At 51.9% G+C, this 68,638-nt stretch overlaps 5 protein-coding genes across 6 annotated transcripts in view; 3 read left to right on the top strand and 2 right to left on the bottom strand.

Moving 5' to 3' along the window:
• Positions 1 to 16,039: 16,039 nt before the first annotated feature.
• LOC146234915 (dual specificity protein phosphatase 19-like) lies at positions 16,040 to 20,087 on the bottom strand. Its single transcript, XM_084689284.1, has 4 exons — positions 19,012 to 20,087; positions 18,526 to 18,572; positions 18,172 to 18,324; positions 16,040 to 17,100 (listed from the first exon to the last, which is right to left on the bottom strand). Exons 1-4 carry the CDS (start codon positions 19,232 to 19,234, stop codon positions 16,879 to 16,881), a joined length of 645 nt encoding a protein of 214 aa, XP_084545410.1. The 5' UTR covers positions 19,235 to 20,087; the 3' UTR covers positions 16,040 to 16,878.
• Positions 20,088 to 30,484: 10,397 nt separating this feature from the next.
• On the top strand, positions 30,485 to 35,832 carry frzb (frizzled related protein). Its single transcript, XM_084689116.1, has 7 exons — positions 30,485 to 31,456; positions 31,567 to 31,605; positions 31,710 to 31,769; positions 31,973 to 32,038; positions 32,821 to 33,025; positions 33,224 to 33,287; positions 35,018 to 35,832. The coding sequence occupies exons 1-7, from the start codon at positions 31,003 to 31,005 to the stop codon at positions 35,090 to 35,092; spliced, it is 963 nt and encodes a 320-aa protein (XP_084545242.1). The 5' UTR covers positions 30,485 to 31,002; the 3' UTR covers positions 35,093 to 35,832.
• Positions 35,833 to 42,430: 6,598 nt separating this feature from the next.
• dnajc10 (DnaJ (Hsp40) homolog, subfamily C, member 10) lies at positions 42,431 to 52,546 on the bottom strand. 2 transcript variants are annotated; one of them, XM_084689105.1, is made up of 23 exons: positions 52,412 to 52,546; positions 51,461 to 51,775; positions 51,142 to 51,304; positions 50,976 to 51,026; positions 50,739 to 50,821; positions 50,336 to 50,467; positions 49,658 to 49,751; positions 49,465 to 49,542; positions 49,313 to 49,356; positions 49,013 to 49,144; positions 48,827 to 48,916; positions 48,458 to 48,568; positions 48,016 to 48,130; positions 47,765 to 47,892; positions 46,575 to 46,691; positions 46,351 to 46,452; positions 45,844 to 45,999; positions 45,557 to 45,690; positions 45,397 to 45,450; positions 45,127 to 45,274; positions 44,913 to 45,035; positions 44,663 to 44,776; positions 42,431 to 44,559 (listed from the first exon to the last, which is right to left on the bottom strand). In XM_084689105.1, exons 2-23 carry the CDS (start codon positions 51,656 to 51,658, stop codon positions 44,548 to 44,550), a joined length of 2,379 nt encoding a protein of 792 aa, XP_084545231.1. In that variant the 5' UTR covers positions 51,659 to 51,775; positions 52,412 to 52,546; the 3' UTR covers positions 42,431 to 44,547. The 2 variants fall into 2 exon arrangements, with proteins under 2 accessions (XP_084545231.1, XP_084545232.1); XM_084689106.1 differs by having other exon boundaries at positions 51,461 to 51,753; positions 52,412 to 52,515.
• A 110-nt stretch (positions 52,547 to 52,656) lies between these two features.
• nup35 (nucleoporin 35) lies at positions 52,657 to 56,186 on the top strand. The gene is made up of 9 exons (XM_084689107.1): positions 52,657 to 52,813; positions 53,234 to 53,398; positions 53,568 to 53,695; positions 53,826 to 53,883; positions 53,988 to 54,120; positions 54,543 to 54,612; positions 54,867 to 54,995; positions 55,075 to 55,245; positions 55,396 to 56,186. Exons 1-9 carry the CDS (start codon positions 52,801 to 52,803, stop codon positions 55,471 to 55,473), a joined length of 945 nt encoding a protein of 314 aa, XP_084545233.1. The 5' UTR covers positions 52,657 to 52,800; the 3' UTR covers positions 55,474 to 56,186.
• An 11,662-nt stretch (positions 56,187 to 67,848) lies between these two features.
• Positions 67,849 to 68,638, top strand: part of LOC146234911 (uncharacterized) — a 7,875-nt gene continuing 7,085 nt past the window's right edge. The window contains exon 1 of the mRNA XM_084689878.1: positions 67,849 to 67,955. The gene's annotated coding sequence lies outside the window, so the exon portion shown is untranslated. The remainder of the gene's footprint in view (positions 67,956 to 68,638) is intronic.

Below are 68,638 nucleotides of genomic sequence, written 5' to 3'. Positions count from 1 at the left end.
ACTCTCTTTCCTGCTCTCTTCTCTGTCTCTCTCGCTCTGTCTTTTCCTTCTCTCATTAGACCAGTCTGGATGTGAGCTCGAGTGTGTGTGTGTGCGTACGTGTGTGTGCGTGAGATCCATTACTGAACGCTAGTTCTGGTGAAACACCTCTGCAGTGGCTTCTTACCTCTGAGCTCTCACTTCTTTTGAACACAAACACACACACACACACAGACACAGACACATGCACACACAAACACACAGACACATGCACGCAAACACACTCACTCACTCAGTGTCCGAGGGTTAGCATGTTGACATAGCAGTGAGGGGGGGAAATCAGATCTCTATGGACTAACCAAAACTGCTTTCCCCAGGTCCAGCTGTATGTGAAAGACTGTTTGAGTGCGTGATGGGTGTATGTGTATGGAATGTGCCCCTGTGTGTGTGTGTGTGTGTGTGTGTGAGTGTGTGTGTGTGTGTGTAATATGTGTGTGTACTGTGTGTTCTTACGAGAGCAACTAAGTCTCACTTCACTGGCCAACATCAAAGCGTGGAAACTGTCGAGCACAGATGACCTGATGATTTACAAGAGCATGAACCACCCCACAGGAAACACAGAACACAGAGGAACACAGCACAGATCACTGCTGGACCGGAGAGTGGAAACGAGATGCACAGCACAGGTTTGAGGAGGTGTGTAAGAAATGTTGGTGTGTGTGTGTGTGGATCTGGCTGACCTGTAGTCCCATCAAGTCACTGCCAAGCCCTGACTCTGAGCCAGTAGAGTTCTGCTATTGGCTGAGAGCAGAGGAGCCTACGTCTATAATTGGATGTTTGTCATCAGGATTATTTGACTATGCTGTTCTTCTTGTTGGGTGCCAAGCACAAAGACACATGCTCATCGAGAGATGTTTACTGGATACACAAGCCCAAATCGCCATGGTAATACATTTCTAATGATACTACACAGAGAGAAGAAGGCTTTGTACTTGAATCTGGACTGGGTTCAGAGTTCTGAGACAATGATCAGTGTTTCTGAGATCAGAGAAAACTCGTGGCGTGTTGTGGTGGGGCCCGGTCCAAGGTTTGCTGGGAGGACCGGCCCTCATGCAGCCCTATCACAGAGAGACCACAGCCGATAGTGAACGGTTAGAACCCATGGAGTGATATCCTCCGACGGTTACGCCTCTCTCATGGCACGGCCGGCCATAATTACCTCAGATCACGGCCTGTGATTACACCCTCCGCCCACACCCCCACCCTCCCCCCCATCTGCTGTGTCCAACACTTTAAAATAACACGAGTTGCCATGACAATCGGCGATGAGGGAAACGACCCCCTCCCTCCCTCCCCCTCCCTCCCCCCCCTTCAGCCCCCAAACCCATTTGACACATTTAGGAGTGGAGGAAGCACAGATGGACGTATCCTCCGACGGGACCCGGACAAACGTCGTCTTTCTCAGCCGAGGGCTACAACTGGGAACGCTCTCGTCGTGTCTCGTGGCGACGCGTGTTCGCCTTCCGTGTGCCCTGACACGCACACTGTTGGCCGTGGGAAGCTGTGCGCTCGCACCAGCAGGTGTGAGTCCTTCCACACGTGTCGTGCTAACGGCTAGGGTCACGGACTGTGGGAAACAGCTATCCCACAAGCCCTCCAGCAAAGTGGGAAACGTCTGAAATGTCAAATGTCCTATTTGAGCTGCCGGCCGTGGATGTCACTTACCTCGAAGGAGCTTCAGCCGACAAGGTAAACAACACTGTCATGAAGACGCCAACATCCGCCAGGCTGTGATTGGCTGGATGCTCGCATCTGCCAATCACTGCAGAGCGTGCGAATAACAACCAGGAGAGGACAGGCCGTTGCCAGGAAACACCAGCCACTCTGACCGGAGAACACACGCACGCAAACTCTCACGCGCATGGACACGCGCACCCTAATGTGCTCACACACACAAAGAAGCACAAACACACACACTCATGAACAAAGACACTGGTGGAGAGTAGAGGAATGAGGAAGAGTGAGGGATAAGTGCCTGCCACTCCAAAAGTATCCTCCCACACCAATTCAAGCTGCACTCCTAAACTGGCTAAATAACACAGTCAGACACACACACACACACACATACAACCTACACCGCCCCCCCCCCCCCACACACACACACACAGACACACGTATACACATTTGCAATGAGCGTTTCAATGTGTGCGTGGGTGCCGTTGTGCTTTTTACGTGTATATGCTGTTTGTGAGCGTGTGTCTGTGGAAGTGTGTGTAGCGCGTGGAAGTGTGTGGAAGTGTGTGGAAGTGTGTAAGGTGGTTGTGTGCATGCGTATGCACGCGTGTGCACTGAGAACCTCTACTGAACAGAGTGCACTGGCCTCACAGCAGGACTGCGGCACATGATCAGTGTGCGTGAGGCCGACCGAGGGATGCATGCCAGGGCTAAGACACGCCCACAGGCCCTTCATTGGAGGGTTTTTCCAGGCCTCAGGTGATTGACAGCTGGGGTGGGATAGATGAGCAGCTCTTCACCTTCAGTTACATCAAAGAGCCCTCTAACAGCAGAGAGCACAATACTCAATACAGAGAGCGACTTGGGGTGTGTGTTTGCGTGCTTGTGTGTGTGTCTGGGTGTGTGTGTGTTTGCATGTGTGTGTGTTTGTGTAAAATGTGTGGGTGTGTGTGAAAACCATTTGATGAATTCTGCAGTCCTGTGATTATGCTTCACAGGATGGGCTCCATCTGTGCTCTCACACACACACACACACACACACACGCAATATGCAGGCACGCACAGGTACACACACACACACACAAGCAGGCCCCGCACACGCACAGCCACGCACACACATACCCAGGCACGCACCGGCAAAGATGCGCACACACATTTTGACGGTGTTTATTATGACTGTAGTACAAGTGTTGGCAGGGAGAGGAATACTTACCTCTGTGAAGTGCTCTTGTACTTCTGCCTGCAAGAGAAGGGGCGCGTTAGGACCGTACAGTATACTGCTCCCAGGGACATCATTAGGTGCATGTCTGCTTGTGGAGACGTGTGTTGTTGGCAGAGTATGCAGAGACCTTGGGTGATTAGAATGCTGGAACAGGTTTTATAATCCCCCCCCTACCCTGCCCTCCCCCCCTACCCTGCCCTCCCCCCCTACCCTGCCCTCCCCCCTCCCCCCACCACCATCCCACACAGCCAGATAAACACACTCTGACACACATGCAAAAAAACAGCTAGACCCTAGAGAGTTGCTCGAGTGTCCCAATGGGAACATGCGATATTGTGTTGCAGAGTGTGTGTGTGTGTGCATGTACAGTGTGTGTGTGTGTGTGTGTGTGTGTGTGTGTGTGTGCCTGTAAGTGGAGTGTTCGACATTAGCAGGAGAACACTATAGATCCAGGTGTTTGTAATAAGTGTTATTTAATAGGTAACAAGGCCTTAGCAAATGAGTCTTATGAACACATCTTCATTGATAAGCATCTTATTATCTATTAACTAACATTTAACTCATCTTACTATAATACTAACCCACACTAACTACCCTAACCCTAGCCCTAAACCTTACTAGTTTCATTAAAATGTACAGAGTCTTACTAACACATATTAATGTTAAGAAGAATAGTCTAAGGGCCTTATTAACTATTAACTTACGATTATTACAAGTTCTTGGACATAAAGTGTTACCACAGGAGACTGCAAGGCAGACCAGTCGCTACTCTCCGCTGACAGGAAGCTGTCAAAGGATCTAAACTTCCATCCTTCGTGCCTGATCGCAGGAGAAAATCCCTGATTTGGCAAGACTGGAGGGGGCAACAGTTTCATAGACGAGCACATTCATTAATCCGTCTAATAATGGCAGAAGCACATCCCAGGACGGAAGTTCGGAAGGATGCATTTTTCAGACAAGGTCATAACAAAAATAAGTCCTTTTCCAGAACTCCAGACACACACACACCATAGTCAGTCAAAGCAGGCTGTGGCATGTCTCTGCTAACAGGGATTAAAATCCCAAAGAGAATACTAGTGCAGTGTGTGAATCCCTTGAACAACAACATTATGAACAATGACAATGACACAGAGACACCTCGCTGATGAATAATAAAACCTTCATTCTTGGTTCCAAGTAGGACAGTTTCATCAAAGGTACTAACTGGAGTTATTGCTCTAGTGAAAGGCTCTACCAGGAGGGTCTTCAAACTGTTCTGGGATGTTCCATCACATTCCATTTGAATAATTTTGCAGACGCTTTTGTGCAAATAGTGCACATGAAACTACAGCAGAAGATCAAGGCTCAGAAGAGTATAGTTCTACAGTATTTGGGTGGTCAGAGCCAAGGAAGGGTCTGTATTTTACACCCTACATCGCAAAGTAACCACATCTCAGGTACCAGGCACAGTGATCCATAAAAAATACTACCGTGCGACGGCGACATATCAATGACACCACTAAGGTAACTAACATACGGCAGACGGTAAGTTTTTTTGGGGGGGTTGTGGTCCCGGAGAACCCTTTGGAGCTCATCTCCAGCAGAACACTGTAGCGACAGACCCCGTCGCGGCCGATAGCGACAGACCCCGTCGCGGCCGATAGCGACAAACCCCTGCGCTGACACGGCACTACTCGAAACTCCACTTCCCGGAGAAATCGCATTCGGTTTCTATAGCAACAAGTCAGAAATAAACTGTCGACATTCCGACTGTGAGTCCCCCGGCCAGCTCAAGCTCGACTCTCCCACTGCAGTGAACAACAACCACATGAAAAACAAGAGGTGCGCCTGGCGCCAGGGGTCCAGTCCCTCTGGGGGTTATTAGCTGGTGAGAGGCGGCTGACTTACATTCCCTTGAGGCGCATCCATACCCTCTCCTGGCTCTGCTCAGTCTTTGGGGAGTGGAGGTGACTCACATCCCCACCGTCCGGATCCATAACCTGGCTCTCTGGGTCTATCTCTGTCGGACGGTCCGGGGGGCTGAGGGGGCTGGGGGGCAGGGGGGCTGAGGGGGCTGGGGGGCAGGGGGGCTGAGGGGGCTGGGGGGCAGGGGGGCTGAGGGGGCTGGGGGCTGGCGTGGAGGGCTCTGGAGTGGAGAGCTGAGGGGTGGGGGGGGGGGATTTGGGCTCAGGCTAGGTGGGGGGGGGGGCTGGGAGGGTTGAAGGTAGGGTGTCCCAGGTTCTGTGGAGTTCTGGTGCAGCCTCCTTAGTCTCTCTTTTCAGCTGTGGGAGGCATGAGTCTCTCTCTCCGCGGGTCTCTCTAGTGCCAATGCCTCTCTCTGCCTGTCTCTCTGTCCCACGGTCTCTCTTGTGGTCTGTCCTGTGGACGCTTGTCTCTCTGTCCCACGGTCTCTCTTGTGGTCTGTCCTGTGGACGCTTGTCTCTCTGTCCCACGGTCTCTCTTGTGGTCTGTCCTGTGGACGCTTGTCTCTCTGCAGCTGTATCCTCTTGCGGCAGGTCTCTCCTGTGCTCTCTCTCCTGTGCTCTCTCTACGCCTGTCTCTGTTTGTTATCCGGCTCCTCGGCACGCTGCGGCGATGCCCTCGGTGTCAGCTCAGCGTGCTGTTGCCAGAGTCTCCGCTGCCTCTCCTGCACATGCACCACTCTCCACTCACACAGTTAGACTGCTCGCTAAACCTCTCTGTCTCTCCACCCCTTTCATTCTCTCTCTCTCTCTCTCTCTCTCTCTCTCTCTCTCTCTCTCTCTCTCTCTCTCTCTCTCTCTCTCTCTCTCTGTCTCTCCACCCCTTTCTCTCTCTCACTCCCCTTCCTCTCTCTCTCTCTCTCTCTCTCACCCCTCCCCTTCCTTTCTCTCTTTCTCTCTCTCACCCTCCACCCCTTTCTCCTTTTCTTTCGTGAGTACTCAAGCTCTCCCCCGCGTACCTTCTCTCTCTCTTCCTCCCTCTCTCTCTCTCCCTCTCAGAGCACAAGCGCGGATTCCTTCATAGCGTAGCGACGCAGTGGCTGCAGCAGCAGCAGCGCCGCGGCAAAACAGTCAGCCTTCCCCCTGCCGGAGCGCTCTCACCGCCGTCCCCCGTCCTCCCGTGGGTCGGTAGGCGCAGGTAAGGCTCCTGACAGCCGGGCAGGTGCGGGAGGGAGGGAGAGGGGAGGGCAGCTGACAGAGGGCATCGGAAACGACCGCAGAGAGTGGTCTCACAGCCCTGGTCCCCGGTGTGCTCACGGAGCACAGCCAGGCTCAGGTCCAGAGACGCGAGGCTCCACCGAGCGTCAGCTGACGCTGCGTCGGCTCCAATCCATAGAAAGACGAGGCTACGGCTAGCGTTAGCCACCCAATGTTGGCTCCAGTTCCTTTAGCATGCTAAGCTGAGGCTAGCAGGAGTCCCACACCCATAGAGATGCTCGCCGGCTAGCGTCAGCTGCTTGTGTCAGTGTTCATCCCAGCTGGAGAGCTCGCAGGGCAGAGAACAAACAGATGGGCGTCCAACTGTTCCTTCGTCAGGGTAGTGAAACACACAACATCTCCCTACGCTCTCCTAACCCCGCCGTCCTTTAGGGTCCTCTCCTCTCCTCTCCATCCGACCCTCCCTCTCTGCTTTCCTCTCTCCTAGTCCGCTTTGTGCTCTTCTCCTCTCTCTCCTCCTCTCACCCCCCCCCCCTCTCTCTCTATCCCTCCTTCTCCTGCCTCCTCTCACCCCCCCCCCTCTCTCTCTCTATCCCTCCTTCTCCTGCCTCCTCTCACCCCCCCCCCCTCTCTCTCTATCCCTCCTTCTCCTGCCTCCTCTCACCCCCCCCCCCTCTCTCTCTATCCCTCCTTCTCCTGCCCTCCTCATTCCTGCAGTAGTGCCAGAGGGGGATCTCAATGAATGTTTCATGATTGTTTTGCCAGAAGGGCGAGGCATCATGGGTAATTAGCGGGGGAAGATGGAGGGATAGTCGGAAAGGAACAGAAGAAGGGCAGACGCGAGATGAAATAAAAGATAACAAAGACGAAACAAAAGGGGCAGAAAGGGACGGCCCGAGATAGAAGGACACAGCAGGTCGATAGAAGGAGGGAGAGAGCGGTGGACGTGCCCTAAGAGATGGCGGCTTAAGGACATGTTTGTGGAGGGGGAGGTTGAGAGGGAGCCGGGGTCAGTGGAGGGAGAGGAGGATGGGGGAAGAGGGGGACGGAGGTGGTGGTGGAGGAGGAAGGGGGCTTGTCAAGTCCTCATTATTGAGCCGGTGTCCGGCCAACAGGAACCTAACGATGTTTACACAGATACATTCATGCACCTACCACACACACACACACACACACGTTCACCATCACCCACTCCCACTCCCCCCCTCCATCCCCACTCCTCCCAGCCCTCCACACTCACACCCTGAACTCAGTCGGAGAGAGGGTCCACGTGATGGATTGGAGGTGTTGCCATGGAAACATGGTCACGCATTCGTTTCAACACAACCGGTTGGGAGAGGCGGTTAACTGAGACAGAAGAGGTCCAGTATGGGAGCTCACGCACACAACTACACACACACACACACACACAACCAGAAAAGGGTGTCTGCTAAATGCATAAATAAACATTCACACACACAGATAGCTATGCATGTCACAGACCAAAGGTACATGTATCCCAGGATACTCCTTGTTCTTCATGGGCAGATCTGTACCTGACAGGCCAGCCCAGGAACAGCAACCTCATTGGACAACCAATCAAAGATATTCATCTGGTTGGACCATGGTCTACCAACCTGTCAGCCAGTACATGGATAGGTTTCTTCTAGAATAATTGACCGGAGTGCACAATATAGTCTTTTCTCCACCCTTCTCTTTTCCCTTGTTCTCTGCACAAGCCTCTGGATAACCTCAGCCCTTAACATTCCTTATGTCTCTCACACACACACACACTCACACATCACACACCCATTTCCTCTATTTCCCTCTCTCTCTCTCTCTCTCTCTCTCTCTCTCTCTCTCTCTCTCTCTCTCTCTCTCTCTCTCTCTCTCTCTCTCTCCCCCCCTTTCTTCTTTCACCCTCCCTCTTTCTCTCAGTCAAAGGGACAAATGTGAAATGAAGAGTATTTATATAAATGAACATGGCCACAAAGCACTGTCGCTATGGAGACCAGCTCAGAGATGGCAATAAGGGAACCGATAAATCTCTTTATTGGTATGAATATGTTGCCATTTGATTTGCATAAGCATAGACCGACAGGGCCCAAGCATGGGAGACAGAGGAGAAGGTATTTATTGGGGTTAAGGGGAGGGGGTGGTGGGTGCAGGCAGGTGGGAGGGACAGCGTAGAGATGTGGAACTACAGCACAGCCAGTAGCTTGGTCTCTGCTCCAGGGATGAGGCTTCACATTTAGAATCGTATTCACGCATTCATTCACTCATTCGTTCACCAACAGTCACCTTGCTTGTGTTGTCAGCGTTCACCCAAACAGACCGCACCAAAGCTAGCCTGTCAACCATACAGTGCCAGCATGTGTGTGTGTGTGTGTGTGTGTGTGCCGGAGCAGAGGCTGGTCCTTACAATAGGAGGGTCTCCAGAACAGGGTATTGAGGTTTCTGATGGCTCCGGTCAGGGGAGCAATAACATGGTTGTGAGGTGGTTGCGTTGCGCCGTTCGTTGTGGTCAATTTGGTTTGGTTGTGGTCATGTCATGGTCCGTGGTCGTTTCAGTGGTTGTCCTGGGCTAGCAGGGCCTGCTGTTCACACGACCGCCAGTGAGCGACTTTCAGAGACACACTGAAGGAGGCCCTGAGGCCCTGTAGGAGCTGGGCCTGGAGACACTGAAGGAGGCCCTGAGGCCCTGCAGGAGCTGGGCCTGGAGACACTGAAGGAGGCCCTGAGGCCCTGCAGGAGCTGGGTTAGGGTCGGGGACATTGAGTGAGCACAGGCTCAGGATTCTGACAAGGGTACGCATCACAGTGCGGCACCGCGCACTGGTTGCTATGACGACGGAAACTCCGCTTCCTGTGCAGAGCGTAAGAGAGCCAAAACAGCCCATCCCACACAGTGTCTATAAGCGTCATACTCCAACACAAGGACTCACTACTTATACATCCTTAACACAAGCACACAGCACCGCATCTATAGGCCAATACACATAGCCTACACATTGATTACACTAATACTGTGTGTGTGTGTGTGTGTGTGTGTGAGGCTGCAGGCTTTTACCTGATCCTGGGGTCTTTGGCAGTGCCGTAGTCCCTGCCTGCATGCACTCTAGCCCGGCCCCTCAGAGCACTACATCTGGTCCTGATTGGTTGGACGGCCTGTTGCACCAATGAGATGGAGTGGAGAGAGTCACCTGTTAGAGAGGGAGGGGTAAGTTAGAGGAATCAGAACTAGAGTTGCAATAATTGTCATGTTTTCCCCTTGATAAATGTATATATTGACCAGTAACACTTTAAATCCAGGTGTTTAAACATCCTGTAAAGCAAATTACATGATTTGCTTCTCAGTACATTATATACGTGTGAAATTAGTTCCTGAAAGCATGTGCAAAGCGCGAAAACTTTGTTGGACTGATTTGTGGAGTTAGACCGTTGAACAGTTTATCTTCCGTTTTCAGCTCAGGTTTTGTATAGGCGGAGCCAAAACCCGACCGATCTACGTGACAGCAACCTATCTACCTCAGATCACAGACAAAGTAATTAATACATAAAACACTCAGAGACAGTAGGTAGGTCTGTTCTGATATCTGCAATTGATTTAGCTAGTGTTGCTGTTGTTGCTAAATTCAATACATATGAGGGGGCGGAGCTTCAGCTCCTTTAGGCGACACGCCCCCCCCCCCCAGTCTCAAGCAGAGAAGACTGCTGATCCTCTCACCATTTCAAAGCCTAATTTAACATACTTGTCGTGGTTTTTTTTTTCATTTGAATTTGGATGAGTAGTTAACAACACATTCTTCTGTGGTGTGATGAACTTGAAACTCGTTTTCAATTCCACTTTACAGGATCTTTAAGTGTTATTTAACAAGTCTTATGAACACATATTAATGTTGGTAAGCATCGTATTACCTATTAAGTAACGCTTATCTCATCTTACTATAGCCCTAGCCCTAGCCCTAGCCCTAGCCCTAGCCCTAGCCCTAGCCCTAGCCCTAGCCCTAGCCCTAGCCCTAGCCCTAGCCCTAGCCCTTACTAATATATTGTAATAGTCTTATCGACACATTGTAATGTTAAAATGCATTTTATGGTAATTTAATGGCCTTATCACCTACTAATTACCCTTATCGCCTATCCCCCATGCTTATTACAAGCTCTGGGATCTACAGTGTTGTCTGTTGACCAATCCCACAATGCATCCCATTTCCAGTGTGACCGTGTGGTTCTGTGAGGTGAGGTTTGTTCACCAAGGTGGTACCAGCCATGGGCAACACCTGGCTCAACCTCGAACTGGTCCAGCCTGCTCCCAACCAATCCCACTCCAAACCTGGGTTTTAGCTAATCCAACTCTTAGCCTGGTTTTAGCTAATCCAACTCTTAGCCTGGTTTTAGCTAATCCAACTCCTAGCCTTGTTTTAGCTAATCCAACTCTTAGCCTGGTTTTAGCTAATCCAACTCCTAGCCTGGTTTTAGCACAACCCATTACCAGCCTGACCTGGCGTGGTCTTTGGGCTGAATAGAGCTCTATTTCGGGTCCCCACCTGAACTGGTGTGTGTGGTAACGTATGGTCCTGAGACAGACAGAGACATTAAAATCTGGATGGATCACTGTCAGCCTGGAATATCTAATCACTTCCTGCCCCCGGCAGATATGACATCATCTATCTGCTGCGGCAGCTATGTCATTTCCCCTAGCAGCGGAGCGCTCTGGGAGCAAAGATTAACACAACCATTAGTGTAATTAAGAGAGAGGTAGGCAGGCAGGGAGGTTGGGGAGATTAGTGAGAATGGGGGAGAGAGAGAGGGAGACAGAGAGAGACGAGAAAGTATATTAACAGATTCTGACAGAGTGAGGGAGCGAGCGAGCGAGAGAAACACAGAAATTTGATTATTGACGGTTGCGTGTCCTTGACATAATGCTCGTTAACACCGAGTAACAGTTGCCGCGGCTGAACAGGATTCGACTGAGATGCGCAAAGCAGTCCTTTCATAGCGACAGTAAACATGCATCCAGCCAGGTCCATTTGACACTCGTGTTCACTTAAAACACCTGGCCTGTCAGAAAGTGATGGATATGATCCCGAAGCCATCCCAGGGCTACAAACCGTTAACACGTTGTATGTACTAGGATTCTGTTGGTTCTCTATTGTCCAGCTGAACTGGGTTACGTCGAGTCCAGACACATATATACCTCATGGAATTGATTTGGGTGAGCTGTGTGCTATCTCAACAACAACTCACTTTCTCTCTCTTTCTATATCCTAGTCAGAAATGTGTGTGTGTTTGTGCCCCAACACCATAAGGCAAGTGTACTGAGCTCATTTCAATTCGAATTGCACTTCACTTCTATTGCAACAACAGTGACCAACGACGCGCTGAAACACAAACGCTGTCTCTGCAATCTTTTTGGCTCTCACACACACACACAAGCTTGAAATCCTCCCCTCTCTGTCTCTCTCTCACTCTCTCCCTCCCCTCTCTGTCTCTCTTTCTCTTTTCCTTCTCGCTCGCCCTACCCATCTGTCTCTTTGTCTCTCTTTTTCTCTCTTTCTCTCTGGAGAGGTCGTATTAGTCCATGTCTCCATCTGTTTCACAGGACTCTAACTAAGGCCTCTGCTGACAATAACTTACAAACTGTATATCCTGGTTTTCATGAATAGGATAGAAACCAGAACCGCCTGTCGTCCAATGACACGCCAGGATCCAGGCCCGGTGATGAATACAGGAAGTAGATAATGAGAGGAGCGGCAGGCCTGTTTGGAAGTTCACCTCTGGCTAATAGGGTCAGCGTCACACTAACCACTACTAACAACGCCCAGGTATGCCGCTACCTACCGTTAGCTCTCTCTATCTCTCTCTTTCTCATCTCTTCATTTCTTTATTTTTTTCCTTTTCTGTCTATCTCTCTTTCTCTCGTCCCTTTTTTTCCCCCCTCTTCCCCCTTCACCTCCTTCCTTCTGTTTGACTGGTTGTCAATGGCAACGCAAGTCAGTGAATCACCACGGTGGCAACTGAAGGTATTTCCGCACCGTTGTTATAGCAACAACTCTAAAACGCTCTTTCCCTCTCCTTCAGCTGGAGCTGAGGAGCTCTGAGAAAGTTCAACATGACGACGGACACGCACGCACCGAGTGACAGACAGAAAACACTGACAGATAGCTCAACCTATTCTATTTTTTGTTTCTCTGTTTGAGTGTGTGTGAGTGTGTTCTTGGCAGGCTGCCTCACAGCTCAGTTCCACATCAATGCACATGATGAGACAATACTCCCCCTCTGGAATTGCTTGTGTTTGTGTGTGTGTGTGTCTTTGTGTATTTGAGAGTGTGTGTGTGTGTGTGTGTGTGTGTTTGAGTACCCCTTTGGAGTGTGCGTGTCACTTAAGTTCCTCGGTTTTTAATACCAATCTGTGTTTGTGTTTAGCGTGTGTGTAAGAATGGGTTCATCTTTAACACTTGACAAAGACTGATCAACTCTGTACAAACCATCAACTGGATCGAAATCCAAATTCTCAAGAGATCCATAGACGATGGCTCAGTTAATAACAATACCAAGCTTTGGAACGAAGGTTTCCCAGAGAGACACCTGTTTTCCAATCCTTTTATTCAGCCTTTTCTGCGTGCGTAGACTTCAGGAGGTGTCAAGATAGAGCAGCTTTTGTGGTCGACGTTTGTGGTCACCAAGCCAGCGGACAGCTCTGCGGCCTGTGCCTCTCGCGTTTCAAGGAAAAGATAGTATATCAGGAAAACAACAGGGCCACAGATCACATGTTTTCCTAATCCCCTATGGCGCACTGGGCAGAGGGATCACACATGCCAAGCTGTCAATGAGAGACACCTGTGGACTGGAAGACGGCCTCCTGGTTCCGTTTCCATTGGTTTGTGACTCAGTTCACACCTCGCTCGCGACGCTATTCACTGACCTCGGCAGCCGAGGGGCTGGCGAGCCGAAACCACGAAGATCACGGCAGCTCTGTCTTTGTCCGGAGAATGAGCGCAGAGGATATGAGCAAATTAAATTTAGACCAAAATGTCCCCGCTTGATCTAGTGGATAATCTAAATGGGAGGAACATGAACACCTCACCCCCCCCCCCCCCACCCCACCGCCCCATCCACCCACCGCCACCCACCGCCACCCACTCCAACACGCTCTTGATGAAATCCATCATTCTGTAATTAAACCGAACCAGCCTGTCTAATCAGCCTGGTCCGAGCCCGGTCTATCGAGCCGGCCTGTAGCACGAGTCGGCGCGAGCCGTCAGTCCCTGTGATGGAGATGTTCCCAGATTAGACTGCAGACGCACGCGTGTCGTCATAGGTTCCCATCTCTCTGCCGCCTGACACGTCGCTATAACCGGCCTCTCCGGCGGGTCCCTCACAAGGTCTCGCTGCGAGCCTCAAACCCCCTCGACAGAAACCCCCCCCTCCTCCCTCTCCTCTTCCTCGAAGCGCCGACTGGTTCTCCTCCTCTCCCTCGTTTCTCCAGGCTCGCTCTAACCCCTTCGTTCTAACCCCCCCCCCCCCCCCCCACACACACACACACACTGCAGCTCATCCTCTATGTTCCCCTCACCTGCACCACTTTAATGACCCCCTGGCTATATTTGGAGCTGTTGTGTTTGGATGCGTGTGGGTACAGAGCGCCCTCTACGGGTGGCCTGGTGAATCAGCACAGCAGCTTCGTGAGTCTGCCTCGCTCTGGACATGATTTGATTGTGCGTGGCGGTTCAGGGTAGAGACCAGACACTGGCAGACAGTCCGTACATATCATTCCGCTCCACAGATGCTAGGCTCGGGTGTACAGGTCAGTTGCACATACACACACACTCACACACACACATACACAACCTTAAACACACCTTCCCCCACACGCCAACCTCATCTTCTATATTACATTCAGGAAGGTGTCGTGATGAGGGAAGCAGTTACGAGTTCAACCACTCATTACTGAGAGAAGTCAAAGACCTAATGATGCTCTGTTAAATATTGATCCAGTATTAACTCTTGATGAGCAAAGTCGACCACGGACCATGAACCACATCACCACGGCCCAGCTCTGGGCGACCAGAGAGGGGTCATAGGAATGGCCTCTTCAACACACAGATCTTTAACTTCTGCGGTTCTCCTCAAAACAAGCCCTTCACAGTAGAGTGGCGAGGCAACGTCATCTGCCTAAAACAGGGTCTTAGTTTGGTCTTTGTAGGATGAGTTCCTTTTCTGACGATGAGAGGCCCGCGAGAGGTACTTTCGCTCCAGTCTAAACAGTGGAAACACCGAGGGTTCCTCAGGATAGCAGACTGTCTCTGGGGCCGAGTCAGAACTAGCGATGCAGGAAACTGGGTCTTTGACCTAGGTCCAAATCCCAAAACCCCCCCCCAACAACCCTTATCTCTGATTGGAGGACGAAGAGGCTGGATTCACTCGTCTTAATTTGCCCTCATTAGGCGGAGACATCTTTAATTGCTTTCCCGGCAGGCTGAACGGGGGGGGGTTGGAGTGAGGGGCTGAGTGGTGACCGAGCGGCCCTGGCTGCCACCGCCAGAGCGGAGAGGAGGGCTAATGAATTCTACTGCATTGTTCCCTGCCTCCTCCACGTGTCCCCTCGGCCCCTCTCAGCCGCCCCCCCTGCCCCCCGCAGCAGCCCCCCCTGCCCCTCTCAGCCGCCCCCCCTGCCCCCCGCAGCAGCCCCCCCTGCCCCTCTCAGCCGCCCCCCCTGCCCCCCGCAGCAGCCCCCTTCGCCCTCCTCCGCCAAGAGCCAGCCCTGCCTTCCTCCAGCCTGAATGCACGCCAACCTGTCCTCCCTCCCCCTCCCCCCTCTTCCTCCCACAGTCATGGTCCACTAGACCGCTAACAGCTCTGTGAGTGGCAGTCATTACCATGTGCTCCAAGAGATGACAATAATAACAAAAATAACACCAACTACAGCACAGCATCTACATGCAATTGATATGCCCGCAGGGTTACCATGGCAAACACACTTGTTCAGGGCTCAGCATGTGACCCTCAACTCGTCCACTGTTATTGGCTATTTATATGGGATCCTTCGCAGTGTCTACTAAATATCACATATCTAACAGAGCTACTTCATCTACTACAGTATATCTATGCCTGGCTGATCTACGTGTACTTGCTTCATAGCGTTTCCCTGGCAGATATGCAGCGGTACTGTGTACCCAATACCCGTACCCAGAATATACATGATACAACCTACATTAAAAAGATATTCTTCACTGATACAGGGTAACTTGAATCCCTATTCATCCGCTTTGAACCATACAGAGCCGCACTGCCAGGGCAACTAAAGTTTCAGCACTTGCCTTCCTCGCTGATGACTGACACCTTTTGAACTCCTCCCGTGACCTTGTAAACTTCTCTTTTAAAGACCGTATTTGGACCGTCAACCCCGTCCTCGGTCGTTGCGAGTACCGGATCCCTGTCCTTAAATGTAACAATGGCAGTTTTCCGTCTCGTCAGCGTGGAGGAGAGAGTGCCCATGTGGACTGTCAAAATCCACGAGGTCTGTCGGTCAGCTCGAGCGGTGCGGCAGCACACGAACGATCATCACGTTGTTGAAGAGGCCATCGGTTCACCTGCTTGGTGTGAAATGCACACGAGGAGTATGGAATTAGTCTGTGTTTGCTATAGTCCTGCTGCAGCAGTCACACACGCCAAACTGCTGGACTGTGTGGGAGTCCAGATAGACCGGGGAATACAGCACCCTATTCTCCTGCGGATGAGTAGATCGCCTCTATCCTTGAGGAACCACTTGTCACCTCCATTAGGCTACTCATATTAGGCAACTCAAAGCGTTACATTTTCTACTGAGATTAATATTATTCTATGAAGAAATGTTAATAACATGTTAACGTTGGTATTTTTTTTTATTTTTTTTCCTTTCTGAACCCCGAAAGATCTTTTTGACATAGGCTAATATTAACCGGACTATGAACAGCTTCGAACTGACCCACAGTTAAACTCTAATGGAAAATAATAAGAGCCAGATACGCGTTTCAATTTGTCGTTTTAGTTTAAAACAAAGCACATTATTAAACAATTTATTTCATGACATCAATTAGCCTACAGTAAAAACAATAGTAGTTAAACTCTAGACGGTAATAAATCTAGTAGAACAGGACAGAGGCTTGCAATACAAAAAAAAAAAAACTATCTAAAGATAACATCAAAAAATACTACCTCCTATTAATGTATACTACAAAATCATGAAGGATACCTGTAACATTTGTATGATCTGTTTGGTAATGAGGAATTCTCTCATGAGTTACAGTAGAATATGAGGAGGTTGTCCTAGTAAAAGAAGCGGATCATCATATTCTCTCCTACATACTTCACGCACTCAAATGCAACCACTGGTTAGGGAACAGCTTAGAGAGGCTGGATAGCTAGATGAGTAGTTAGGTTTGTAGATCGTTATTGAAATTGATATATATTGTCTGTATTGGTGTTATATGGACAGTTTTTTTTTCTTTTTCTTGGACAGTGTGGTCCTCTATCATACAGTATCATAACATTCCCCTCCTGTTACACAAAGAGTGGGTCCGACTGGTCTCTCTGACGTCTCTCTGGTCTTTAAGACCTTTCTGCTTGTGATCCTTTCGGCCATATTGAGATACAACAGCTAAGACTGATAGCAGTTTTACAATTGTGAACCTTTAGAATGTCTCCCAGTTCCACAATAAGGTGTTTTATCGATTCAAACTATCAAACCATTAAAGTTTCCTATCTGGGATTTTGCCGTTTCAAAACAAGCATTGCGTTTTTTGGAAGGGGACAGCTCAGTTTTGGCTGTTGTATCTGAATCTGGCACCACCCAGGTTCTCCCTCGTCAGGCGTGGTCGGTGCCGTTGACCTGACCCTTGAGCGCTGTGGGGCTGAAGCCCCGAAGCTGCTCCAGGAAGCTGGGGTTGGGGCAGGTGGCGGGGCGGGCAGACTTCACTGCAGAGAAGGCCCGGTCGAATGGCTGACCCTCCTTCAACATCAGGTAGCCAATGACGATGGAGGCCGCCCGCGAGATTCCAGCGTTACAGTGGACCAGAACCACGCCTTTCTGTGGGGTGAATAGGATAGGGTAAGGACTAGCATAAGGACAGGGCTGGATAATGTTAACATAGTTCTGGAAGAAGGGTGTAGACTGGTTAGGGTTACTGTAGTTCAGGGGTGGGCTCTGGAAAAATCTTTATATTAGGGATTGTTCTTTACAATCGTTCCTGTTCTCTAGTGTCCTGTAACTTATCACTGATCCCACTGCAATAGGAATACCAGTAAAGTAGCATTATGGGAAGTGTAGTTTAAATTTATGGAAAGTATAGCTTGACAGTAGTTTAGTAGAGTCCAGAAGTATTATGGGAAATGTAGTTTATATTTGGTAGTTTACAGTTCAGACACCCAATGGATTGACGAGAAGCATTATGGGAAATGTAGTTTAGACTTGGTAGTTTACAGTTCAGACCGCCAATGGATTGACCAGAAGCATCATGGGAAATGTAGTTTAGACTTAGTAGTTTACAGTTCAGACAGCCAAATGGACTGACCAGAAGCATCATGGGAAATGTAGTTTAGACTTTGGTTAAACTCCTCACAGCCCGAAATACGTCAGAAATATGGCCTGAGCCCAAGCGGGATCGGTTACAGGGCCACATTACCCTCTTCTCTTAGTAACCCTGCTCATTAGCAGCACACTAACTAATCAACCACAGGGGCAAAATGACAGGTTGTCAAATTAGAGACGGATTTCCCACTTAGCTAAAAGCAACAAGGCTTTGTGAGTAGAGCTGGAGTTACTGTTGCATCACAGGTGACAGAGCAGCTAGCCATTACTCCCTTCCACTTCACAACCTCCATGGAAACGTTGCCTCATCACAGCCTGTAATCATAAACCCAGCTGGCGCTAGACGGGCCCAGTGTCAGGTTGGGCCGGGCAGCAGGGCAAGTTGGTAAAAGGTTGTATGACACACAAAGGCCCGTCGTGATATGATCTTTCTACAAGGGCTTTTAATAATGCAAGGTGAAAACTCCCCATCTATTATTTAGGCTGGCCAGAGAGAGGAGAACGGCGGCTGAGGGGGAGAGGAGTGCAACGCAGGGCCCAAAGCAGCCCCAACAGGAGGAGCGCTGTTACCTCTGAGTGGGCCTGGTCTATGAACTGGGAGCACTCCTGGAGGTAGGAGGTGATGTCCGTGTCCGGCTGGTCCAGGATCCTCACGCTCTTGTAGATGAAGAGGTCGGGGAAGGCGTTCTCCACGCCGTACGCCACGTTCAGGATGTGGGACACCTGGGGCGGGGTGGGGGGACGGGGGGGGGGACGGGGGGAGAGGGGTGGGGGGACAGGGGGGGGAGAGGGATGGGGGGCGCAGGGGGAGCATTTGTCACACGCCACCATCCAACACAACCCAGCAGCGCGGGGATAGACCGTCCTCGGACAAGACGAGAGGAGAGCGCGACGGGGTGATTGGCGCTCTGGACCGAGCCCTACCTTGTGTTTCCTCAAAGTGCTGAAATCGTTAGCAGCATCTTGTGAACCTATAGTGTCGCATGAAAGGGAGAGAGGAGGAGGGCAAGTTGGGAGATGAGTGGATGGGAGGAGGGAGGAGGAAGACGGGATCAGACAACTGATCAAAGTCCGTTGCAGCTGAACATGTCTGAGAAGTTACATCGTCATCTATTCTCATCCAATATTATATCAAATAGGATCTGTAAGTTTGATATCATTCTTGTCTGTGTGAGAAGGAGTTGCTGCAAAGCGACACCAACGTGTCTCTCTTATTCCAAACAAATTGATTAGTCTTTTCTAACTGGAGCCACATTGGTGTTTTCTGGGTCGGAAAAAACACCAAGTATTTTCTACCTTCTACACTCACCCATGTTCGTTCACAACCCATCTAGGGTGCTTTACTAATCCCACAGCCAAGAAATCTTTTCCCTACGGCAGCGTGCAGTAGGTTGTATCTTCAGCACTCACCCAGAAGCAGGAATGGTTTGACCAACCCCACCTGCAGGTCCCAGCTGTGGTCCGGTACGTATCCGCAAGGGGTCTCCGGCTGGGCCACGTCCTCCACCACGTGGACCGTGGAGCCCTTCCACGTCTCGATGATCCTGCGTCCGCTCAGCGAGGTCACGCGGGTGCACTGCTTCCTCAGCTTGGCCTTGGAGAAGCTCTGGATCTCCTGGGCCAGAGACTGCATCTCATGGGTCTGGTGTGGGGCGTCTGGGCGGGGAGGGGCTGGGTCCGGGGCCGTGAGAAGGCTGGGTCCTGGCTGGTGGAGGCCGGTAGGTTTGGAGGAGGAACCGGGTCTGGTGGTGTCGAGGCTGCTTTGTTGACTTGTCAGTGACGGGTCAGGCTGGAATGAAAGGCTGGAGCAGTTCCCCTTTGCGAGTATAGATGTGGTCTCCTCCGTGTCTCGGCGTAACTGACTCACTGCCACCCTCGCGCACACACGCACGCACGCACGTACACACACACAGACACACACTCTCCAGTTCCCTGAAGTCTCGAGGAAACCCAGACTGAAAGGTGAGACCTGCACTCTCTCACTCACCCCACCTGCCTGCTCGCAGTACGCAGCAGATGGACAGCCTTTCGGCTATAGGGCCCTGTGGCCGTCTAACCACCTCACTGCCTTGACGTCTTTTCTGGTCAGAAACGACACTAAATCAACGGATTGTAAATTGGTACGGCGACCATTGCTTTCACAGGATTTGTATGTGCATGTATGTGCGTGTGCTGGCCCGTGAGACGATGGTGCAGCACAAAGTTAGCATGTTCATCTGAAGCCGTGGGATTCAGGGGATTTGGACAGTGAGTAGAGTGATCTGTGGAGATCCATGATCACCACTGGCAGTGGGACATGCTGCTCACCACTAGATGGAGATAGAGTACAAGCAGTCTCTCTCTGCCTCTCTCTCCCTTCCTCTGTCTTTCTCGCTCTGCCTCTCTCTTCCTCTATCTATCTCTCTCTCACTCTATCTCTCTTTGTCTCTCTCTCCCTCTAGCTCTCTCTTTTTGTGTGTCTTTCTCTGTCTCTGTCTCTGTCTCTCTCTCTCTCTCTCTCTCTCTCTCTCTCTCTCTCTCTCTCTCTCTCTCTCTCTCTCTCTCTCTCTCTCTCTGTCTCTCCCTCTCTCCCTCATTCTCTCTCTCCCTCTCTCTCTCTCTCCCTATCTCTCTCTCTCTCTCTCTCTCTCCTCTCTCTCTCTCTCTCTCTCTCTCTCTCTCTCTCTCTCTGCCGATCCATCCATGTCTCGTCTTCATCTACATTTGATCTACATTTCCACTCGTGTCCACTCTTTCCCTTCGTGTTAACCCCCTGTGTGTGTGTGTGTGTGGAGTTTCTGGTGTCAGGGGAGGGAGGCTGTGCTGGTTCAGATTGCAGGGCGGCCATCAGGCAGATGAGCCCAGTGTGTCCAGGGGGGGCCGGAGGGTGGGGCTGAGGGTGAGGGGGGAGGAGAGGGTGAGGGGGGTGGAAAGGGTGAGGGGGGTGGAGAGGGTGAGGGGGGAGGAGAGGGTGTGGGGGGAGGAGAGGGTGAGGGGGGAGGAGAGGGTGACGGGGGTGGAGAGGGTGAGGGGGGAGGAGAGGGTGAGGGGGAAGGAGAGGGTGTGGGGGGAGGAGAGGGTGAGGGGGGAGGAGAGGGTGAGGGGGGTGGAGAGGGTGTGGGGGGAGGAGAGGGTGAGGGGGGAGGAGAGGGTGAGGGGGAAGGAGAGGGTGTGGGGGGAGGAGAGGGTGAGGGGGGTGGAGAGGGTGAGGGGGGAGGAGAGGGTGAGGGGGGTGGAGAGGGTGAGGGGGGAGGAGAGGGTGAGGGGGGAGGAGAGGGTGTGGGGGAAGGAGAGGGTGTGGGGGGAGGAGAGGGTGAGGGGGGAGGAGAGGCGGAGGGGGGAGGAGAGGGTGAGGGGGGAGGAGAGGGTGAGGGGGAAGGAGAGGGTGAGGGGGGAGGAGAGGGTGAGGGGGGAGGAGAGGGTGAGGGGGGAGGAGAGGGTGAGGGGGAAGGAGAGGGTGTGGGGGGAGGAGAGGGTGAGGGGGGAGGAGAGGGTGAGGGGGAAGGAGAGGGTGTGGGGGGAGGAGAGGGTGAGGGGGGAGGAGAGGGTGAGGGGGGAGGAGAGGGTGAGGGGGGAGGAGAGGCGGAGGGGGGAGGAGAGGGTGAGGGGGAAGGAGAGGGTGTGGGGGGAGGAGAGGGTGAGGGGGGAGGAGAGGGTGAGGGGGAAGGAGAGGGTGTGGGGGGGGGGAGAGGGTGAGGGGGGAGGAGAGGGTGTGGGGGGAGGAGAGGGTGAGGGGGGAGGGAGCCTGCGGCCAGCAGCTCAGGTTGCCCTGAGCTCATCAGGGCTAATTAGCCCTCAGTAATGAGGTGGTAGTGTTTAAAATAGGAGGAGATGTACCCTGGAGGGATGCCCTGCCCTCCCCCCCCCCCCCCCCACACACACACACACACGCACACACACACACACACACACACACACACCGGTGAGGAATTGAGTTCTGCTCTGTGCTTTCTAATTGACCTCTAAAATGCAAAAGTTGACTGCGTCCATAGATAGAGATATAGAATCTCATCTATACAGAACTGAATGATGCCTCATATTCTTATAGAGGCTTGCACGTAGGGCCGTGTCACATCTCTATACCTCATACATAGAAGGGGACTGTACTCCAGGAAACCCAGAAGCAAACGAGGAAGGCTGTCTGGCTCTCAGTAACATGACTCACTGACTTTTCGGGACTTCGGCCCTGGCTTTACTTTACTGTAAGATGAATTTGAAATGAATGACAATAAATATTCCTCTTTGAAGCTCTGTTGGTTTAGGAACTGTCTTTCCTTTTATCCACCCCCAAATAAATCAGTTCCCCCCCCCCCCCAAGACCACAAGTCCCTCAGAGAGACTAAAGTGTGGTCCTAGTCTGGGGCCAGGATGAGGAGAGGAAATCAGAGGGAAAGAGAGTAGAGGATAGAAGAGAGGAGAAGTGGAGAGGAGAAGAAATGAAAAAGGGAAAGGAGAGGTGGAGAAGAGAGGAGAGGGGAAGAGAGGGGAGGAAACGAGAGAGGAGAGGAGAGGGGGGGAAAAGAGAGAGGAGAGGAGAGGGGAGGGGAAGAGAGGGGAGGGGAGAGGAGAGGGGAAGAGGAGAAGAGAGGAGAGGAAAGGGGAGAAGAAGAGAGGAGAGGGGAGGAGAGGGGAGGAGAGGAAAAGAGAGAGGAGAGGTGAGGGGAGGGGAGGAGAGGAAAAGAGAGAGGAAAAGGGAGGGGAAGGGAGGGGAAGAAAAGAGAGCGGAGAGGGGAAGAGAGAGGAGGGGAAGAGAGGAGAGGGGAAAGGAGATGTGAGGCGATAGGAGACGAGGAATGGAGAAGAGGAGAGAGGAGAGAGGAAAGGAGAAGAGGAGAGGAGAAGACTAGGAAAGCGAAAGGAGAGGCAGGAGGACAGCCGAGGAGTTGGGAGGGAGCTGCCATTTATGGAATAGCCTCTATGTTCCCACAGCTGAACAACTATTTTCTCAGCTCTCTGGGCTTCTCCTCTGCTGCTCCGCACACAGCCAACTCTCCTTCACACCACTGAGAAAACACCCAGCCACCAACACAAACCTTTCTGCTCCATGTGTGTGAATGCCTATGTGTGTGTGTGTGTGTGTGTGTGTGTGTGTGTGTGTGTGAGACTGTGTGCATGTGTGTGTGTGTGCTTGAGTGAGTGTGTTTGCATGTGTGTGCGTGCATACGTGCGTGTGCGTGAGTGTGTGTGCAAGTCTACCGTTGGGTTTGCCAGGACAAAACACATTTAGGAAGTATTTAAACAGCCGGCTGAGGAACAGCTGACGACTGTATGAGCAGCTCTACACATGCATCTCCTCAGCTATATTACCTTCGTACTCTGGCGCATCTGTCAGACCTCGAAATAACCCTCAACGTGATGAAGACGCCCAGCAGTACTGTGCGAAAAGATTCTCCTTTTCCTCCCTCCGATGTGTGTGTTTGTTATCCTCTGTCAGGCTGTTGGTCTGCGACTCTGCAGGGCCGGAGGGGGCGGGGGGGGGGGGGTCTGGAGGGGTGGCTGGACTCGGCTTCTTAGAGAACGGCCATGTTTCCTAGTATCCCCGTGTCCTGACAAACTAGCTCGCCCCTCCATTTCCTGGCTAGCTTGGCAAGGGCCTGTGGGCGAGCTGGCAGTTGGCTGGATGCTGAAAACCAGAGGAACATGATGGAATCAACACTTTCACAGCTTTCCCCCGCCGACGTCTCGTCCAAATGTGTGCGTCTGGTTGCTCTTCTCGGAGGTTTTCACGCCATATCGAAAGCTCTCAGTTTTTCCAGAGCTTGTGCGTGTGTTGGGTAGACAGCTGTTTGGCAGTGCTGTGTCTCTAGATGGTAAGGCTGTGCATGCAATCCAGAAGTGACGTTTGTGGTCGAGGAAGCACACCCACACCCACCCACACACACACACACACACACACCCACACCATGAGGAAGAGCAGGCTGAATATCTGGAACCAGCAGGCCTCCAATGTAACAAGTGGTTACCAAGTCAGCCCTATGGTGACATATCACTGAATGAACACGCTGCAGTGTTTACGAGTCGACCTGCGTGTCTATCTGAAGTGTTTGTGCCAGTAGGTCTATCCTGCAGACGAACACAGACCAGGCCTGATTTATGAAATGTGCTGTTGAGCCGTCTAACACTCATACTCAAACTCGGGACATGAAGTGCGTACCAGTGACATGTGCTCCGGGCCAGCCAGCCTCTCCATGGATGTTTTTCTTTCTCCTGCTAAACCTCCTGGAGCTCCCAGCGGCCGGAGCCCCAGAAGACGGCCCCACAGGGGTTCTCATGCGAGGGAGAAGAGCCCGGAGAGGAGAGGGTTGGTTCCGAGAGAGCCAGAGAGGGGCAGCCTCGAAGCACTTAAAGGAATAAAACAGATTTATTTAGCCATAGAAGGCTTGGATTTCACTTATTCAAAGAACAAACTCCCTCTCTCGGCGGGCTCCTCTTCCTCTGTCCACTCTGCGTGGTTTTTGGACAGCTGCACACTTTATTTATGTTGGAAAAGCACGAAATGTTTCCAAGAATATTTCCATCTTGCACAGAGAGCTTTGAACAGCAGTTTATGGTAACAGTAAAAGATCACCAAGCTTCAGCTACAGGTCAGCACAGGTCAGCCTTGGCATCACGATACAGGGGGGTTCGGCACAGGTCATTTGACGTCTTCGTTGCTCTTACTCAAAGCTGACGTTGTTTGAACCTTTGGCTATCGCTTGAGGAACAGAGAAATGCACGCCGCACACACCAAAACACACTTAGAGACACTGAGGCAAACACAAGCAGTGTGGTGGGCAGGGAAAAACAGAAACAAGGCCACGGTTTAGTTGACCGGCATGTCGGAGCAAGTTGATCTGTTTTGTCTCAGGATGTTGGGATTCTCAGTAGGTGGTTAAGCTGCTCCAGAAGGCTGCCTGCCTGCCTGCCTGCCTGCCTGCCTGCCTGCCTGCCTGCCTGCCTGCCTGCCTGCCTGCCTGCCTGCCTGCCTGCCTGCCTGCCTGCCTGCCTGCCTGCCTGCCTGCCTGCCTGCCTGCCTGCCTGCCTGCCTGCCTGCCTGCCTGCCTGTATGTCTGCCTGTCTGTCTGTCTGTCTGTCTGTCTGTCTGTCTGCCTGTTTATTAGACTGGTCTCCTGGTCTGTAGTCTGTCTGTGAGGCCGGTCAGGATAAGCTGCCTCATGGCCTCCCACTGCTGGTGTTTGGGTTTCATCAGGGCCTAAGTCAGCTCTAATGCAGCCGACAGGGCAGGGGGCCAGGGCCTTTCCTTTACAGGAGCGGCTGCCTGGGCTGGATAAGCTCTCTGCTATGTCACACAGTCCCCCTTTAATCTGAAGAAAATTTGTTTTGAATGCCGGAATGTGTGTTTACGCATGTGTGTGTGTGTGTGTGTGTTTGTGTGCGTTTGCAGTCAAGGAACACACCTTCACTCCTGAGGAGTAGCTGACTACACACACACACACACACACACACACACACACACACACACACACATGCACCCTTCCTCTGGGAAGGTAATAGGTTTGTTGTCTCTGTTCCCACTCCATGGTGGGTGAGATGAGCAGTCGAGCAGGCTGGGGAAGGATGATCCTGCCTGCTGCTGTCTTCCTCCAGGCTGACCTTCCTCAGCTCGGCTCCTCGCCTCTTCCCCCTCGCCACCACCCAGCCCCCTCTCCTCCGTTTCTCCTCGCGTTCACCTCTCCTCCTCCCGGGCTCCTCTCCTCCCCCTTCCTCCCCCTTCCTCACCCTTCCTCCACAGCCCCAGTTCCAGCACTGACAGAAGGTTAGGAATGTTTTTCCAACGGTTCCGAGGATTCTAATTGGTGGCTGCTTCCCCAGGGCCCACAGACTGTGTGAAAGCAGCGTTGGCTGGCGTTCAGCAGTCCCTCACATGCAAACGCTTCCCTCCACATCTGAAAGCAATTGGAGTCCGAAAATCAGTTTGGTATCTGATTCCTAATCAGCTGTGGTGAGAGGCAAAGGGGAGACTGCGTGTCCAGAGGCTAGCGAGTGGCGTGTTCCGTATGCGCCGCTAACAGGAACCATGTTGACGAAGGAGAGGGCAAGGAATGCCGGGAACAAGGCTGGGGCATTCAACCATCATCATCATCATTATCCTCGTCTCCTAACCAATCACTTAGGAGCGTGTTATTCCACAGCACCCATCGAAACGTAATCAATGGTAAGATTTCAGGTGGCGGCTGTGGCAGAGTGCTGTCTCTCTGTGGGGCTGCTTGATGTGTTTTCGCAGGAGAATGCAGCATCAGTGACTGTCTGACCCACACTGTTCGTTCACAACCAACCAGGCTCTCGTGGTGTTTTGAAGGGTTCCTTTTGATTCAGTATTCATGAAGAAGGTCTTCATCGTCTCCCTGCTGTGGTCCTCCAGACACCAGGTCTCTGTTCCTGCCCCCCCCCCCACACACACACACACACACACACCCCAACTTCCACCTCTGAATTTATGATATTGCAGCGAGGGAGGGGAGGAGGAAGAGGATGGAGGGGGGGGGTCAGGGTTGAGGTCAGGGGAGGCTTGATAAACACGGACGTTTCGTGAGTTTCTGAATAATGTTTTAATATCTGAGCAGTTTTTTTCTCTGCCTTATTGTTGGGTCAAACGTCTTTCCCACCAGAGTGAGCTTTCCTATTGGCCAGCACCCCTTCTGTTTCCACTGAAAATCCTCCTGCTAGCCAGTAATTTGGTTAAACTTGAACTGCGGTTAAACTGGGTGACAGGCGTGTTGAAATATTGAAGGTTGTGTGTTTATGTGTGTGTTCGTGTGTGATAATGTGTGTGTCTGCATATGGGTCAGTTCACATGCGTGTGTATCTAAGACTCTCTTCCCCTCTGCTCCAAGTGTTCTCTTCCTCACTTTTCCCTGATGAGTTGGAAGGCCGGCCCGGTGACAGAAATATGATGGAAAGTCCCTGTATCCCAGAAAGCACTAGGCCAGCCATGTCAGATGGATGGGAGGTGGAGGGCTTCCCCTTGGAACAGGAAGTTAGTTAGGGAGGTGGAGGGCTTCCCCTTGGAACAGGAAGTTAGTTAGGGAGGTGGAGGGCTTCCCCTTGGAACAGGAAGTTAGTTAGGGAGGTGGAGGGCTTCCCCTTGGAACAGGAAGTTAGTTAGGGAGGTGGAGGGCTTCCCCTTGGAACAGGAAGTTAGTTAGGGAGGTGGAGGGCTTCCCCTTGGAACAGGAAGTTAGTTAGGGAGGTGGAGGGCTTCCCCTTGGAACAGGAAGTTAGTTAGGGAGGTGGAGGGCTTCCCCTTGGAACAGGAAGTTAGTTAGGGAGGTGGAAGGCTTCCCCTTGGAACAGGAAGTTAGGGAGGTGGAGGGCTTCCCCTTGGAACAGGAAGTTAGTTAGGGAGGTGGAGGGCTTCCCCTTGGAACAGGAATTTAGAGAGGTGGAGGGCTTCCCCTTTGAACAGGAAGTTAATTAAGGAGGTGGAGGGCTTCACCTTGGAACAGGAAGTTAAGAAGGTGGAGGGCTTCACCTTGGAACAGGAAGTTAGGAAGGTGGAAGGCTTCCCCTTGGAACAGGAAGTTATTTAGGGAGGTGGAGGGCTTCCCCTTGGAACAGGAAGTTAGAGAGGTGGAGGGCTTTACCTTGGAACAGGAAGGTAGGGAGGTGGAGGGTTTGGTGGGCCAAATAGCATCTACTCACCTCTCCAGTCTCTGTCATCCACTCCAGCTTCTCTTATCTCTCCAGTCTCTTTAGTCAGTCTGTCGCAGTCTACTCCAGTCTCTCCCAGTCGATTTGAACGTCTGCAAACCTCTACAGCCTCTTATAAACGACCTCAGTAATCAGTGAGGCTGAAGCTTCTGGTGACCCATCCACAGTCTCATAACTCTACTAGACATACATGTCTTAAAGACACACACACACACTCTCACACACGATTATAAGAACACACGTGCACACACACACACACACACACATCCCAGCACAAAGCTGAGATTTACTCTGCCACATATCGAACCAAAACCACCCAGTGATTCAGTTGGGACGCAGAATTGATTAAAGAATGCTGTAATGCTCTCTTGCTTGCATTCACTCTCTCTCACTCTCTCTCTCTCTCACGCACACACACATACTTTAATGCATTTAGATTGGCAGTTTATGGTTTAGCCTATAGAACCCTGACAGGTGACTCAGCTAGTTTATACCAGAGTGGTTAAACTAATGGCCCAGAGTAAGTATCGCTAGCTTAGTTTAGCAAACCCCTGTTGGCTGGAGCAGGATAAATGTGAGAGACTACAGCAATACTGTTATTAGACTGCTCATTCTCAGGTTTGTATATCTGTGTGTGTGTGTATCTTGTCCACTGCTTTTTAAGCCTACAGTGTGCGGGAGACCGCAATGGGCTCTGGTTAATGGAAAGCCAGAGTCACCCCCCTTGCACACACACCCTGGTAAAGATAACAGAAGAAGGCCAGATGACCAGGGTGGAATTAAACTCAAAGTTCCTGTTCTCACACTGATTGTCGTTGGCAGTTTCTCTATTGTTCTAACCGATTTGCGCAATAAGACGGCTCCTTGGTTGTTAGACCCCCTGGAGTCCTGTCTCCCCTTTGAGGTTCTCCACAGCGCACCATTTCTCACTTCCTTCTACACACACATTGGATGAAAAGCTCTGAAGGGAGGGGCCTCAGACCTTCTCCGCCAATGAGATGTCGGAAGGCGTTGAGGGACTAGGACAAAGGAGTCTAGGAAAGACCATGGAGGATAAACTGGAACTGTTGAAAACACATCACGGAAGACAGGAATCGAATCAAAGGATTCACAACGTGAGAAAGTTGTTGTTGAATTTCACGACATAGTCGATCTGTCTTTAGCCTGGACCTCGTTATGTGCATCTATGAGACTCATGCTCCTTTGAATGTTCTGCCAAACTGTGCAAAGCACAGCATCTTTAACTGCTTTGGTCTAAGTGACTAGTAACTAAATATTGTGGAGAGTCCCAGATGGTAATATTTGTTGGAGTGTGGAGCGAAATGCAGACCTGATGTACGTCTTGTCTTGATGCCTCAACTATTCCACTGAGGCAGTCTGAACTTAATGAGAACCAGTCTTCTGTGTGTGCGAGCGTGTCTTCTTCTAACAGCTTGTGGGAGTGTGTTCAACCGTATTCAAATGGGAATAAGCGCCAGGCTCCAACAGTACCCAACCAGATTGTTTGATGTTCCGATTCAGCTGCTGTCGGTGACTCCAGACCGAGAGATTTGACTGTTCTTTCTAACCAAGACACAAGAAGCCTCTTTTGTTGTTTACAATTTGGAGATCTCGTCAGGAGGTCAAAAATACAGCTCATGACTATTTTAGGCCACGGGTCTAGCTGTGTTGTTGGGTCTGGGGGTGGTGTTGGTGTTGGGTTTGGGGGTGGTTTTAGGTCTGGTGGTGGTGTTGGGTCTAGCTGTGAAGTTGGGTCAGGGGGTGGTGTTGGGTCTGGGGGTGGTGTTGGATCTAGCTGTGAAGTTGGGTCTGGGGGTGATGTTGGGTCTGGGGGTGGTGTTGGATCTAGCTGTGAAGTTGGGTCTGGGGGTGATGTTGGGTCAGGGGGTGGTGTTGGGTCTGGGGGTGGTGTTGGATCTAGCTGTGAAGTTGGGTTTGGGGGTGATGTTGGGTCTGGGGGTGGTGTTGGATCTAGCTGTGAAGTTGGGTCTGGGGGTGATGTTGGGTCAGGGGGTGGTGTTGGGTCTGGGGGTGGTGTTGGATCTAGCTGTGAAGTTGGGTCTGGGGGTGATGTTGGGTCTGGGGGTGGTGTTGGATCTAGCTGTGAAGTTGGGTCAGGGGGTGGTGTTGGGTCAGGGGGTGGTGTTGGGTCTGGGGGTGGTGTTGGGTCTGGGGGTGGTGTTGGATCTAGCTGTGAAGTTGGGTCTGGGGGTGGTGTTGGGTCTGGTGGTGGTGTTGGGTCTGGTGGTGGTGTTGGGTCTGGTGGTGGTGTTGGGTGTGGTGGTGGTGTTGGATCTAGCTGTGAAGTTGGGTCTGGTGGTGGTGTTGGGTCTGGTGGTGGTGTTGGATCTAGCTGTGAAGTTGGGTCTGGTGGTGGTGTTGGGTCTGGTGGTGGTGTTGGGTCTGGTGGTGGTGTTGGGTCTGCTTCAAGTGGTGTTGGGTTGAGTCTGTTGTAGTTCTGTCCGTTCAGAACCCAGGGACCTGGACATGGGAGTCTCCTGGAGCTATATTTTGGTATGCAGCCCACAGAACTCCCCACAGGGTGAAGTATTCATGGCTGTTTTTAACTGTCTAAATATTGGTAAGGAAGTCAGCCTTGCAGGACCACTTCTGCGCTACCCACTGACATCAAACACACATCAACCCCCTCACCCCAACCTCCCTCCACCACAACCTCCCCTCCCCCTCCCCCCTCTTCACTGGACAGTTGGTGGTGGCCATGAAGACGGCCACTCCAAGAGGGATATTTTGATAGCAGTTTGACCAATACTCAAGGCCAGCTGCCCACTAGTACAGGAACCTCCTCAACCCAAAGTCTTCCCATTAAAACAAAACCTCTCCGTCTGAGAATAGCATTTTGGGCTGCTAACCCATGACCATATCATCCTCTTTATCATAGCAGGGTGGGTCCAAACCACCTGGGCCACAACCCTCACCCCTTCCCACCACCAGCCCCACCCAAGGATGATAATACACACACCACCTCCCCATAGCCCTAATCATTCTGTTCATTCCTCCACAAGCTCTTTGTCTCTTGACGACTGTGTCAACAAAGTCAATTCACACCTGCCCTATGTGCTCGCAAGCTAGTCGTTAATAAGCAGCACTGTAGCCTCGGCTTCTCTGCTCCCACTCCCGACATGGAGAACGTTGGCTAGCTTCTGGCCTGATTAAAGCTGCCTCCTGTGGTGTACTGAGGATTTCGTAACTTTTTTGTTGTTGTCAGAATGTAATAAAACACGTGTCCTTTCGTAAAGAAGTCTAAGGAACGAGTAGACCTACCACACAGTACAACGAGTTTGTGGAGGTGGGCTGGAGAGGGAACGTGCACGAGGCTCGAGGGGGAAGGTGCAAGAGTAGAAAAAAGCTGGTCCCGCAGAGTGAGGTCACTCCCGCGAGCGGCGAGCAAACCACTGCAGCGCAAACCGGAGAAGTGCTCGTGCCGCCCATCCCGTCCGCTCCGTCCACAATGAGAACACGCGCGCCAGTGGAATAAGCCAAACAGCGAAGCGTGTTGGAATCTACAACTTTGAGATTTCAGACATACACGTTTTTGATTTAAAAAATGAATTTTCCTCTTCTGCTTTCAATTGTTTTTCAACGTGACGCAAAGTTGGTGCCTGTTTGGGTAGATTGACTCAAACTTTACGCAGCAGCGTTCTGTTTTTACGATTGCGCATTGAATTGCTCCGCATCAGTTTGTATAACCAGGTCATTGAAGCGAGACGACTGTTTTGCAGTTTTGGAGACACCTGTGTGAATCTATCAACAATGTTTTCTTACAAGCTCTACATCTCGTTCCTCGCCGTTACCTGTATGTTCGGGGTGCCTCGCGCCTCGGCCGCAGCGTGCGAGCCCATCCGGATCCCGCTCTGCCGGTCCATGCCGTGGAACATGACCAAGATGCCGAACCACCTCCACCACAGCACCCAGGCTAACGCCGTCCTGGCCATAGAGCAGTTCGAGGGTCTCCTTGGCACTGGGTGCAGCGCGGATCTTCTCTTTTTCCTGTGTGCCATGTACGCGCCTATCTGCACCATAGACTTCCAGCACGATCCGATCAAGCCCTGCAAGTCGGTGTGCGAGCGGGCCAAGTGCGGCTGCGAGCCGGTTATGAAACGGTACAACCACACCTGGCCCGAAAGTCTGGCCTGCGAGGACCTGCCGGTATATGACCGAGGAGTGTGCATCTCCCCCGAGGCTATTGTGAAAGCTGAAGGACCCGGTAGGACAGTGATGAACATGATGGCTGATGTAAAGTCGGTTTCTCCCGATTTATCTGTTACACCTGACTGTTAGTACTGCTGGTATAAATCATTCCTCTCTTTTCCTCAGACAATCCATACTACCAGGACCCATCCAAGTGCTCTCCAGGTGAGAGAACCAGATGTAGGCTAACCCATGTTGGAACCTGACTGTGTTACCTCAGTTTTGCACCATGCTGACCTGGGTGTCACTATCATGCTTGTTCTGTGCAGAGTCGACCCCTGACTTCCCCATGGACTCCCACAACGTCCACTGCAAAGGAACCAATGGAGGTAAAAGGATACTGGCTAACTGACACTTCAAGCCGAGTCAGTTACAAAATGCTTTTGAATTACTTTTAGATTCCTGTTGAAGTCCTTCCACATAGGACTGAGACCTGTGTTTTTTTTTTTTGTGGTTTCACAGTGTGTTTATTCGGTTGATGACATGATTACATTTTGGGGTTTTCTCAACTGTTTGTTATGTGTCCTTTCAGATCGCTGCAAGTGCAAGACAGTCAGACTAGGTCTCAAAACCTACTTAAAGAACAACTACAACTACGGTGAGTCCTCTTTAATATGTCGTCCACGGAACTAGTGTGTCCAAAGGGAGAGTGAACGGGTTCAAGAGAGAGAGAGAGAGAGAGAGAGAGAGAGAGAGAGAGAGAGAGAGAGAGAGAGAGAGATAGAGAGAGAGAGAAAGATAGAGGGAGAGAGAAAGATAGAGGGAGAGAGAGAGACAGAGAGAGAGGGGGGGAGAAAGAGAGATAGAGAGAGAGAGGGCGGGAGAGAGGGAGAGAGAGAGGGGAGAGAGGGAGAGAGAGAGGGGAGAGAGAGAGAGAGGGAGAGAGAAAGAGAGATAGAGAGAGAGAGGGCGGGAGAGAGGGAGAGAGAGAGGGAGAGAGAGAGAGAGAGAGAGAGAGAGGGAGAGAGAGAGAGCGGGAGAGAGGGAGAGACAGAGGGGAGAGAGAGAGAGATAGAGAGAGAGAGGGCGGGAGAGAGGGAGAGAGAGAGAGAGAGAGAGAGAGAGAGAGAGAGAGAGAGAGAGAGAGAGAGAGAGAGAGAGAGAGAGAGAGAGAGAGAGAGAGAGAGAGGGGAAGAGTTTCGAAGGGAGTGCGAGAGCTCTGGAGGAAGGGAAAAGAAAAAGTAGAGCCAGAGAATGAAGTGATTCGAGGGAAATACGTCCCTGTCAAACAAATCAGTCAGCGTGACATATGGGCCCGCGAACGAGTATTTACTGTGTCTTAAATCAATCGGCCGCGGTGTAAATGAATCCCAAGCCGCGAATGAACCAGCGTGGCGTCAAGTGAGTTATGTGGAAGTGACTCTGCCGGGTGATTCCCAGTGATCCGTGCGCGCGTCAAGGAGATCCGCAGCAGGAGCCACGACCTGAGCGCCATCGTGGAGGTGCGCGACGTGCTCAAGTCTTCGCTGGTCAACATCCCCAGAGAGACGGTGACCCTCTACTACAACTCGGGGTGCCTCTGTCCTCCTCTCACTGCCAACGAGGAGTACATCATCCTGGGCTACGAGAACGAGGAGAGATCTAGGTCAGAACCACACACGCACACACACACTCATTCTCCTGTGTGCGTCTGAGACATGTTTTTGAGTCTCGAAGACATCTGTCTGTCTCTCCTACGTGTGTGTCTCCCTTACATGTGTGTGTATCTGTCTGTCCCTCATGTGTGTGTGTGTGTGTGTGTGTGTTGGTCTGACCCTCACACACGTGCGTGTGTGTCCTGCAGGCTGCTGCTGATTGAAGGCTCCATTGTGCAGAAGTGGAGGGACAGGATGGGACGTAAAGTCAAGGTAGGGACATCAGTCCTACAGGCTGGGGTTCTGTCAAGGTAGGGACATCAGTCATACAGGCTGGGGTTCTGTCAAGGTAGGGACATCAGTCCTACAGGCTGGGGTTCTGTCAAGGTAGGGACATCAGTCCTACAGGCTGGGGTTCTGTCAAGGTAGGGACATCAGTCATACAGGCTGGGGTTCTGTCAAGGTAGGGACATCAGTCATACAGGCTGGGGTTCTGTCAAGGTAGGGACATCAGTCCTACAGGCTGGGGTTCTGTCAAGGTAGGGACATCAGTCCTACAGGCTGGGGTTCTGTCAAGGTAGGGACATCAGTCCTACAGGCTGGGGTTCTGTCAAGGTAGGGACATCAGTCCTACAGGCTGGGGTTCTGTCAAGGTAGGGACATCAGTCCTACAGGCTGGGGTTCTGTCAAGGTAGGGACATCAGTCCTACAGGCTGGGGTTCTGTCAAGGTAGGGACATCAGTCCTACAGGCTGGGGTTCTGTCAAGGTAGGGACATCAGTCATACAGGCTGGGGTTCTGTCAAGGTAGGGACATCAGTCCTACAGGCTGGGGTTCTGTCAAGGTAGGGACATCAGTCATACAGGCTGGGGTTCTGTCAAGGTAGGGACATCAGTCCTACAGGCTGGGGTTCTGTCAAGGTAGGGACATCAGTCATACAGTCTGGGGTTCTGTCAAGGTAGGGACATCAGTCCTACAGGCTGGGGTTCTGTCAAGGTAGGGACATCAGTCATACAGGCTGGGGTTTTGTCAAGGTAGGGACATCAGTCCTACAGGCTGGGGTTCTGTCAAGGTAGGGACATCAGTCATACAGGCTGGGGTTCTGTCAAGGTAGGGACATCAGTCCTACAGGCTGGGGTTCTGTCAAGGTAGGGACATCAGTCCTACAGGCTGGGGTTCTGTCAAGGTAGGGACATCAGTCCTACAGGCTGGGGTTCTGTCAAGGTAGGGACATCAGTCATACAGTCTGGGGTTCTGTCAAGGTAGGGACATCAGTCCTACAGGCTGGGGTTCTGTCAAGGTAGGGACATCAGTCATACAGGCTGGGGTTTTGTCAAGGTAGGGACATCAGTCCTACAGGCTGGGGTTCTGTCAAGGTAGGGACATCAGTCATACAGGCTGGGGTTCTGTCAAGGTAGGGACATCAGTCCTACAGGCTGGGGTTCTGTCAAGGTAGGGACATCAGTCCTACAGGCTGGGGTTCTGTCAAGGTAGGGACATCAGTCCTACAGGCTGGGGTTCTGTCAAGGTAGGGACATCAGTCATACAGTCTGGGGTTCTGTCAAGGTAGGGACATCAGTCCTACAGTCTGGGGTGGGTGATATCCAGGAGGTACAACCCTTCCTGGGCTGACTGGATCCATGTGGGATGGATCTCGAAGCTACTATCTGTGGTAGTAAGTGGTGGTTGGACAGTTTACACAACTTCCTTTTTTTTCCTCCAAGTTTTACTCAGTGGCGGGTGGGGGAGTTCTGTCTGCCCAAAGAGAGCGGATTGGTCAACCGGCCTAGGCCCTGCAGCCACTGCCAGCAGATCTCAAGAGGGGAGGGGAGAGAGGGGGGGGAGAGAGGGGGGGAGACAAAGGTACCAGTGTCAGGGTCAGCACCCCGACAGCATGGCCAACTGACTTGACGTCAAACACACAGATTAGGGTGTGCAGTCTGGTTTGTTTCTGTGAGCTGTCAATTGACATCTCTGTGTGTGTGTGTGTGTGTGTGTGTGCAGCGATGGGACCAGGTGCTGCGTGACCAGAGCAGAGGGAGCTCAGGGAAAGGTGCGGCGAGGCGAGGCCGTTACTGAAACAGACGGGTCGTGATGCGTCGCAAGACCCGACCCGAAGACGAAGTAGAAGACTTGGCTCGAACTGAGAAATTGCACTATTGCACGTTCATTTGGATTCCTCGTTGTCCCGTTATAATGAGTTGTAGCTGAATGTAGATTTTTGTAGCTGTTGCCGTTTGAATTGTATTTGTTTGTCGTTCGTTTATTTTTTTAAAATTTTCTTTTCCATATCTTTGCACGAACGTCATGTTCCTTTAGCTGTGCTGCGTTGTGCGTTTGCGTGTGTCTGTGTGTGTGTGTGTGTGTGTGTGGGGGTGTTTAGCGTGATAGGTTGTTGTGACGAGGCGGAGCTGGAAGCACTCTAAAGAAGAAATGAATGTTGACGTTGGCGTCCTCTGGACGTCAGAGACTCCAACTCACGGGAAAAAGGATGTGATGTCATCTGTGAACCGCTGAATGTACCGAATGAAAGCTCCACCACAGAGGAAGAACCTCTTTGTAGAGGACTGACTTGACTGGGTGTAAAGGCTCAAGGGGTAGGGGCGGGCAGTCGGAGGCTAAGCTGGGGGACATGAGGCGATATGTGTGATGTGTAATGGCTGTAATGTGTCTCAATGTGTCTTCCAGAGGGTATTAGTTGACTATTTTCAGAACATACCTATATATAGTACCTGTCTCTGACGCTACCAGTCTGTCTGAGCTGTAGGTCTGATCTGTCATTAATAAACATTTTTTGGCAGGCGTCTCCACCAACTTCATCCAGCCTCCGTCTGTTTCTGTCTTGTCTGTCTTTCCTAAAATCAGCCCAAGTCACCTCTGCTTATCTTCCAGTCCCAGTGGATATATAGATGGTTTGATTTCAGTCAGAAATGAAGGAAAAAAAACCTGAAATGCAATAATTGACAGAATTCCAACAGTTGCCCGCAAAACCTGTAAAACAATGACTGTAAGCACGGAAACTGAGAGGGGCCATAGCAGTTGTGTGCCACACACACCCCGCTCTCTCTCTCTCTTCACGGCCCGCACACACACGCTCCACTCATGAAAACATCCTGACAGAAAGAGTGTACAGGGTGGTTCTCCTGTGTGTTTGTGTTGCATGGTGTGTTCTGTGGGAGCCATGAGGTCATATCTGATTAATGCATAAACAAGCAGAACAGGACACACACGCAGCAGGGTGAGAGTGTGTGTGTGACAGCAGGTGTGTGTATGTGTGTGTGTGTGTGACGGCAGGTGTGTGTATGTGTGTGTGAGTGTGTGTGTGTGTGACGGCAGGTGTGTGTGTGTGTATGTATGTGTGTGTGAGGCAGGCGCTGGTGGTGGTCTGTAGGATGGTTATGAGATCATTAACACTAACGCTTTATTTACGATGACAGATGACGATGGTGTGCTCACTGCCATTGGCTTTGGGAGGACTCCATCCGACCCCCCCCCCGACCCCCCAACACAACATGGTTTACTGCCACCTGACACGACACACAAACCCTCCCCAGGTTGCTGTAACCCCGAGGAATTATGGTTCACGGTGAACAGCCTACAGGCAGCAGTCCTGCAGAGGTATAAATCTCAGGCTCCCCTCCCCTCCCCTCCCCTCCCCTCCCCTCCCCTCCCCTCCCCTCCCCTCCCCTCCCCTCCCCTCCCCTCCCCTCCCCTCCCCTCCCCTCCCCTCCCCTCCCCTCCCCTCCCCTCCCCTCCTCTCCTCTCCTCTCCCTTCTCCATGCAATGGCCTAGCAAACTGACCTAGCATGTCTCTCTCCTCCAGACTAGCAGGCTGACCAGCCTCCCTCCTCCGGACTAGCAGGCTGGGCTGCTGTTCCCGGCGTTGACTGGGAGCCAGAAGGAATCACTGACCTGCTCATTTCACACCATGAAGAACTGCTGACAAGGAAAACTGTCCTTCTGGGCCTCCTTCCTCCCCTCGCCTTTCATTTCCTGTCCCCGCGCTCAGCCAGGCCTTATCAGAAACATCTGTTGAGCCTCCAGCAGGAGTCCCATCGGAGCAGTCTGAAGGGCAGTGACGTGGACGAGCCGGGTGGCGTCCCTCCTTAGCGTAGAACCCAGACAGGAGACACCGACTCTGGAGCAAGGCCACACCTGACTGGACACATGACTGACCCGAGGCATCCACAGGAGCAGCCGCCGTGGTGGGCCTTCCCGTCGGTCGTGCTAGCCTCCGCCAGACTGAGTTATGGGCCCTCCAATAAACAGATTTAGCGAGGTTTCCTCGCAGTTCTTTTTATGCTCGACTCTTTCAGAGAGGTATTCGTGGGGTTGCCAGACAATGTTCTAAAAGCCTTTTACGGCTTTATTTATTTGACAGAGACAGTGAGAGGGTGACAGGGAAGGCAAGGAGGGAGACAGAGGGGATGGCTCATGTCAAGGCCTCAGGCCAGGGTCTTGAGTTGAGGCCTCAGCCCAAGTGATGTACTCTCTGCACAGTGAGCCACACCGGGGCTGCCCCTGGCGGTGGTCCCATTGTGTGGACATTCAATGAAGAACTATTCGAGCCTGGACTCCTCTCTTTGTCGCAAGTTGTCTCATTTGCAGTTCTTAGAAAAGCCACACAGACATTTCTTTGGGGTCAAAGTCTTCATGTGAGCAGGGAAGGACCGTCATGGCTCTTCTGTCAGATGAGTGTGTGATGTGTGTGTGTGTGTCTCTGTTGTGTGTGTCTGTGTGTCTTTATGATGTGTGTGTTTGTCAGTTGTGTGTGCTTGTGTGTCTGTCAGATGTTTGATGATGTGTGTGTGTCTTTACGGTGTCTGTGTGTGTATGTCAGTTGTGTTTGTCAGATGTGTGTGTGATGTGTGCGTGTCAGATCAGTGTGTAATGTGTGTGTCAGTTGAGAGTGTGTGTAATGTGTGTATGATGTGTGTGTGTCACGTATGTGTGTGTGATGTGTGTGTGTGATGTGTGTGTGTCAGATCAGTGTGTAAAGTTTGTGTCAGTTGAGAGTGTGTGTAATGTGTGTATGATGTGTGTGTGTGACGTATGTGTGTGTGATGCGTGCGTGCGATGTGTGTGTGATGCGTTAGTGTGTGTATGTGTGCGTATGTGTGTGTGTGTCTCCAGCCCAGCTCGCCCCCGGTGTGTTCTGACCTCCGCTGGCAGCATGTCCGTGCTTCTCCCTGATGCCTGGGTATTCTTGTGTTTCCCAGGTCCACCGAGTCCAACAAGACTCATTAAAGTTTGCACGCAAGCAATCGCTCCCCATCAGAGGCAAGCCAGAGCCCTGTGCTGCCCAGCCCAGCCCAGCCCAGAGCCCTCTGCTGCCCAGCCCAGCCCAGAGCCCTCTGCTGCCCAGCCCAGCCCAGCCCAGAGCCCTCTGCTGCCCAGCCCAGCCAAGAGCCCTCTGCTGCCCAGCCCAGCCCAGCCCAGAGCCCTCTGCTGCCCAGCCCAGCCCAGCCCAGAGCCCTCTGCTGCCCAGCCCAGTCCAGCCCAGAGCCCTCTGCTGCCCAGCCCAGCACAGCCCAGAGCCCTCTGCTGCCCAGCCCAGCCCAGCCCAGAGCCCTCTGCTGCCCAGCCCAGAGCCCTCTGCTGCCCAGCCCAGCCCAGCCCAGAGCCCTCTGCTGCCCAGCCCAGCCCAGCCCAGAGCCCTCTGCTGCCCAGCCCAGTCCAGCCCAGCCCAGAGCCCTCTGCTCCGCAGCCCAGCCCAGAGCCCTCTGCTCCCCAGCCCAGCCAAGAGCCCTCTGCTCCCCAGCACAGCCCAGCCCAGCCCAGGGCCCTCTGCTCCCCAGCCCAGCCCAGCCCAGCCCAGGGCCCTCTGCTCCCCAGCCCAGCCCAGCCCAGGGCCCTCTGCTGCCCAGCCCAGCCCAGAGCCCTCTGCTGCCCAGCCCAGCCCAGCCCAGCCCAGAGCCCTCTGCTGCCCAGCCCAGCCCAGCCCAGGGCCCTCTGCTGCCCAGCCAAGCCCAGAGCCCTCTGCTCCCCAGCCCAGCCCAGCCCAGGGCCCTCTGCTGCCCAGCCCAGCCCAGAGCCCTCTGCTCCCCAGCCCAGCCCAGAGCCCTCTGTTCCCCAGCCCAGCCCAGCCCAGGGCCCTCTGCTGCCCAGTCCAACCCAGTTACACAGGAGTTGCCATAAACATCATTAGTGATCAGCTCCAGTATTTACATGATAAGGAGAATTCTCTTACACAGTCTTGGGGTGTACCACCCCTAATCCACCACCAACATCACCCCTCCCCTCCCCCCTCTCCTCCACCCCCGTCTCTCCTGCCCTCTGCCTCCAGTAGAAGAATCTTTTGTTTAGATTCTCCTGGCAGCGACACGATCCGAGCACAGTGCCCTGCTAACCAATTTCTCTGCAATCTCATGTTATGTTTTCTCAGCTGCAGTTGCCATGAGAGAAATGTTTTCAAGAAGGCTTTAGAGCTATTACCCCCCCCCCCCCGTGCACACACACACACACACATCTATATATATAGAAGTACACACTTATATACACAGTCAGGACTTGCCAGTGAGGGCTTTTCTTCAAGCAGACGTAATGCTTTACAGTTTACATAGCCAACACAAGCCCCACAGTCTACAGCTCGAGGATATGTGTGTGTGTGCGGAGGTGCAGGGTGGAAAGGGGGGGGGGGGGGCTGTGTACATACATTTGTGTGCACCTGGATATGCACATGTGTGTAAGAGGGTATGTATTATGTGTGTAAGAGGGCCGTAATCAACCTACCTTGTCCAGTACCCAGCTGGGGTCCCAGGCCCAAACGGAATGCTGCCAAAGATCCAGGTGTTGAGAACTAGTTAGTAGATAGTTTGAAGGCAATTAGTAGCTAGTTAGGATCACGTAGGTTAATCCGTTTTACAGGCGTGTTAATAGAGAGGCAGTCAGACACCTGGTGGAGAGAAGCCAGCAGCTTTACTGGAGACCCCTGGGCTGCTCGACACACACACACACACACACATGCGCTCACACACACACACACACATACACACACTGGAACCCATTAACACCACAGGTCTCCCCTGGGAGTCATCTAGGCTTCACCTAGGGTAGCACACACACACACTCTCTCTCTCGCAGACACAAACTCACATACACAATAAGACACACAAACACACAAACATACACACCCACACACATCTTTGCGTGGGAATCTTTCAGCTGCCAGTCCAGGGCTGTGCACTTCTCAACAAATTGATCTCAAAGGTGGCCATAAAACCTCACCTTTCAGGTTTACTGTCATGTAATGGAATCCCAAAGTTTAGAACGCCGAACTCAATCCAAAATGCATGTTTTATAGTACTGTCTAATGACGTGGGCCTTTTAAGTTGACTGTGGGTTTTCCGTGAACTTCACAGTTCCCCTCGTAAAAGTCAAACTGTGGTTACAAGGTGTTACAGGGCTGTGACGCCAGAGCAGCAGAGGGCAGTGCCAACCAAGCCAGCACCGACACACACACACACACGCACCCACCCACCAACACACGCACAAACACTCGAGCATGCATCCACCCACCCACGCACGCACCAACACACGCACCAACACACTGTCCAGGTGGGGTTTTTCCACCAAGCACAGGACCAGCAGAAACATGGAGCCCCTAGTCGACCTGCTCTCCTGGAGGTAGGGTAGGTAGCAAGGTTGCTAGACAGAAACATTCGCAACTAGATACAGGAGCAGGCAGGGTTAGAATTACGGGGGGGGATTGGGGGGTTTGACCCCCCTAATTAAGATTTGGACTCCCCCCAAAAAGAAGGAAAAAACAACAGGTCGGGGGGGGGGGGAGTAGGTAGGTAGGTAGAAAGTAGGTAGCTAGCTAATGAAGCTAGTAAGGAGGTAGCTAGCTGTGAACGGAGTAAGTAGGCAGGTAGTACGAAGGTAGAGAAGGTAATGAAGGGAGTAGGTAGGCAGGCAGGTAGTACGAAGGTAGTGAAGCTAATGAAGGAAGTAAGTAGGCAGGCAGGTAGTACGAAGGTAGTGTAGCTAATGAAAGGAATAAGTAAGTAGTAAGTATGTAGCTAGTCTAGCTATATAGGTAGTAAGTACGTTTTAAGTAGCTAGCTATGTAGGTAGTAAGTAAGTACGTTGTAAGTAGCTAGCTATGTAGGTAGTAGGTAGGTAGGTTTGTAAGTACATAGGTAACTACCTACTTACTACCTAAATAGTTATGTAGGTAGGTAGTTAGCAGTAAGGGACATTTTGCTGAGGGGTAGAGGGGTTTGTAGGTAGGCTAGAACCTAAGCAGGTAGCTAGCTATGTAGCTATCAAGTAGGCAGCTAGCTATGTAGCCATCAAGTAGGCAGCTAGCTATGTAGCTATCAAGTAGGCAGCTAGCTATGTAAGGGTAAGTAGGTACAATATACTGGCAGGAAGGTAGGTAAGCAGGTAACCCTGCCATGGAGGCAGATAGGTAAGGGAAATCTTCATTGGCTCTGTTGCCCCAAGAGTCAGAGCTAACTGCCTGTTTACTTACCTGTCAGTCTACATATCTATTAGTCTGTCTCCTTCCTGATGACTCCAGCATGTGTCTGCCCCAGCTGGGCCTGACAACTGAAGCCCTGGTCGCAGAGCTGAGATGGTCTGCACAGCCCTGTGTGTGTGTGTGTGTACATGTGTGTGTGATCCCTTGTTCAGAGGAAGCAGCGTGTCGTTAGTGTCGGCACGGAGACCATGGGGCGTGTCTTGTTCCGTGGTCCCAGCCAGGACACACACTGAGCGTGTGCGCCATGAAGAGACTTCCTGATGGAGTTTTTTTTTTTTTTTTTTTGAAGTGTTTCCACGGCGACCTCCCCCGCTGCTCGCCGTTTCACCCCCCAACATCTGCTCCATCAGGCAGCGAGGGAACTGAACCAGCTCCTTCCTTCTCCCTCATCTCTCCCATCCTGCTCCTACCAAACATCCCCCCCATTCCACTCTCTATTACCTCCTCTCTGTCCCTTGGCCTTTGCCTCTCCTCTTCGGCCCTCACCCCTCCCCCCCCCTCCCCCTACCCAGACTCAGGACAGGAAGGACTTGCTGCTGTTCTTCCATGGGAAACTGGCTGCTTGCACCACAGAGCTCCCTCAGGGAGATGGAGGGATGGAGAGAGGGGAGAAGTGAGGGAAGAGAGAGAGGAAGGATAAAGGGGAGAGAGAGGGAAGAGAGAGGAAGGAGAGAGAGGGAAGAGAGAGGAAGGATAAAGGGGAGAGAGAGGAAGGAGAGAGAGGAAGGATAAAGGGGAGAGAGAGGAAGGAGAGAGAGGGAAGAGAGAGGAAGGATAAAGGGGAGAGAGAGGAAGGAGAGAGATTTATTTTGGAATGGCTTCTTTTGGACTTGAACAAACGGGCAAAAGAGACCGAAAAATAACGATAAAACACAAGAAATTAGTAGATTTTGAGACATGAAGATGTGCAGACAAATAAAAGAGCCTCAGAGTTGATAAGAACTGTTTATTCCAAAGTATAAATTTATTCCAGACTTAAAAGAAGGAACACATTATCGAAATAAATATGGACCCGTCCCGTGCATTGAGAAATGCTCTGACAGGAAGTATAGTTTCCTGCTGTGGAACATCACGCTGCTGACAGCCTGGTGGAGGCCAGGGCAGGAACCACACGCGGGAACGACACACAGCGCTTCTGCGCTCTGCTGGAGAAAACAGGAACGACAGCGTACAAGGACTCGTAAAAAGATGACGTTTAGAAGATGCCGTGCCAACGGAACTCAGAGGAGATGAAATCTTTGGAGTATCTGTGCAGAGCACTGGGATCCTGGAACGACAGGCCGTCCATCAGCACAACTCCTCCTCATCATCGTCATCGTCATCCCATTCAGGGTCTGTTTGGAAAATAAACCTACTTGTGTGGATCACTTGAATGTGTGCGCCCAAATACGAGTATACATTTGTTTTCAATATAGCGACAAACTAAAAATGGCTAGCACACACACACACACGCACACACAGTTCCTGTCAGCAAAGCCAACACAGTGCAGTCAGTCACAGAATGAATAAGACACTGGGGGCTCCTCCAGAGGTTTGGCTGAGTCACGTAAGCCACAGACCACAGACGGTGGCCCCAACACTAACACAGTCACATGACAGTACATTCAAATCAGAGAGCGGGTGTTTGGTTCAACCGGGAACCCGTCGATGGTCCGAATCTCTTCAGTCCTAATCCCAGTCGGTCTGACGAAGAGACACGTCTTTAGACCCACCTAAAAAGTACAGTTCAGTAACAAGGCTGGCCGTATCTACAGACCAGCCCAATCCACTCCCAGTCCAGAGGCCTGTACTACGAAGCCAGTTCAACACACCCCGGGATTTCATTTTAGCGAGCTTGCTTCCCCTAAGCCTATCAACAGCGATCCCTCGTAGCAGTGTCACAACGGTGGTTCTCAACTCGTCTCACTCAACGCAAGGTTTCCCAATCCAGCTATGGGTGTGTTCACGTCAAAGGTTTTTGCACCATAGGACCCATCGCAAACACGGACAGGTCTACCAGAGCTGCATGTTTTACACAAGACGAGCAAACTACAAACATGATTTTTTTAATGCTATAATCACGGCTAAAAACAGAACAGTGACTGCTGGAAGAAATTGCAGATTGGGTAAATGCATAATTTAATCGGTTTATCAAGATCATTTCCCCCATAACCAAGGCACGACTATAATAGATCTGACTGTAATTACAATTGTGTATTCCATTAAATTAATGTGCTGCTAGGATGTATTAATATGGCGTGTCAAGATCATTTTCGCTTAATTCTTTCAGCTGCAACCCTGCAGCGTTAAATGGTCTCGGAAGCAAAGAACAAATCTAAAACCATTCAAAACAATAGCATTTTGAATTCAGATTTGAATCAATTCAAATTGGTAAGTACGCCAGGCTTCCTTGCAAATCTGAGAAGGTCAACAAGCACAAGGTTTTAGGGCTTCAATCAGTCTGCTTTTAAGATGCTATCGGGATGTAAAAGGCCAACGGAACGGTGAAATGGCTCGCAGCTCAGCGGGGAAAGATACTGAAGCGATGAAAACGGGCTACGAGCTGCGTACGGCTTCGGAAGCTGCTGGAGACAAAGCCTTCCCCTGGGCCACGAATTTCCTGTTCACCTGTCATGTCGACAGTCGCCAGGGAGACCTCAAGGGTTGGGTCGATCGCTTTGCGCTCGCCTTCCTAAGAGACCCTCTCGCCATTCGCCCAGACCCTCTAGGAACGATGCCGCCCTTTTCCACGAGAACCGACTTGTCTGCAGGCTGCGCTTTTCTACGTGTCGATCTGCCATCTCAAACCCAGATCCCAAGCAGGCTAAGTGTGCCGTCGAAGTTACCATGGCGATGTACCCCGGTGAAAAGTGAACCACCGTCGTGACACTGAAAACCCAGGTGTTAAGGGTTAGCCTGAAGTTTGCTAACGCTGCTTTGTAGTATAGGTCTCTGGACGGACGTCTTCTAATTGTCGCCTCCTCCCCTCTCGGAGTATATTATCAAGAAGAACGCATGTGCTTGTCGGTTGTGGTTTGGCGGGTGAGTCGTCCAATCGGTTCTCCGCCATTCACAATTCATCCTATGGAAAACACAGATGGGTGCATTCGTGAGTCTAACAGGCCGGACAATGCTCTGTGCTGCGCTTCGATTGGGTCAAGCGAGGGGCCACGGCGACGGCTCACCTTGTGGCTGCTCTGGTCGCGTAACCGCGGCGACAGCAGCTGCAGCCGCTGTCGGAGGATGTCGGCGATGACGCCGGCGTCTCGACTGTTGATGTGCTCCCCTCCCTGGTCGTGCTGTTGACACGGGAGAGGCGAGTTAGACTGGCCCGTCCGCCCCGACGCACGCAAATAAAACAGCCCCAAACCCCTTTCATGAGTGGAGGAGAGGGTGGAGGGGCTGCTTGTTTCTGGTCAGGGGGCGGTCCCTTACCCTTCTGGTGCCCAGGTGGGGGTAGAAGCGGACGCTGGGGTAGGCGGTGATGCCAGCGCTCTGGCATGTCTGGTAGTGCGCTTGGCAGTCCACCTTCCCTGCTCTTACAGTGCCCTTCACCATCTGACACACACACACACACGCAGTAAGGCAACAGAGCCATCCTTCTCATCTCGGACAGTGTAGGAGCCGGCAGGACCAGCGGCCAACTTACCCGGGCAAGAACCTCAAACTCCGGAGCAAAGTGCTGGCAAGGCCCGCACCAGGGAGCGTAGAAGTCCACCACCCAGTGGTCCTGCCCTCCCAGCACGTGGGTCCTAAAGCCCTCCGGACCCAGGTCCACCGACGCCCTGGGGAGAGACCTGACACACACACACACACACACACACACACACAACTGAATAATAGTCATGACTCTCGATTTATGATATCAGAGGTTGTTTCCTGGAGAACTGCCTCGTTAGAACGGGAAGAGACTTCTTACCCCAGAGCCCACACCTTGAGAGAGTGGGAGTCCCTGTGCCAGCCACTGTAGCCCCTGCACACACACACACACACACACACACACACACACACACGTGGTCAATCTACTCCATGGCTGTGAGAGTGTACTACAGTACCAGGCTGGGCTGGGCTGGACGTACTGGAAGTGGTCTGGTCTCTGCGCGTGCTGGGGGTACAGGCGGATCTCTGGGTAGGCTCGCACCCCCTGGTTCTGACAGAACGACTGGTGCTTCTGACAGTCCACTGAGCCGACACGGATCACCCCGCTGAGCATCTACACACACACACACACACACAGACACACACACACACAGACAGACACAGTGAGGGACTAGGATGGACGTGAGGGAGTGGGCGTTAGTGGACTACCCTGGTACCCAGGTGTGTGTGTGTGTGTGAGGATGTGTGTGTGTGTGTGTGTTCCTACCCGTGCCATCCTCCTCCACTCTGGCAGCAGGGCTTGGCACGGCCCACACCAGGGGGCGTAGAAGTCCACCACCCAGGTCTCCCCCTCCGGCCTCCTCCTCACCAGCCTGGAGAAGCTCTCCTGGTCCAGCACCTCCACGCTGGGGTTCACCAGGTCCTGTCACCACACACACACACACCGCCGCATTGAAGGACAGCTGGATGGGCGTGTGTTTGCATCAGGGCATGTGTGTGTTTGCATTCGGGTGTGTGTGTTTGTATCCGATGTGAGTGTGTGTTTCCATCAGGATGTGTGCGTGTGTACAGTATATCAGATGTGTGTGTTTGCATCTGGGCGTGTGTGCGTATATCAGATGCCTGTGTGTGTGTTTGCGCCAGGATGTGTGTGTGCGTTTATCAGATGCAGTGTGTGTGTGTTGGGGAGTGTGTGTTTGCATCCATCAGATGTACGCGTGTGCGTGCGTATATCAGATGTCTGTCTGTGAGTGTGTCCGTGTGTGTGTGTTACCTGTATGAACTCCAGGATGCCATCGGCAGAGTGCTGCCCCTCGTACTCGTGGATGCTGGTCCTGTTGAAGATCACCGTGGTGGGGTAGGACTGGACGTTGTACTGCAGAACACACACACACGTCACCACACGGGCATGGGACCTACGAGTGGAGCTGTTCCCTGTTACACCCCCCCCCCCCCCAACACGTGTTGGGAATGGTACGGCCCAGCTGTGGTACCTACCCTGCTACACAGCTCCTCGTGAATGGTACAGTCCAAAGTTCCAAACTTCAGCTGACCAACCAGCTGCACCGAGGCCTTCCTCAGCTCAGGGAGCAGTGCTCTGCATGGAGGGCACCACTACACACACACACACACACACACACACACACACACACACACCCAGACACACACACCCAGACACACACACCCAGACACACACACCCAGACACACACACACAGACACACAGACACACACAGCAGCGTGTCAAAGCCAACCCCATCTACTGGCCCAGTGTATCCCACAGATTAAAACGCTATTTGTGGCGGGGGGGGGGGGAATCCAAAATGATTCACACATTCACAAAATCAACAACAACAAATCATTTCTGTTAAATAATAACTATTTAACTGGTCGGCTCCATGATGCCGGGTAAGTAGCTAGCTCCTGAGACTTCTCACTAAAAGAACGAAGGGGAACCTTCAATTAAGACATGTTGGTAGGTACCTAGCGAAAAGTAGCCTCAACTTTCCTAGACCTTTAGCTTCGGCACTAATGCTGAAGGCTCGCTGATATAGCTGTTGGTCTCACGAGAACGGCGTAGGTATGCATCGTTGCTAACGTGTGCAGACGTTGTGACTGTGCGTATGTGAGAAAGACGTGTGAGTGACAGAGAGAGACGGAGGGAGAGCAGGGAAAGGAAATGCAGCTGAACGAATACGCTATGTGTTTTAACGAAACGCGTTATGTGGCGGCCGGTGTTGATTCTGTGGCGCAGCGCCACTAATTAGTCTCTGTGTGGGAAACACTGACTGACCACTCCCTGCTGGGTCATGCCTGATAACCGATAACCAGGATCCAGTTCCTACGGGTCTGTTTACCTTCTGGGATGGCTGTTAGTTTAACAGACCAGTCAGAGATTAAACACAGCTGGAGAGCATCTCATATCTACAAAATGAGGACATTTTACAAGCTCAAACACAGACACACACACCAGTATAAAATCATATGATGGGAGCTATTGGGATCTGTACTAGACTTGTAAAAATATATATTTTTAAAGAGGCTAAAACATTTGCTTCCTCTGTAATTGGTACAACTCTCTATCTCCCTCTCTATTACTATTAAGTGAACAAATGATCTCAAGTCTTAACAAGGGATGAGGGGGTGGGATATAGCGGCTGCTCTAGCCAATCGGCGGCGGGAAACTCACCGGAGCGAAGAAGTCGACCAACCAGGGCTCCTTGACATCGAGGGGGAAGGTGTCGGGCCTGAGGGTGGTCACATGGGCCCTCACGCTCTCCTTGGCAAACGCCACGATGTTATACAGGACGTCCCTCCCTGGCAGGAAGTGACATGGCACACAGGAAGGATGACTAGCTGAAGACGAGGAAGGTTCCCAGGGCGGAACTACACGACAGCCCGCTGTAAGAGTGAGCGTTTAAAAACGGAGGAGAGGCTGACCGTGGTGGATCTCAAAGTCGTGGACGCCCAGGCCTTTGAAGACGGCGATGCAAGGCTTCTGGATGTAGAGAGAGCCACACAGCTCGGCCTCCGACAAGCAGTCCACCCTGCCCACCTGGACACACACAGGACAGGACAGGTTACCAGACAAAGAGACAGACCGACTATCGCACAGACAGAGTTGACCATCAGACAGACAAAGACAGACAGATAGAAGTAACCATCACAGACAGACAGACAGACAGACAGACAGACAGACAGACGTGACGGTCAGACAGACAGAAACAGGGCTGACCACCAGACAGACAGACAGACAGACAGACACAGGGCTGACCACCAGACAGACAGAGACACAGGCAGACAGATGACCACCAGACAGACAGACAGACAGACAGGCAGACAGACAGAGAGACAGGGCTGACCACCAGACAGACAGGCACACCTGTATGTGGTCGTCTCTCAGCAGGGTGTTGAGCTTCTTGTACTCGTGGGACGCCAGGCCCCTCTGACCGAAGGAGAAGCTCACCAGCCAGCGATGGCGCTCCAGCTTCACCTGCAGCACACAGTCTGTCACCAGGGGCTGCTGGAGAACTACAACAGCCTGCTGAACACCGTCTCCCAGCCTAACCAACACCCAGGTCTATTCTGAAGGGATATGATATGGTACTATGGGGATACCAGGGGCGTAGAAGAGGCTAGTTTGGTCTGAAGGAGACATATTGGAGGGAGATTAGGCTGGCTTGACGTCAAGGCTGTCCCCAGCAGGCTGGGTTGAGCCAGCCAGGGTTTTCTGGACCGGGTCGTGTGTTACCTTGAAGCTGTCTTTGGTCAGAGTTTCCAAGTCGGGCAGGTGCTGAATCACCTCACTGTAGATGTCCCTGGCATCCAGACTTTGAACGAACTACAGACGCGCACACACACACACACAGACGTGTGAGCATCACGGCTGGTGGACGGCAGTGTGTGTGTGTGTGTGTGTGCCAGGGGCTGGGCTCACCAGGACGCTGGCCCTGTCCTTCAGGGTGCTGCCAGGGGGGAAGAATGCGGTGGAGCTGCCCGTCACCTCAAAGCTGTCACACAGCTCCGCCTGGGTGCTGCAGTCCATCCAGCCCACGTTCACCAGGCCCTCCTGCAGAGAACACACACACACACACACACAGAGGATTGAGTTCCTAAGCTCCTGTGCCTGTGAAGCCTGATAGAAGCCAGCAGGCCCGTGTCAGTCAGTCAGTCAGTCAGTCTGCCTGTGGGCTTGGACAGGGGGCCAACTGCAGGACAGATGGACAGCCAGCCTCACCAGCATTCCCGCCAACTTCTGCCTGGTCTGTGATCCCACGCAATCTGACGAGAGAAAACAGACACCTTGAGCAAAAAGGCGCACGCGCTCATCACTACAATGGGAAAGACACGCGCGCGCACACATCACACACACACACACGCCATCAGTACCTCCAGTCTCGGCACAGAAGGTGATAAGCCAGCCTATGCCTGACAAAAACGATTGCTCAATCTCCTTAAAGATGTTCCCTGTTGAAAAACACACAGGATTTGAATCAGTGATGTTCTGCTGCGATACGGCCTGGAAAGCAAGTTGGCAGGGTTTGTCCATGCATGGCCACCATATGGGGAAAGTCCTGTTTACCTTGCCAGAGCTCTGTGACTCTGCTCTTCACAAACTGCATGGCAAACTTGGTGAGGCTCTCCTTCGATCTGTCCCCGTGGTACTTTTCAGGGTTCTGCGGAGAACACGGAGATGCAAGTTAAACTGACAGAGAGGTATGTAAAGAGAGAGTGATAAAGAGAGAGAAAGAGAGAGAGAAATGTAGAGAGATGTAGAAAGAGAGAGAGAGAGAGAGAGAGAGGTATAGAGAGAGGTATAGAGAGGTAGAGACGACAAACACACAGAGGCAGACAGGCAGAGAGAGGTATGTAAAGAGAGAGTGATAAAGAGAGAGAAAGAGAGAGGTAGAGAGAGGTAGAGAGAGGTAGAGGTATAGAGAGGTAGAGACGACAAACACACAGAGGCAGACAGGCAGAGAGAGGTATGTAAAGAGAGAGTGATAAAGAGAGAGAAAGAGAGAGGTAGAGAGAGGTAGAGAGAGGTAGAGGTATAGAGAGGTAGAGACGACAAACACACAGAAGCAGACAGGCAGAGAGAGGTATGTAAAGAGAGAGTGATAAAGAGAGAGGTAGAGAGAGGTAGAGAGAGGTAGAGAGAGAGAGAGGTATAGAGAGGTAGAGACGACAAACACACAGAGGCAGACAGGCAGAGGCATCACACAGGCTGTGTTCCCGTCTGTGTAGACAGAGGAGGCCTCACCATGCCGGCTTTAAAGACGTAGAGGCTGGGGTAGCTGCTGACGCCTTTGCTGCGGCACAGCCGGCCGTTGTCGCCACAGTTCACCGCGCCGATCCTTATCACGCCGTCCATCTCCTTCGCAAAGTCCCTCCACTGCAAACACAAGGAATCACACTTCACTCAACTACTCCTGACTGCAATAAATTCACCGATGGCAGATCGAAGAGATTGAGAGATGGTGATAGAGAGATGGAGGAAGATAGAGACAGAAAGAGGGAGAGGGAGATAAAGAGGGAGGGAGATAGAGACAGAAAGAGGGAGAGGGAGATAGAGAGGAAGATAGAGAGAGGGAGATAGAGAGGGAGATAGAGAGAGGGAGATAGAGAGATAGAGAGAAAGAGGGAGAGAGAGAGAGAATGTCTACCGTGGGGGCCAGCTCGTGGCAGTGGGAGCAGCGAGGGAAGTAGAAGTTGACGAACCACAGCTCCCCGGAGTTAACCGCCGCGTCTGTATAAAAGCGGAGAGGAATCACAAACACGACCACGCGAAGGAAACAGCTCTATGAGCCGCATACGAGGAAACCAAGCTAACCAAGCAAAGGAAACTGCACCCTCAGAGCCAGATCGGATCAGCAAGCTCAAGCGGCAGGTTCGCTACTCACCAAAGTCTCCTCTGTCTAGCGTGATGATCTCCAGGTCGTCGTCATAGATCCCTGGGAGGCACAGAAAAACACAGCACAGAGACACCCCGGTCAGTCACACGGCTGTGAGACTGCTATCCAGCACGAGCACGACGACACAGCCCAAGACGGCGGCATCCCTCCGTACCAAAGTCGTATCTGTAGTAGTTCCAGCTCTCGTAGCGCCCGCCCTGCTGCTCGTCCAGGCCCTTCTCGCCGTACTTGTCGTACTTCTTCCTCAGGTCCTCGTCCTTCAGCACCTCGTACGCCCGGTTGATCTTCAGGAACTTATCGTGGGCCGTCTGGTCATTCTGACGGGGGGAGGGGGGGGGAGAGGGAGGGGGGGGACTTAAATCTAGACTCTGGTGTGTAGAGATGAATGACGAGGTCGCATGAATACAATGCGATGTCACTGCTGCTGGGGTTCTAGTGCAATAAAAGAGCACAGCGTGCTGCCAAGTACTCACGGGGTTCTTGTCCGGGTGTGTTGTGAGTGCCAGCTTCTTGAAGGCCTGTCTGATCTCCCTGGTGCTGGCCTCTCTTTGGACCCCCAGGAGCTTGTAGTAATCCTCGTCACAGCTGACAGGAAGCAGCAAGCAGGCTAGGAGCAGCAGACACAGCCCAGTCATGCAGGCTGGGGCACAGCTGGCCGAGGCAGGACTCATCGTCACGCTGTTAGAGGGCTCCAGAGGTCTTCGGATAGTGGTGGTGATGAGCTGAGTTTCAGTGCTGGGGTTTTGATCTTCACTCAAACCTCATCCTGGAACGCAACGTGTCAGTGACTGTATGGAGGTTAGAAGTGACACGACAACATCCAGTTTTGTGAGAATCGTGTCTGTAACAACCGTCACTACGAGTTAAGGAAATTCTGTCCTGTCGCCAACACCGACTGACTCGATTTATAGCCCTGAAGAGAAGCATAACTGGTTGAGCAGGAATTCAGCTGAAGACCTGACCTTGCATCGAATATATTGAGACCCTGGCTAGCTATTAAAGATATCAATATCTAGCCGATAACAGACAGATAAAGATAGATAGCCAGATAGATAGATTACTATGTCTTTAATGGTAGCTGTGTTTCAACTTCATCCACATAAAAATAGTATCATCCACTCGAAATTGTAGACTGTGTAGAATAAGGCTCGGGAGACATCTTAACTATCTTGCAGAGAAGTCATAAAGCAAGAAAGCCGGCATGATGTTAGCATATAAGCTAGCTGGCTACAGTACCTACATTCCTGTAGACAAAATAGAAAGTTCTGGGCGTGCTAGCACGCTACCTTACTAAGATATCATACCCAGATCTATATAATACGGCCAGTTAGCTAGCTACTGTCCGTATTGCTGATAACGGCAATGGATCTAATAAATTATTTCATTTTTTCTTGAAAAATTTAAAAAGCTTATAAGTAACTAACCTTAACAGTGCGACTTAACACTGAAGCCCGTCGCCTTCGCACTCCACCCTGACTGGTTGGCAATGGACTATGTGCTTTCCGATTGGATGGCAATTGCGCAGTCTCTAGCCGAGGGATTATCAAATCTGGCAACCCCAGTCACTGGTTTTCAAATCTGGCAACCTTGGCCAAGGGTTTTAAAATTATGCAACCCCGGCCAAGGGTTTTTCAAATCTGGCAACCCCGTCCAACTCTCCTAAGCGCGAGTTCTGACCTATTGCTGAAGGTTTTAGCTAGCTAGCTCGGTTAACGAGCTTGGTAACGGAGTTATAGGGGGTGTTTGCTCCCTTGCCGTTTGTCTTGGCCGGATGACCGTCGTTGGCTAGTCAGCCAGGAAACACCGGTGTGAAATGGAATTTCAAGGTTCGTATGACAGTCCTTCAATATTCAGACAGTCTAGAGATTGTTAAAACAATACCCATTGATCGTTTACCATCATCATGTGCCTGCTAGTGAATGATTGCAGTTAGCTAGCATGCTGGACTTGCTGTTAGCCCAGACCAACCTAATTAGCTAGCACAACTGTAAGAAAGACCGAAGCCTACGTCAATGTCTACTTAACTAATTTTAACTAGCACTACTTCTGTGCTCGATTTACTGGTACCACTACAAGTAATAATTGTAATGTTATCTAGCTCTAGCTGTCTATTTGTGCAACTGTCTCTGATTGTTCTATGCCAAGTTAATGAGCTAACTGGCTAACTTTCAAATAGCCGCTAGCGGGCTAACTTCTGGTCAGCTGACAGCGGCATTCTCAATTTGAGTCTTATCATTTGGACACAGAACCAATGTCTCTGGGCTCGCCCACGTCTCCAAAGCCCGGAACGGGAGCCCAGTTTCTTCCGGGGTTCTTGATGGGGGACCTGCCCGCTCCGGTAACCCCTCAACCGCGGACATTTGGTGTCTCCGGTGGTGGCATCATGGACATGAGATCGCCTTTACATTTCGGTAAAGTTACAAATCTCTCTAGATAACCGTCAGTTGCGATGCGTCCTAATCAATCTTAAGTAGCTACTTAGTATGTAACTGTGTTCCAATTAGTTTACTTTATTAGCGATGTAAGGTAGTCAACTCAAGTGTCAGTTATGGAGATTTAAATGATATCCGTACTTGTCAGGTGGCTCACCTCCCCAGCCAGTGGTCCCCACACCCAAAGACAAGAGTGGCGCCCCGCCGGTGCGGAGCATCTACGACGACCTGGCGAGCCCAGGTGTCGGCATGTCTCCACTGTCTGCGCACAAGCAGGTCAGCCTCTCCACGAATAGTGGCGACAAACGGTTTAATTAGCCGTTAGCATATCCGTTGCATAATAATATAAATGGGTGAACATAAAGCTCACAGTCATAGCTAAAGTGATGTGGTTCCTCCCCGTCAGCCCTTCACCTTTGTTCAGACCCCCGTGTCTGGCTTTATGGCTGCCACTCCAGGAACAGGTAACTGCTATTTGTTGTTGTTATTATGAGTGATTGGGGATGGTGTGTGTGTGTGTGTGTGTGTGTGCGGTCCATCTATGCTAACCACAGCACCCCATCTCCAGGCTCCAGTCTGCTGGGTGGCACCAGTGTGGCCCAGCAGCTGAAGTCTCCAGCCCAGGTGGACCCGTTCTTCACCCAAGGAGACGCCCTCTCCTCAGACGACACCCTGGACGACACCTGGGTCACGGTGTTCGGGTGAGACCCTGGCAGCGACACCACAACACCGCCCCCATCAGCACCGCCATCCACAGCACCGCCCCCATCAGCACCGCCCCCATCAGCACCGCCATCCACAGCACCGCCCCCATCAGCACCGCCCCCATCAGCACCGCCCCCATCAGCACCGCCATCCACAACACCGCCCCTATCAGCAGCGCCAACCACAACACCGCCCCCATCAGCAGCGCCAACCACAACACCGCCCCCATCAGCAGCGCCAACCACAACACCGCCCCCATCAGTACCGCCATCCACAACACAGCCCCTATCAGTAGCGCCATCCACAACACCGCCTCTAACAGCCCCGCCATCCACAACACCGCCCCTAACAGCAGCGCCATCCACAACACCAATCCTAGGCCATGGCTTCATTAGCTGATTTGTTGTTTTTTTTCCAGGTTCCCGCCTGCCTCAGCCTCCTACATCCTCCTGCAGTTTGCTCAGTACGGGAACATCCTCAAACACGTGGTGAGCTAACCCTCCCTTCGCCCCACCATCCCTTCACCGCCACCAGCCCCATCCCTTCACCCCCACCATCCCCATCCCTTCACCCCCACCATCCTTTCAACCCCTCCCTCTACCACCATCCCACGCCACCACCCCCCTTCACCACCCCACCCAACCCCCTTCACCACCCCACCCTTTAGATGTTCTGGGTTTTCCTCCTGCCGTCCCCCCCCTCCCCCAGCATCTTAACCGTGCGAGTGTGGCTCCTTGTCCAGATGTCCAACACAGGGAACTGGATGCACATCCAGTATCAGTCCAAGCTGCAGGCCAGGAAAGCCCTCAGCAAAGACGGCAGGATCTACGGCGAGGCCATCATGATCGGCGTCAAAGCCTGCATCGACAAGGTAAGCGCTCGCCGTCCCATCGTCAGCCCACACGGAAGCATCCAGAACAAGCAGCTCATCGCCCGCGTGTGTGTTTCAGAGCGTGATGGAGAGTTCGGACCGAGGGTCTGGATCCAGCTCCGTGTTCTCGCCTGCGTTGAGAGGCGGAGCCGCTCCCGGCCACACCCTCCCCTCCACGCCCGTCTCCACCCCCCGTTCCACCATGAGACCCCTCAGTGCCGCCTACAAGGCCTCCAGCAGCGACTACCAGGTAGCCATGACCTTTTGCTCCCCTCACCTCACCCCCAGCCCCTGACCCCAGCCCCTGACCCCAGCCCCTGACCCCAGCCCCTGACCCCAGCCCCTGACCCCAGCCCCTGACCAGCCCTGACCCCAGTCCCTGACCCTGTTGTGCTTCCAGGTGGTAGCTGACCGACAGACACCCCGCAAGGACGACAGCTTCGTCTCCAAAGCCATGGAGTACATGTTTGGCTGGTGATGCCCGCTTACGCTGTACAAAACAAAACAACTGTTGCCTACCCGGCCTCCAATGACGATCCTCCCGTCAGCCGTGATCCCATTGGTCGGAGGAGGGCCGAAGGCGGGGCTTTGGGAGGATTCCAGTGGTTGACGCCGCTTCTGTCCGGAGAAGTGAGCAAGAAGCCATCTTTCACTGTGCAGACACGCTGTCTGACCAGGCACCCCCCCCCCCCACCTCTTCTCTCTCCTCTCGTTTTCTATTATGGTGCTACGGGACAAACACACAGCCAACCATCTTTCCAAAGTGCCACTGTTCCCCAGAGGATAGTCTTGCTGCTCAGCCTGATAAACAGTTGTAGTGTTTTGTCTGTGCGTCGTTGATGCGTTTGTCTGAGTGTTGGTTATGCGTTTGTGTGTTTGCCTGTGTGTGACTGAGGCTCTCCTGACGCCCAGCTGTGTAACAGACTGGAGCCTCCCTGTGGACTTACCCACAAGCCCCTACGCAATCCTGACGTGTCTCTTGGTCCAAGGCCCGGGTCTCCAGAGATCCGGAAGACTTTCTAGAATCATACTCTTAAATTTAAGGATGATGCATATTGCCTTCGGATACAAACTAAATAGTTGTACAATTTAATGATCACTCATCGATTAGTGTATCAAAACTCCTTGTTTTTTTTAATCTCATGTTTTCACAGTTAGGGAACCTTGTTGAATAAAATGGTATTTGATCAACTTGAGGCTTGTTTCTGCTGTTGAGAGAAGGGCATGTGATGATCACACTGTCCAGCAGATGGCACCATTGCTATGCTGTCAGACCCCCTGACGGTAATCTCTGCAAGGCCACTTTCCCTCCTCTACACACTGTTCTTGTCATTTCCCCCCCGCCCATGCATACTTGCTCCATCTTCTTTTCTGTAGAAGGCTAGGTCATCTCTCTGCCCGATTACATCCAGACTGCTCTGTTACATCTGTATGTACACTACTAACACAAATATACATCTGTATGTACACTACTAACAGTATAAATATACATCTGTATGTACACTACTAACAGTATAAATATACATCTGTATGTACACTACTAACACAAATATACATCTGTATGTACACTACTAACAGTATAAATATACATCTGTATGTACACTACTAACAGTATAAATATACATCTGTATGTACACTACTAACACAAATATACATCTGTATGTACACTACTAACAGTATAAATATACATCTGTATGTACACTACTAACAGTATAAATATACATCTGTATGTACACTGCTAACACCTAAATATACATCTGTATGTACACTGCTAACACCATAAATATATATCTGTATGTACACTATTAACACACAAATATACATCTGTACACAACTAACACTATAGCGGCAACCTGGAATGTTACCGCTTCAACATTACTCAGTCCTCAACCACAGAGTAATGGACTTTATCCTCTGAGGAAATCTACCAGGAAGTCCATATGATGTGTGGTGGACCCCAGGAGTCCGACCTCGACAGGCATGTTGTTGGTTCGCCGAACGCGGGTCTTCAATATACAATGCAGAGCCTAAATGAAAACAGCAAAGAGAGGGAAAAGGACCTCGGGAGTCGCGTTAAGCATGTTTGTGTGGTTAACATCAAATCATCTTCCCTCTGAGGGAAGTCATGAAAAGATAATTTAGGAAATCAATGTAATGATTCCACAGCAGACTAATGTGAGACGTGGAAGACTTCTATTCCTTTCGGACCAAATTAGCTGCAGTAAATCCAGGCCCTGGGAGTGGTGGTGTGTTTCCCTCACGTTCCTGACTGACACCGTCGCAGAGCAGCATCCTCGGTGCCCAAACAGTCATCATGGCTTAGCGGATATCTTTAGCCTGGCGTGGGAAGTCTCTCCAAAAGAAGTTACAGTAGCTGTCCTCAGGAACCAGCTTAACAGCAGCATGACAACCACACACACACACACACACACTGACGTGTCACATACACCTAAGTTCCAGCTGTCTGACGACTAGCAGATGGAAGACTGTGTGAGGATTTGAAGGACAGAACTAGCTAGAACGTTTAGCTGATGTCCAGCAATGGTGTGCTTACAACAAATACGTTTCCGTTTGCAACAGGGGTGTCGTTAGAGACCCTTTTTTACTGGGGCACGTGCCACAGTATAAATCTGCTGTGCCCCAGTAAAATCTAAAGTTTGAGTTGTAACAATTGACTTTATTAGTCAGTGCATTAATTTGAATCGATAATGCCAGAAAACAAATAAACAGTATCCCCATCAACGCTTGTAAAAGTGTTTAACCGAAAACACAAACCGATGCATACAGAACTCCATGTCAGAGCGCTCTTCTGAATTTGCCAAAAAGCCGTTGCAGCACGGACACAGAAGTCCAGGTGTCGGACTCGGCACACAAGTCAGAGTTGAGGTAAGAAAACATTACAAAACTAAATATATTTTCTAAATCACAGCCCTACCAATCATCTTATTTTGACTAAAACATAAAAACAATATTACATGAAGCAAAAAAAAAAAACAGTATTAGCGCTCAAAGGAATTTGGAAAAAAATCCCCGCTGAAGCTGATATCAAACTAGCGTCCCTGAACTGTTGTAGCCTATAGTCGGTTAAGCAAGGGCAGTTTCTATAGCTGAGTAGTGCATTATGTGCAGCAAGCATGAGAGAAAAAAGGGATATGAATAGGGGCCTGTGCCCCAGTAGAGTTTGATGTCTAACAACGCCTCTGGTTTGCAAGTGTGTTGCCCAAGCATGTTTTGTCTTTCTTTTATATTTCATTTGATGTTGTGCTGCTGACCTTTCAGGGAAATGAACAGTAGTATTATTGATCGAATCCTGAAATGAGAGGCCCTGTGATTGTATCCATGCTGTGTGTTTGAAACTGGTGAAACTTTGCTAAACGCACACCTCCCCGGGGCCTCTGCAGTTGGCGCACTTCACTTCCAGATGAAGGCCAGAGCAGTGTGTGTGTGTGTGTGTGTGTGTATGAAAGTCTGTGTGTGCAAAATTAGAGGAAGGCCATGACTGAGTGTGTGTGTGTGTGTGCAGGTCCAGGAAGGCCGTGTGTGTGTGTGTGCCGAACAACAAATGAAGGCCACGACAGTGGGGCCAGAGGGAGGCCGATCAGTCAGGCCTGGATCAGGACTAGGCGGGAGCTCCAATGAAACAATCCTTTATTTAGCACACAACGGAATAAGGTCTAAAAAAAATCAATAATAATATCTCCCAATCACAATCATCAAGGTTTACTTCTCTGCTGAAATGATGCTCATCAATTCCCTCAAGAACATAAGCCTGTGAGAAAGATCAATACTTCTATTGAGCGGCGGTTGGCTTAATGCATTCAGCCTTTGTATGCGTGTGTCCATGTGGCTGTTGGGAGTTTGTGTGTGTGTGTTAGTGACTATGTGTGTGTGACAGGACTGTTTCTTGAGCCCAGGTATGTGAATCTTGCCGGTCTGTTGAGACTCTCCGGGCCCTCAGCATCATCCTTTTTCCTTCAAAACAAAAGAACAAAAAAGCAGTTGGTCTGAATGTAAGGAGCGCTAAGGGACGAGCCAGTAGTTAAGAGCGCGAGCATCTCCTTGTCTGGTGACTGCTTGTGCGGAACGTGAGGGAGCTGGGGACAGGGTGGCCAGCTAGGCGGGAGCGGGAGCAGGCTAGCTGCACTATTGATTGTGTTGTAGTGAGAGGGGAGAAGCCTCCACAGATGGCGGCGGGCGATAATAAAGGAGCTCTCTTTATTTCTCCTGCCAGAATGAGGGGCCCTTCCTGGAAACCACTGAAAGAGCGAGGGGGGGGGGGGGGGGGGGGGTTGAGGACAAAGGGAAGAGAAGGGGGAGCGGAGAGAGGTAAAGGGAGGAAGAGGAAGAGGAGAAAAGAAAACAAGGAAAGGTGCCAAAGAGGAGTGTCGTGTAGAAGGAGGGAGAGCAGAAGAGAATACAGGAAGAGGAAGGATTTTGCGGAGCAAAGGTGTGGGAGGCAGAGTGGATATGCCAGAACGAAAGCACTAGAGAGAGGATGTGAACCTGGAGCTCAGTGAGCCTGAGTTCATGTGCTCGTGTGCCCTGCCTGGGTGGGTGATGCGGAGTGACACCCTGAACACAGCTGGGGCCTGCCGGCGCACCGCAGTGGGCCGGGTCAGGTGATAGGGCTCAGGTGAAGGAGACGCTGATGCGATGAGAACAGGATGTGAACACACCGTCACAGGAAATCAGCTCACCTGTCATACAGGGTTACATCACGCCCCCCCCCCCCCCGTTCTCTCTCTCTCTCCTCCACTCTCATTCACTCTCTCACTCTCCTAACTCTCGCTCTCCTCCTCTCTAAAGCTACCTTTCTCTCGCTCTTCTGTTTTCTGTCTGTCTCTTTCCCTCCTAGTCTTCTCTCTCTCCCTCTCTCTCTCTCTCTCTCTCTCTCTCTCTCTCTCTCTCTCTCTCTCTCTCTCTCTCTCTCTCTCTCTCTCTCTCTCTCTCTCTCTCTCTCTCGTCATGAAGGGCAGAATAACTTTCTCATGTGTGGTCTTGGAAGTTAGAAGTTAAATATTCTTGCTGTGTTGTTTTCCTCTCTGAGCTCTCTCTCTCTCTCTCTCTCTCTCTCTGTCTCCCTCCCTCCCTCCCTCCCTCCCTCTCTCTCTCCAGCGAGGCTCGAAGAGGCCGTGCAGACAGAAGGCGGCGTGGCCGGGAGAGGGCCGGGACCGGCCGGGGTGGACGGGAAGACTTCCAGACGGAGCGGAGTTATGGAGTTGAGATAAAGCATGATCTCCTGGCTGTTTGATCACCTGAATGACAGAAGCTCCAGCCAAGCCCCCCCTGGGAGCTTGTTATCCTGGCCCTCCGTCTTCTCCACCCGCCTGCCAGAACACCGTCCACAACCAATCAGTCAGCTGCTCGCTCAGCCCTGCCCCTCCCTCCCTCCCTCCCTCCCTCCCTCCCTCCCTCCCTCCCTCCCTCCCTCCCTCCCTCCCTCCCTCCCTCCCTCCCTCCCTCCCTCCCTCCCTCCCTCCCTCCCTCCCGCACCCTCACAGCCCCACTCTAAAACTGATACCTAGCATTGATTAGCTGAGGGATGGAGGAGGGAGGCAGATAGAGAGAGAGAAAGATGGAGTGATAGAGACAGAGGGGGAGAGACAGAGAGGTGGTTAGGAAGAGATAGATAGTACTCAGGGAGGGGGGGTCGGGGAAGGAGCAGTGTAAAAGAGAAGGAAGAAAAGTGTTTTTCCTGGCTATAGAACCAGGCTGCTGTCGCTCTCAGACTAGAGGTCACCTCCATGCGCTTGCGGTCGCGAGGTCGTTGGTGATCCATGCTCTGTGAGAGCAGGTCACTAAGAAAACACAACCAGCCAATCAATAGCAATCGTTGCCTGTTTGGCTTCTTTTGCTCCTTTCCCCCCTCCTTGTCATGTTATTTTTCTTGGTCCTCCTCCATCTCCTTCTCCCTCGGAGCTGCATGCTTGATTGGAGCCTCTCTCTGTCTCCGTGTGGGGCCAAGGGCTTGACCTTGTGCGGATCGGGCGCACGGTACCGTTTTTTGGACTGTCTGTTCGTGGGGACCTTCCCAAGCAGACCAGAGTGTCAGAATGCTGAGGCCAGTGCAGGTAAAGTCTCTGGGCCCTTGTCTCCTGGCTGAGCAAGACTGATGTGCCCTCCCCTGTGGATCCATGAAGAGGACTGGAGGGAGGGGTGGTCAGGTCCTGGGGGGCGCTCTGTCACACCGGTCAGCAGGAAGCAAACGTGCAAACCAGACAGAAAACTGCCCTGTCTCCTCCCTGTCCCACCGGCTTCACCTGCCTGCAGACACGTGGCCCTGCAGACACGCGGCCCTGCGGACACGCGGCCCAGCAGACACCTGATGAGGGGGAGCAGACAGAGCACTCACCGCTGGGGTGACAGCCCTTCCATGCACATGCACAACACGCTAACGTAATCTGTACTATGATGGTCACTGTTGTCAGCACACCGGCAAGATTGTGTTAGCGCCCAGGCTACATTGGGTTGGTGCGCAGGCTAAATTGTGTTAGCATACGGGCTAAATTGTGTTAGCATACGGGCTAGATTGTTGTTAGCACCTACCGCTAGCTCATGCTGTGGCGTAGGAGGTCTGTCCCAGGCCTCAGGCCATACCCCTCGGGTGTGTTCGAAGCAGCCCAGCTTCAGTGATCAGCTCCCAGCAGCAGAACGGAAGCCATTAGCTAAGCCGGTGAACACCCCCCCTCTTCATCAGCCTGGGGGAGCTGCCTGTTTTATTGACTGCTCCGCTCCCTGACGCACGCAATAAACTACAGACTGCCCTTAAATATCATTTGATTTCATGCATCACAGTGGGGCTCCTGCGACAAATAAATTGCTTTTTGAAATACCAGAACAGTAGCTCACCAATGTCTCTCTAACCCCGGCATGGATCCTCACCCGAATAGCACCCAGTCTCTGTGGAATAGTAAACTTAAAGTACATTCGACAATACAACCCCCAAACCCTACAGCAGACTAACCCTACAGCACACTAATCCTACAGCATACGAACCCTACCGTTAATCCTCGAGTAAACTAACTCTGCAGCCTACTATCCCTGCAGTATACTAACTCTGCAGCAAACGAATGGCATTACCCTGTGGTGACCTAAACCCTTTGAAGCTTAAATCTGCAGCACCTGTAACTCCAGTCCTTTTCACACTTCTAAAACACACTGGCATGTTCTGCGTGGCACGATGGCAGCTCTGAAACACTGCAGAAGCACATGCATAGTTAATGTACCTCGGGGAAGCCCGGAGAAACGCCTTAAATCACTCCACTACTCCTAAAGTAGCGTTTCTCTTTTCTCTGCCTCTAATTCGTCCTGAGTGGCTCCTTGTGTTGACTCGTCTCTGAAGGCATGGGGAGACCTCGTCAAACAGAGGCCTGACAGGCAACGCTACATTTACTCTACATCTCTCTCTCTCTCTCTTTTGCGCTCTCCTATGCACACTCTCTCTCTCTCTCCCTCGCTCTTTTCTCTCTCTCTCTTTCCCATATTGATTTGTAATGCAAGCAATCTACATGGCAAGTGCTCTCACTTTAATTTCCATGGCCTGTGAAGTTTTAAAGGCCGGCATTAGGAATTAGTTTTGTGGAGTTGCACACTGATTCTAATCCCGTAAAGCCAAGCAGCTGAGCTCTGGGGATGCTGGTTCTGACTGATGTCTCTCATAGCTCAGAGTACAACATGCCTGGCTGGCTGGCTGACTGACTGGCTGGATAACTAGATGGATGGCTGGATGGATAACTGGCTGACTGGCTGGATTACTGGCTGGATGGATGGCTGGCTGGCTGGCTGGATGGCTGGCTGACTGGCAGGATGACTGACTGGCTGGCAGGATGACTGGCTGACTGGCAGGATGACTGGCTGGCTGGCTGGATAACTGGCTGGCTGGCTGGCAGGATGACTGGCTGGCTGTCTGGCTGACTGGCTGGCAGGATGATTGGCTGGCTGGCTGGCAGGATGACTGGCTGGCTGACTGGCTGGTAGGATGACTGGCTGGCTGACTGGCTGGCTGGCTGACTGGCTGGATAACTGGCTGGCTGGATAACTGGCAGGATGACTGGCTGGCTGGCTGGCAGGATGACTGGCTGGCTGGCTGGCAGGATGACTGGCTGGCTGGCTGGATAACTGGCTGGCTGGATAACTGGCAGGATGACTGGCTGGCTGGCAGGATGACTGGCTGGCTGGCTGGATAACTGGCTGGCTGGCTGGATAACTGGCAGGATGACTGGCTGGCTGGCTGGCAGGATGTCTGGCTGGCTGGCTGGATAACTGGCTGGCTGGCTGGATAACTGGCTGGCTGGCTGAGTAAAACCCCTTTATGGTATTAAACACTACTTGATAAAACTTTTATTTCTCTCCAGAAGTGTATGATTAATGTGTATGGTTCTGTTCCTCCTACCTAAACCCTCGACACAGCACATCCATCTAGGAATTTAAAGAGGGGAGGAATGAGGGGAAATTGAGAAATAGATGGATTAAAACGCAAGAGAGAGTACAGTAGAGAGAGAGAGAGAGAGAGAGAGAGAGAGAGTTGATAGTTCTTGTTTTGTTAGTGTATATGCGTATAATGTTACCATGGTGATCCAGACTCCAGCTATGTCAGCAACACGAAGCAAGAGGGCGGGGCTATATTTGGTCCAGAGTGTCACTGTGACCTCATGTGCTGGAAACGCATCTTGATTCTGATGCCACTCTGCTCTGCTGTTTGCTGTGTTACCGCACAACCTAGCCAGGCTGGTGTGATGCTGGCTACCCCTTAGCTACCTGAATTAGCCCACTCCCTAGCCAAACTGGTGTGACGCTAGCTAGCCCTTAGCTACCTGAATTAGCCCACTCCTTAGCCAAGCTGGTGTGATGCTAGCTACCCCTTGGCTACCTGAATTAGCCCACTCTGAAGCCAGCGTGTTGTGCTCTCAGCTCTCAGGCGCACTAGCTCACTGTAATGACTGCCTTTTCTGCTCTTGCCCCCAGAAGTCACTCAGTCCTCTTTTCCTCTTCTGATTGCTCTAAAAGCATGCCTCCCCCCCTCAACCCCCCACCACCCAACCTTGTCCCTCCTGTCCCCAGCCAGCAGCACTCAGGGCCTTTCAACCTGGTGACAGAGTCAGCAACAACACGACACCCCCCCCCCCTCCCAACTCTACTTCTCCCCCACCCTACTCCCCCATCGGCTCCAACAGTCTCCCTCCCAGCTCTTTTCCATCTCTACCCACATCTCTCCCCATCTCTCCTCAATCTCTCCCCATTTCTCCCTACATCACTCCTCCATCTTTACCCACATCTCTCCCCCCATCTCTTCCCCATCTTTCCTCCATCTCTCCTCCATCTCTCCCCCATCTCTCCTCCATCTCTCCTCCATCAAATTCAAATCAAATGTATTTGTATAGCCCTTTTTACACGCAAGCATGTCACAGAGGGCTTCACATATGCCCATAGAACTGCCCCTCCATCTCTCCTCCATCTCTTCTCCATCTCTCCTCCATCTTTCCTCCATCTCTCCTCCATCTCTCCTCCATCTCTCCTCCATCTCTCCTCCATCTCTCCTCCATCTCTCCCCCATCTCTCTCCCCCATCTCTCCCCCAGCGCACCTGAGTACAGAGGTGTACCACTTCTCCTCACCGCAGCTAAAGTCGTCTAACGTCTGTGACGTCCTTGGGTGTCTAGGTGACAATAGAACGTCCTCAGCAGGAAGTTATCTCCTTTCAGGAGAGGACAGAATGATAGACGCCATGGTAGCCAGACTGCAGGGCGTCGGGGTAATAGCACAGACCATCCATCCCTGTAGTCTTTTGAAAACACAGGTGGTTGTAGTCCATTCATAGCAGGATGACCAGCAGGGAAGCCTGGTCTGGATGAAAGAAGGTCTGATGGTGCCTTCTTTTCTCTTTAGTCCCCTCTCTTCCCCTTTTAAACTCCTACACCACCCTCTCCCTTCTCCTCTCCTCTATGAAGTCTCCTCTGCTCTCTCCTCCTCTCTGCTCTCTCCTCTCTGCTCTCTCCTCTCTGCTCTCTCCTCTCCTCTCTGCTCTCTGCTCCTCTCTGCTCTTTCCCCACCTCTCCTCTTCTCCCTGCTCTCTCCTCTCTGCTCTTTCCTCTCCTTTCCTCCCCTCACCTCTCCTCTGCCACTAGTCTGTACTTCAGTTCTTTTATTCTTCAGCTCCGGGGAAGCTCCCTAAAATAAATCAGAGGGTGAGAGGGACAGTGTCAGGCTGTCACCCTCCTCACCTCCTCTTGATTTACTGGCTCCTGATGGAACTCTAAACACCCTCTCACGGTCTCAATGCCTTTTTCTCAGATGCCTTTGCCTTTTCTGACTGGCAGTTTTCAACTGCTTGCTCCCCCCCCCTCCCTCTGGATATTTTCCCCTGTCTCTCTGCATAGCCTGTCTGTCTGCCTCTCTGCCTGTCTACCTGTCTCTCTGCCTGCCTGTTTCTCTGTCTGTCTGTCTCCCTGCCTGTCCACCTTCCTGTCTTCGGGCCTGTTCCCTCTTCTCTGCTGGGCTTCCTGATTCTGAAGGCTGTCTATCTGCCAAGCGTGTTCTTTGGGTCTAACTGGCTGCTTCTCTGGGGTCTGACTGGCTCCATGTTTTTTAGTGGCTGGTTTTCCTGGCGCCTCAGTCCCTGGTTTGGTGTCGGTGACACTATTCGAAGTGACAGAATCAATGGGGAGGTGCCTCCAGGCTGAGAATTACGGGCTTGACGCCGCTGTGGTTTTGTTAATGGCTCGCCAGCAGAATGATCACTTCATTAGCCAGCACGGCTGTGGAGAAAGCTTTAGCCGGCATCTATATGGAAAACAGATAAAACAATTATGAAAAGTGAGTGGATTTGCTTTGTGGCGTAAATGGAATGTGCCTCCGCCATCATCACTCACCTGACAAATGTCGGCATCAGAGGTGTTGTTTCTATGGCAACACCTTCTTCTGCTAATCAGTAGAAGCAGAATAAAGGCGGGGGTGACTGGGGGGGGGGGGGGGCAAGGGTTAGTCAGTGTGCATGAGCTGAGTGTGTGTGAACGTTTGTGTTTGTGAGCTCTGTGCCAGAGGAGGTGGAGATCCTGAGTGTGTGTGTGAACGTTTGGGTGTGTGTGGGCTCTGACTGTGTGTGTGTGAACGTTAAGGTGTGTGTGGGCTCTGACTGTGTGTGTGTGAACGTTAAGGTGTGTGTGGGCTCTGACTGTGTGTGTGTGAACGTTAAGGTGTGTGTGACCTCTGGGCCGGAGGCGTAGTGGAGTATCACGCTGTGGTTCTGTTGTCTTTGTCTCCACAAGAGTTGTAAGTCATTCTCACATCGGCCCAGTCTGGCCCCGATAGAGAAGTAAAGCCCATGTAGGAGTTCTCTCTAGGGCTCCACTCCAGGCTCTGAACCAACTTAACGCACCAACCATTGTATTCCCTTCTCGGACGGCTTGGTCTGGCTAGTCCTAGCCCCAGCCCCAGCTCCAGCAAACAGACAGACAGACAGACAGACAGACAGACAGACAGACAGACAGACAGACAGACAGACAGACAGACAGACAGACAGACAGACAGACAGACAGAGACCAGAGGCAGGTGACCGACAGACAGACAGACAGACAGAGACCAGAGGCAGGTGACCGACAGACAGACAGACAGACAGACAGACAGACAGACAGACAGACAGACAGACAGACAGACAGACAGACAGACAGAGACCAGAGGCAGGTGACCGACAGACAGACAGACAGACAGACAGAGACCAGAGGCAGGTGACCGACAGACAGACAGACAGACAGAGACCAGAGGCAGGTGACCGACAGACAGACAGACAGACAGACAGAGACCAGAGGCAGGTGACCAGCAGACAGACAGACAGACAGAGACCAGAGGCAGGTGACCAGCAGACAGACAGACAGCGTTGGGTATCAGCTCGGCTCAGACCCGCACAGCGGACAGAGGCAGCCGCTCATGACATCCTGATAAGCCAATCAGATTCAGGCAGACGCGGTTGCCACGGCGAGGAGAGCGCCAAGGAGCTTTTCCTTATCTCCTCCGAGCTTCACAGGACCAGGCAGCCTGGCGGGGGAAGTGATGTCGTTCAGAACAAACAGGATGTTCTGATAAGGAGAACCTGAAGCCCACTCAGACCTGGACCAGACCGGACTGGATCAGACCGGACTGGACTGGACCAGACTTGGTTTCTAAAACTCATCCGGTTCTGTCTCCTCCTTTCCCCTTGTCTAAATCTTCATCCTCTTCCCAACCTCTTTCCCTCGTGCCCTGTGTGTTCCAGCACAGTCGGGAGTACAGTTCTGTCTGGCGATACCCAGGTGCTGTTACATCTGCAGGTCTGCAGCCTTTCAACCTTCTCCTCCTCCCATGTTTATCCAGAGGTAGCCAGAGGGGAGGAGTGGGTGTGTTTATCTCTGTTTGTGTGTGTACATGGAAAGGGTAGGGGGGGGATGGTGTGTGTAGAGGCTGGGGGAGGATGTGTGTGTGTGTGTGTGTGCGTGTAGAGGGAGGGGGAGGATGTGTGTGTGTAGAGGGTGGGGGAGGAGGTGTGTGTGCGTGTGTAGAGGGAGGGGGAGGAGGTGTGTGTGAAGGAGATCAGATCAGATCCAGCTGTCCCCTGGCCCAGTCCAGAAAACAATACTGACCAAGCATGTCAGACACGATCACTGCACAAACCGGAAAGGACTGAATTCATTTTTGCACACACAGCCCCAGGGCCAAATATGTTTGTGTGTGCGCGCGTGTCGTTTTGTTTGTGTATTTGTGTGTGTGTGTGTGTGTGTGTCTTGCTCCACATCCCCTGTAGCTGTGAGAGATGCTCAGTATTCAGTGTGATGTGCGTAGCCTTTGGCCAGACCTGCGTTATGGCTTCCTGTGGCATTTCAACTTTGCATAATTTGTTTGCAGATCTCCGGAAGGCTCGACTGCTCCAGTTAACCTCTGAGTAGGACAGGCAGCACTCCCAAAGAACCCTCGACGAGGAGTGGGACGACAGGTGAGTCACGCACACACACGCACGCACGCACACACATGCACACGCACGCACGCACGCACACACTCTCCCTGTGGCAGGAATAGAACAGTGCTGTGGACATACTGTTTGTAGACAGCACTGTAGCACAGTCAGTTGAGAGACCTACTAGCGTGCTGTCGGAGGCAGGGCCCGGGCCAACCTGTGGTTGGGAAACTGTTTGCAGAGTCGGCCAACATGGAGAGGCAGGGAAGAACGCATTTTGATTACGGAGACCATTCTCACGTTCACAGAATTCTCGACCAATTAAACCCTGGCAACTCACCCACTCTAGTTTCTAACTGTTTACCCCGTTGCCATGTGAACAGCAAAGCCAACGTTAGCTTATCAACGGCTGTGGCTGCTCCTCATCATACCTGGTTGTATCACAAGGTGTCTCGGAGAGATGAAGAAAATGACACTTTTCATGTTTGAGAATTGAACTTGCACGTTTTAATGTCCTTTCATTCATCACTGGATTGGGATGGGTCGGCCCACGTGAGGAGTCCTGTGTCTGGTTCCAGTGCAGCAGCTTTATGAAACAGCTTCTCTTTGAAGGCTTTACCTAACTGTTGAAGCAATGTAGCTCAATCTGTCAATGTGAACAGGTGGTTCACCACAGGTCATGAGTAAAACGCCTCACAAACAAGCACTGGAGTGTGGCCCCT

The sequence above is a fragment of the Hypomesus nipponensis genome, chromosome 23, assembly GCF_054491055.1.
Source record: "Hypomesus nipponensis isolate SF chromosome 23, ASM5449105v1, whole genome shotgun sequence".
NCBI classification, from domain to species: Eukaryota; Metazoa; Chordata; class Actinopteri; order Osmeriformes; family Osmeridae; genus Hypomesus; species Hypomesus nipponensis.
The sequence above is the reverse complement of the archived record's forward strand: the minus strand, read 5'-3'. Positions and strand labels throughout refer to the sequence as shown.

What these genes read in the sequence shown, in the direction of transcription:
- dnajc10 (XM_084689105.1), bottom strand. Translation starts at nt 51,658, where the DNA reads ATGAGTCCTGCCTCGGCCAGCTGTGCCCCAGCCTGCATGACTGGGCTG. An exon ending in CTACTACAGATACGACTTTG is followed by an intron (nt 51,027 to 51,141) that starts GTACGGAGGGAT and finishes TGTGCCTCCCAG; the next exon opens with GGATCTATGACGACGACCTG. An exon ending in AGTGGAGGAGGATGGCACGG is followed by an intron (nt 45,691 to 45,843) that starts GTAGGAACACAC and finishes GTGTGTGTGTAG; the next exon opens with ATGCTCAGCGGGGTGATCCG.
- LOC146234915 (XM_084689284.1), bottom strand. Translation starts at nt 19,234, where the DNA reads ATGCAGTCTCTGGCCCAGGAGATCCAGAGCTTCTCCAAGGCCAAGCTG. An exon ending in CAAACCATTCCTGCTTCTGG is followed by an intron (nt 18,573 to 19,011) that starts GTGAGTGCTGAA and finishes GCGACACTATAG; the next exon opens with GTTCACAAGATGCTGCTAAC. An exon ending in GCACTTTGAGGAAACACAAG is followed by an intron (nt 18,325 to 18,525) that starts GTAGGGCTCGGT and finishes ACCCCGCCCCAG; the next exon opens with GTGTCCCACATCCTGAACGT.
- nup35 (XM_084689107.1), top strand. An exon ending in GGAACATCCTCAAACACGTG is followed by an intron (nt 54,613 to 54,866) that starts GTGAGCTAACCC and finishes CTCCTTGTCCAG; the next exon opens with ATGTCCAACACAGGGAACTG. An exon ending in CCTCCAGCAGCGACTACCAG is followed by an intron (nt 55,246 to 55,395) that starts GTAGCCATGACC and finishes TTGTGCTTCCAG; the next exon opens with GTGGTAGCTGACCGACAGAC.
- frzb (XM_084689116.1), top strand. Translation starts at nt 31,003, where the DNA reads ATGTTTTCTTACAAGCTCTACATCTCGTTCCTCGCCGTTACCTGTATG. An exon ending in CCCATCCAAGTGCTCTCCAG is followed by an intron (nt 31,606 to 31,709) that starts GTGAGAGAACCA and finishes TGTTCTGTGCAG; the next exon opens with AGTCGACCCCTGACTTCCCC. An exon ending in AAAGAACAACTACAACTACG is followed by an intron (nt 32,039 to 32,820) that starts GTGAGTCCTCTT and finishes GGTGATTCCCAG; the next exon opens with TGATCCGTGCGCGCGTCAAG.